This window comes from Nicotiana sylvestris, chromosome 3, assembly GCF_000393655.2.
Source record: "Nicotiana sylvestris chromosome 3, ASM39365v2, whole genome shotgun sequence".
Classification (NCBI taxonomy): domain Eukaryota; kingdom Viridiplantae; phylum Streptophyta; class Magnoliopsida; order Solanales; family Solanaceae; genus Nicotiana; species Nicotiana sylvestris.
This window is the reverse complement of record NC_091059.1, coordinates 210,850,133-210,922,221: the sequence shown is the minus strand read 5'-3', so window position 1 is coordinate 210,922,221 and position 72,089 is coordinate 210,850,133. Positions and strand designations below refer to the sequence as shown.

The following is a 72,089-nucleotide window of genomic DNA, read 5'->3' as shown; positions in this document are numbered from 1 at the left end:
CTGTTCCACTTAAGATCCCATGTAAGTATGACAAAGGACAAATCTTATTCACATTTGGCATCAGCTGCATGAACACCCAAATGTTACCAAGTAACATTAACTTTTCCATTACCATGCCTAGGTTTATGACGTACTTCTGTGCTTATTGCAGGCTGGAAATATTCTCATTGATTCACGAGGTGGAATAAAGTTGGGAGATTTTGGTGTCTCTGCTTATTTATTTGATGCAGGTGATAGGCAACGTATGCGGAACACATTTGTCGGAACTCCTTGTTGGTATGCTCTAACCAAAGAGAATGCTTGTAGAGTTTTATCTACTTAGTTTTCATGATTAATTTGATGTAGAACCATCAATATGGGCTTGGCCCGTTGGGCCAGCCTAGCCCAGCCCGTGATTTAGCAGGGTTGGGCTAGAATATTTGGAGCCCGTTTAAAACTAGGCTTTTAAGCCCGAACCGAGTAAGCCCGTGGCCCGTGAGGCTTGACTGAGGTTGGGCCGGCCCGTGGGCCCAATAAAATATTTATTTAAAATATATAAAAAATAAAAAGTATACTGCCGTTAGAGATGGAAAGTCAGAATTGGATCTTTACTAAGAGGAACCAAAACGTGATCTTGAGAAGTTTCAAGAGATGGATGTTGTCATGTATTGGAAGGACCATTCTAGAAAATATCCCGATCTTTCAATGATGGTGCGTGATGTACTTAGTATTCTTATTACCATTGTAGCATCGGAATCAATATTTCGCATTGGTGGCGTGTTCTTACAAAGTATAGAAGTTGCATTTATTATGAAAATGTCCAAACACTTGTTACTACTCGAAATTAGCTGCACAGGTTTTCCCAAACTCAAACTGGTAATATTTTTTTAATGTGAATTTAAATATTATTAATTTTTAAAATTTTATTATTTTTAATATTTAATTAATTAATATTGCATATGAATTGTAGATGAAAGTGAAGATGTTAAGACAACCTTGCCACAAACGGATTCAAATGTGTTTGATGAAGATGATGTGTTGGATATCTCATAAGCATCATGAACGTTCGCTTGAATAGTTTGTTTTAAGTTTTGACTTTTAGTGAATGAAATATAGTCTTGTCTTTTACTTTTTTTAGTATTTATTGTGATATATTGGAACAATATAAAAAGTTATTAAGTTTTGCGAATTTTTTCCAACAAGTATTTTTTAACTTTTAAATAATTATCTTTTTTTAGGTTAGAACTTAAAGAAAAAATATAAAATTATAGTTTTAAAAATGATGGGCTGGCCCGTGGGGGCCCGCGGCCCACATAGGACTGGGGTGGGCCGACCATTATAAGGCCCGTCAAAATGGTGGGCTCGCCCAGCCCAGCCCGTCAATTGCTAAAGCCCACGCGGGCTGGGCTAGCCCGGCTTGACCCATATTGACAGCTCTAATTTGATGGTTGATACGCTTTGAACTTTTGATCTATTGTGGTCCTAACTACTATGGACATGTGACAATAAGTGCATGCATATGGTGTGCATCTAGAAACTAAGATGTTAAAAATACTGATGAAGATTCACTCATATTGCATGTAATGTTTTTCCATAATTTAGATTTCTTTTACAGGATGGCACCTGAGGTCATGGAGCAATTGCATGGTTATGATTTCAAGTAATGTTTCTGTGCAGAATGTGTACTTTTATCGGATGGAAGTCTCCCTTTTACATTTTTTCTTCTTATCCATTCTCATTTCTCACCCACAGAGCTGATATTTGGTCCTTTGGCATAACCGCTTTGGAGCTTGCTCACGGACATGCTCCTTTCTCAAAATATCCTCCGATGAAGGTGAATATTGTTAGTGACATGATATATTTCTTCTCTTGAAGCCCCCATCTTATGAATTATTAATGCATTACATATTCTGTGCTTATTAGGTCTTGCTAATGACATTGCAAAATGCACCCCCTGGCCTTGACTATGAGAGGGATAAGAAGTTCTCGAAGGTAATCGGATAGCATTGATTATTAACTGATAATGTTATTGGCACGCTGTTTACACTTCTGTTGCCTTTGTAGTCTTTTAAGCAAATGATTGCTAGTTGCTTGGTGAAAGATCCTTCAAAACGACCTTCTGCCAAAAAATTGCTGAAGCATCCTTTCTTTAAGCAAGCAAGGTCCAATGATTATATAGCAAGAACATTGTTGGAGGGTTTGCCAGCACTTGGAGATCGCATGAAGGCATTGAAGGTGATTTGTCATGCCACAATCTGACGCTTTCCCTCTTTGGAACCACATGATAATCCAGATGATAATATTGCTTCAGCATTTCTATGCTAAAAAAACTTTTTTTCTAACCTAATTGTAGAGGAAAGAAGAAGACATGCTAGCACAGAAGAAGATACCAGATGGGCAGAAAGAAGAAATATCACAGGTTTGCTGTGTCATAACCAATTTCATGAGAAAACTGAGATTTGATATTTGTATAACATATTATTTTTAATTTATTGGCTTATATAACATAATGAATACCTTGCATGTTTACGTTAAGCATGCATCAGGCAATATAATGGTTTTTCTATTGAAATTGCTTAGTTATTCCATAATGAATAACTTGCATGTTACTTATATAACATAATGGTTTTTCTATTGATAACTTTGATCAGGAAACCCCGAGGCAAATTTCGTTTTATTTTTTATTTTTTTTTGGAATACCTATTCCAAGTTTAAAAGAGAAATAAAGAAATTATTCTTCATCTAGCAGGAAAACATACAAGAAAATTATGCTTAAAGCAGTGATACAAGTTTTAGAACTTGTTCCATGCCATGTTTCTCTTACTTTTTTCCTCTCAATTTTTTTGCTTCATTTTCTGTTTTCAGACCTTCATTTTGGTGCATCATTTTAAAAACCCTTTTCATCTTTGCAAATTGGATCTTACTGTGACTCAATACTATGTGCAGAATGAATACAAACGGGGAATTAGCAGCTGGAACTTTAACCTTGAAGATTTGAAGGCACAAGCTTCTTTGGTTCGTAGATCAATTTTCTGATGCACGCATACCACAGTATTTTCATTCATGTACTAGTTTCTCAATGTATACAAATAGAGGTCTTGGTTAATGGGTAGTTTCTCAAGCTCGATTTTGTTGACCTCTTCAAATGATAAAAATTTCCGCCTTGTGAAACTTGTTATGGGATGAAGTCAGTCTAGATTGTCCAGATTGGAAATTTCTTCTTAATAAGTGAAACAAAATCAACTCCCAAGCATTGTGTTTTTATCTTTTCAAAATCTTTTTGCTTTTAGATTCCAGATGAGGAAATTATTGGTGACAAGGACCAAAGTGGGAGTTCGAATTCGCTGTCTGGGCTTGACATTCCAGGGAAACAGCTACACAAGTTTCAGCATCAGTTCTCCTTCTCAAGTCAATATTCAGATGCTACCGATTTTGTATGTCGTGATTTACTTTATTCTATATGACATGTTGCACTTTGGGGTCTCTCCTAATATAATACATCTCTCAACAGGACAGTAACAATCCATCTGCCCCCCCTTCACCTGCCAACCAGAATGTGGCTTATAGCATGTATGTCGTTCATGCTATGTTAGAGTTTCACCGTTACTCTTGTATCATGTTTCCTATGCTAAATAAGAGCACATTGTTATGTTTGCTAGGATCAGTAGCTAAACATTCCTTTTATTTTTATCCTTTTAACTTTTCAGAACTAAGTGCGAGAAATCTGATGATGATTTAAGCATTGCTAGTTCAGTTCATGAACCTCACATTTCACAGAATTCTTCGCCATGTTATGAGAATCGCATGGAAATGAATTTGGTGGGAAAAGGTGAACAAGTGGCTGATGCCAAATTGTTCGAGGGCATGCCCGTAAATTCTCGCCAGAGGTATGACATAACTTACTCAATCTTAGACATTTTTTGAGGTATTTCTATATACTTATAGGGCTGCTGTTTGAATTACATTTGACTTTTAGCCTCATGAAACATTAGTGCACAATATGTTTTAGCATTTTCTTTGACTTGTTAAATTTAGCCTTTCTTTCTCCAAGCAAATACTTTAACTTGGATTTATGCTGTTAGCTAATCAATTAGTTTTGTTACGGAGATAGTACTCTGCTTGAGTTTATTCTAGTGGATGGAATTGATGATTAACTTCATCCTTTGATTAAAAGGAAATGAAATGGGAGTTTCCAAAATGCTTCCTCCCTCATTTGGAAGCTGTCTACATTTTGGAACATATGATATTCCATTTGGGCCCTTATTAATCCCAACTCTTTTGCTGTTACTTTTGGGCGTCGATGGACCTTTGACATCATCAAGCTTGTATTAGGAAGATGTTAGTTTGTGGAATTATTTGTTGAGGAGTGAGAAACAACTATGAATAATATTAGTTGAATAACGAAGCAGAAGTTTCTTCCAAGAATTTCTAAAAAGCAAAAGGTGAGCACAGCTAGGTAAACAGTAAACTGTACGAGGAAAGAGGAACCTAATCAAAGATTTTTTTTACATTGAAATTTGCTCTTTCTTGTTAAACTGGAGCATGGTCTGCCTTCTGGTTTGATTCATTGGATTAAAGCTTGTTCTTTATTAATTCATAGAATTTCAGGGAATCAACTATATAAAAGAATGGAATTCTAGTGAAACCCTCACCATTTTCTTTAATTTTTCAGTTTTTGTTTCTTAATCTTGTTTTGCTTGTGCATTGTGAAATGTGTATCAGTATCTAAATTGCTTAAATTGACTTCTGATTTCCTTTTACTTTTAATTAGTCATCATGCTTAGCTAGCTTGTAGAATCGACTATTTTAAGTTGTGCCATGTTTTTTTCCAAGTCCCTAAAATTGCTTTTTCTCTTTGTGATTAGTGATAGAAGTCAATTCCAAAATGCATCCAGTTGCAATGGGGCTTCTGTTCTTCAAACAGCAGATGATGTGCCAGCTGAAGTAATCAGTAAACATTCTAGAACTCCAGGCAAGTTATTGTGATATTACATGGCTTTTTGATCTTAACAAATAATTTTCTGTAGATTTGTTTTCTTTAAGAAATAGTTTTTTAGCATATTCTGTTTTTGGTTAATATTTTCTTGCTAAATCAAGACTGTATTTAGCAGCTAGCAGTGAAGATTTTGATGAGAAGACTAAGGGTCATGTTGTTCAGCAGAGAGGACGTTTCAAAGTTACCTCAGAGAATATCGACTTGGAAAAGGTGAATGTATACCTTTTAGTTTTCATTCTTGCAATAACATTAAGATACTCCACCTATGTTAGCTTTGCAAAAACCGCCATTCCTAGGCCGAGATAAAAGGAGGTCAGTTATGGTAAGTTGATGGCCAACATAAAAGTAGTCTAATAGATACAGAGGATTCATATAACCAACCACAACTAGCTTTTTGAATTGCAATGCAGTTTATATATATATCGTACACACATATTGATATACCTGCCTCACAAGAAATAATTTCTTCCTACAGGTAGGTGCATCTCCAATACTACAAAAGAGTCAGAGCATGCTGGTTGGTTTCCCTCATCTTTTTTTCAAATACCTTTTCTAATGGCTGAACATATTTCTTTTGCTCACTAAATGCTTAGCTTGTAAGCTAATTCTTTATTTTCTTCCGATAACGTTTAGCTTATATTTATACCTTAACATCGACTAAGTAGATATTGCGTGGCTATGTAACAGTTGTATCTCTTCATCTTTGTCTCCTTTTTAATAATAATTTCTATTACAACTTCTTAAACAAAATGCGATGGATCATGTAGGTGATTCCACAAAATCTGGCTGCTACTCTACCATTACCACCTGATGCTACACCATCAAATCTACTTACCCCAGCCCATTTTCCAACGTTGCAGAGTATTTTAGAGGCAAATATTATTCAAAGGGTAAGAACGGATCTGCAATTATGACGCATTATATTTTAGTTTTTGTTTATCCAATTGTTCTTTTCGTTTTTTCCTCCTCAACAGGATAGTATTCTTAGACTGATGAGGCAAGTGGCCCTTGGAGACTCTACAGGTATGAACAATCAATTCATATTGAATTTTATACATTATATCCATTTGTGTTGGTCTCACTTTATCTTTTCCACCAACCTTGCAGTGGATGCTGGATGCATGCTATCAAATTCGTCTGGAGTGGAGAAATCGCTGGTATGAGTTCGCATTCGTCTTTCCAACATTTTGCAATCGGAACCATTTAAGCGACTTTTGCATCTTTTTCGGTATCACTATAAAGTATATGTCCTTCCTCTGTTTCTTGTAGCTGGAGGTTGCTCATGACAAAGAAAAGGAATTAATTAGTGAAATCACTGAGTTGCAGGGGAGGTATCATCATTACCCAATAATGACATATATCTATATTGAAGATTATATCTGCTGGCATTGAAACTTGTATTTCCTTGATTATGTAGGTTGATACGTGCTCAAGAAGAGCTTCAAAAATACAAAGCAGAAAACGCTCAAAACAACTATTGAAATAGGGATTGCATTGAGAACATATTGTAATCTTTATAGTTCGAATACAGTCGTAGTGTTCAAGTGGCGTACATTAAAGTTGAAAAAGGACTATTTAGACACGGAGTAGCTGAAACTGTAACGGAGAAATGATTAGTAGCAGGTTTTTAGTTTTGATTTGTACAGTTCGTTTCCACTAGGCGGTGATATGCTGGTTTTATTATTATCTCTGATTATGCCTGCATTTACTAGACTGATTCTTGTATATTAGCCTAAATTTTTGAAAACGTAGTCCTTGATATTGTCAACTTTCCTATTTGATTGAATATATGCAGAAATTGGTCCTTCATATTATTTAGGGAACTTTCACAAATGACTACATTTTAAGGAGCTTTTAACAATCCGCAGATACATTTTATGTATTCGTAACTAGTTTTGGACAATTCATTGTATTTGAGTGTATTTGAATACACTGTTCAGTTTTTTTTTCCGCGTGTTTGAGTGTATTTGAATACACTGTTAAGTTGTATCCAACCTTATTTATAGCCCGTTTGGCCAAGCTGTAAAAATCAGCTTATTTTAAGAAAGTATTTTTTTTCAAAAGTACTTTTGGTGAGAAGCAGTTTGTGTTTGATTAATTAGCTTAAAAAACACTTCTGAGCAATAATTAGTGTTTGACCAAGCTTTAAAAAACTGCTTCTAAGTGTATTTTTCTCATAAATGCTTCTCAAAAAAGTGCTTTTGGAGAGAAACTACTTTTTTCTGCTTCTCTAAAACTGCTTCTGCTTTTCCTTAAAAGCACTTTTTTTCCTTCCAAAAGCTTGGCCAAACACCTCAGTTTTTGGCCAAAAGTGCTTTTGGCAAAAAAAAAAAAAAGCACTTTTGGCCAAAAAGAAGCTTGGCCAAACAGGTTATTAATGTGACAAGGTTGAACATATTTGAATGTATTTACACTAAAAAAAATAACGAAATGAAGAGTACAATTAAATTCGATCAAATCTCCGCCGAAAATACAAAATAAACTATATTTTAAAAGGAAGAATACGATCAAACTTGGATAGATCTCCGGCGAAATACAAAATACCACTATATTTACACTAAAAAAATGAAGAATACTGATACGATCACAATGAGTAATCTTTCTATTTTTATTCATTTCTATCAATAAATCAATTGTACCGAATTAAAGGAACTAATTTCATTTGAATTGTTAAAGGTTGTTAGGTTAGTTAAGTTCCACGTGAGACGCACGTGCACGTAAGTGGATAGGGAAGCTGAGCCCAAACATTAGTTATAACTAACTCCCCCACCTCCTAGATATATAGTTGTGTTTTCCCTCATTTGTAAGGCATTGGAAAATTTGGAATAATAAGATCCTCTCTCTCTCTGCTCTTTAGAGCTTAGTTGAGTTCTAATATCAATCAAGCTGTTCAAGAGCAATTCTCTCATTTGTTTCTTAGGCGAGCTTAATTTCTTTCCATTTCCCAGTTAATTTTTAGAAGTTGTATCATTGGTATCAGAGCCCTCGTTCCTTAGATATGTGGAGATGAGTGATCACAATACTCTTATGCAAGAGCTTCGTAAGGAAGTCGATAGTCTCAAGGGTTCGATGGATGCCGTTACTAATTCTGTTTCTGAGCTAAGAAGTGTTGTGGATCTCAAGGTGCCCCAAGCTATATAGGAAATCAAGAAGCTGCTATTGACCAATTTGACCCCATTATAAATCCTCAACCCGAACTTCCTGCAGAGAATGAAGGTCCAGAAGTGATAGCTACAAGACCTAGGGGTTACCAGTTGCCAACTCGCGATTATCACGTGGAGTTCCCCAAATTTGATGGTTTAGGATTGAAGGATTAGCTATACAAATGTTAACAGTTCTTTGTTGTGGATGGCACTCCTGAGAACTTTAAGGTGAAATTGACTTCGTGGAAGTTGGAAGGAAAAAGACTGCATCGACACCAGTCCTTCATGAAAACACAGGGTAGCTAGAGAGTGGCCTCGTTGGGGTGAGTATATAGCTGCATGTATGCAAGTTTTGGATCTGAATTGTTTGATGATCCTATGGGAGATTCCAAGAATTTCAGATAGGTAAACTCTGTGCAAGACTATGTTGATCTGTTTGATGAATTGCTTATTAGAGTAGAGCTATCAGAAGAGTATGTTGTTAGTTGTTTTGTTAGAGGATTGAAACAAGAAATTGGTTTGATTGTCAAAATGTTAGCATTAAGAACCTTGGCTAAGGCAATTAGTTTGGCCAAGATTCAGGAGCAGACCCTAGTAGTGCAGAAACAAGTTTTCATGACCACCTCATTTCCTTTTTCAACCAAAAGCGCCCTAAGATTTTCTTCTGTTAACCCTATTTTCCCACAACATTTAGCACCAATCCGTTCTAAATTCAGCTAACCACTCAGTAGATCCCAAAATTCTCCTGTTGCAGCAACAAAACCCACTTACAGAAATGCAAAAAAATTGAACCCAGCTGAAATAGAAGAAAGGAGGAGCAAAGGTTTATGTTACAACTATGATGAGAAATATAGCCTTGGACATGTGTGTAAGAACAAGAAACATTTATTTCATATGGAAGTGGATGAGGGTAATGAAGAAGTTGAACTAGAATAGGAAGTAATGTTGATCCTGCCGAGCTGTTAACCATGATAGGCCAAGGGTTGGAGACTGATGTTGAGGGATCTATCCTGCCTCATGTATTAGTCCATGTCATGAAGTGGACTGTATGTTTTTAGAACCATGAAGGCAACTGTATCAATCAAGGGAAAAGTTGTACAAATTTTAATCAATACTGGTAGTACTCATAATTTCTTGGACCTAAACAATGCCAAGAAATTAGGATGTATTTTGACAGCTATCTCCCATTTTGTTGTATCTGTTGCTAATGGTAAAAAGGTACAGAGCAACTATATATGCAAGAAACTAGTCTGGAAGATGCAAGGTGTTTCTTTTGATTCTGACATATTGGTTCTACCAATTGCAGGCTGTAGCATAGTTCTGAGAATTCAATGGCTGATCACTTTGGGTGACATCATGTGGAACTTTAAGAAACTCAAAATGGAGTTCAGCAGCATGGGACATAAGGTCTCATTGAGAGGTATTCAACCTCCTGCAACCAGTCAAACTACATTGAGAATCCTCATGTTTCATGAAGAAAGCTCAAAATAGGATGAAAGTGCAGGCTGATAAACATAGAACTGACATGAGTTATGCCATAGGGGATTGGGTGTATGCCAAACTACAACCATACATGCAACTATCTCTTACACAACATGCCTTTCAGAAGCTTTCATCTAAATTCTTTGGCCCTTTCCAAATCATAGCAAAGGTTGGATTAGTGGAATACACTTTAGACCTATCTGTTGGCACCAGAATCCACCCAACCTTTCACATTTCACAACTAAAAAGGAAGATAGGATCCCACTTTGTATTAGTCACTCTACCAATAGTGTACTCAGAGGCTGGCCATGTTCTGCATGGGAAGGCTGTTGCTCAGGTTTTGGTCAAGTGGTTCAATGTTGCACCTGAGGACATTACATGAGAGGAATACCATGAACTTAAGCAGAAGTTCCCACACTTCAATCCTTGAGGACAAGGATTATCTAAAGAGGCGGGCAACTAATACGATCACAATTATAATACTTTCTATTTTTGTCCATTTCTATCAATAAATAAATTGTACCGGATTAAAGGAACCAATTTTATTTGAATTGTTAAAGGTTGTTAGATTAGTTAAATTCCACGTGAGACGCGCGTGCGCGTAAGTGGCTAGGGAAGTTGAGTCCAAAAGTTAGTTATAACTAACTCTCCCACCTCCCCGCTATATAATTGTGTTTTCCCTCATTTGTAAGGCATCAAAAATTTGGAATAATAAGATCCGCTCTCTATTTCTCTATCTTTGTTCTTTAGAGCTCAGTCAAGTTCTAATATCGAGCAAGCTATTCAAGAGTAATTCTCTCATTTGTTCTTTATGCGAACTTAATTTCTTAGTTAATTTTTAGAAGTTGTATCTAATACATTCAAATAAATTATATTTAACTAAAAACTAAAGAATACAGTCAAATCTCCGACGAGAATACAAGATACACTGTATTTAAAAATGGAGAATATAATCAATCCCCGTTGGATCTCCGACGGAAATCTAAAATACATTATAGATCTCAGACGAAAATACAAAATACACTGTATTTATACAACGATTTCCAACGTGAAAGGTAGTGGAGAAGAAAGAGGCCTTTTCTTTTTCTAGCGTGAAAAATAGTGGTGGAGGAATAAGTCTCAGGTCAGACGAATACACTCCGATGCGAGATACAAAGAAGGAGTGAAACAATGGATTCTGGCATCTCCGTTAGATCCAGATCCGGTGACGCCTCCAATATTCCTCCTCCAATGTTTTCCCTACCTATAATAGATCGATCGCAACTGCATGACTTCATATTTGGATCTGACGGTGGGTGGTTATAGTATTTAAAGGTGATTCACAGTGAATGGGGTATACGACAGAAGATGGTGATGTGTAGGTAAGAGAAAAAGAGGCGGTTGTTTAGATGGACTCCCGATGTAAGCTAAGGGTCCACCAAACTATATAGAAAACCTGATTCTCTATCAGTTCCCGTAGAACACAGCTGTAAGAAAATAACACAATAATATTTACGTGGAAAACTCCAGCTCACGGGATTAAAAATCACGACCTATACTGGTAGGATTTCAACTCCACTAACTGAGCAAACTTTAGATTACAACCTATTGTAATTTAGGAATTAAACTCTTAATCTCTCACATACTCACAATAACTATATTGTAAGCCTCTTTGTAATATATTACAAAGCTAACCACTTGACTAACTCGAGTCAAAACAACCACAAAGATAATGGTTTAAAAGTTGTCCTATGAATGCTTCTGACAAGCTGTATAGGAATTAAAATTTAATAACACAAGACAAAGACACAACAATACTAAAGGACACATGATATAATCAATGTTGGGATCTAGTCCTTTGTTCTATTGGTGTTTTGTTCTTCAATGTCTCAGAGAGAATGAAAGCAACTGCAGACTTGAGAGAAAAATCAATCTTTAGGTTTTACAAGCGTGTGTTCAAATCCCTTGCTTCATATTGATATTATAAGAGTGAGGTCATCAAAGATGATGCAAGGGAGTGTCCGGTACACAGCATGCTTCAACCGTATTGTTGTACTGTTGCGAGACAGCGCATCGACTTTAACAGCTGTAGAGTTGACTTGTCATGTGACCGGAGAAACTGATCTCTATGTATTTCCTCTGTTGTTCCCTTAACTGATTTCTTTGAGAGTTGAAACAAACATCTGATTAGTTGCTCTGCACACTAAGGAACCAGTTACATCAGGTTCCCTATCTGGTTCTCTCATGAAGTTTGTCAAATCATCAAAACAAAAAGGCACATAACTTATTAGCTCCGTAGAGCTCCGCTGAAGAAGACGGTCGGCGTTGACCTCTATGCCACTGAGGGAGAAGAGAGAGGGAAAAGGAGAGAGAGTTGAGGGAGAAGAGAGAAAGAGGGTTGAGAGAAAAGATTATATGGTGAAATAACTCCGTGTATTTAGTATAGCTATGATGGGTAAATTGAAAATTCATTTTAGCTATAAAAAATAATTAAATTAAAAAGTTGTTATTCCCTCCGTTTCAATTTATGTGAACCTATTTCTTTTTTAGTCTGTGCCAAAAAGAATGACCTCTTTCCTTATTTGGAAATAATTTACCTTTATGCAATGATTTATAGCCACACAAAATATATGTGCTTCATTTTATACCACAAGTTCAAAAGTCTTCTCTCTTTTCTTAAACTCCGTGCCCAGTCAAATGGGTTCACATAAATTGAAACGGAGGGAGTATTATCCATAAATAGCTCTTAGATTTAGCTATGGCATGTTAATTTTCCTATTAAGAGAAATTTTCATAAATCACTATGTTTTAGTGATTATTAGCTTGCTATAGCTACCATTTACTAAATTACTTCCTATAGCTATGTTTTCAGTTGTTATAGAGTGTATTCGATGTATTTTTGCTACTATATTCAAAACTCTGCGAAAAACAAGGGAGTCCCGCTAAACAGATAATGTATTCGACTGTATTCACGAGCTGTATTCGTGAATACAGTAACAGAATTTGCAAAAAAAGGTCTTCAGTTGTTTAAAAATGGTAAGTGAATCAAATAACGCGATATACTCCTAATATAACTCAACAAACTCAATTATAACACACAAAATTTGTATTTTCAGTTATAGAAAATATTCTCAATCGAAAAACAACCCAAAAATAGAGTAATCTTCACAGATTCAATCCATCCTTTCTCTTTTTAGTGGTATCTTTACTAAAATATTTTTTAGTGGTGTCTTTACAAATAGATTTATATATTGAAATTATATAATTACATTGAATATAGTTAAATACATAAAAATACATTGAATACATGAAGCATAGCAGGCCATGTATAGTGCAAAAATATATGAATACATACTGCAGATATATTTGAATACATACATACATACATACATACATACATACATACATACATATATATATATATATATATATATGAATACATAAATTATATTAATTAAAAAAACATATGAATACATTCATGGAATACAACGAGAGAGTGAATACAATGAAATACATGGAATACAACGAGATACATTGAAATACAATAAAAAAAGGCAGTGAATACAATAAAATACATGAAATACAGCGAGATACATTGAAATACAATGAAAAAAAGGCAACAGACTCTTCAAGGCAAAGCAACTACTTCTTTTTTTTTTCTTTTGTCGTTTTGTTTTCGCATTCCTTTACCTTGTCGAAATCTTCTTCTTATAATCTCGTAGAATAAATTTGAATTAGTTGGACCATAAATTTTGAATAACGAGTAGTTAAGCAAAAAAATCACTTCTCTACTTTCCATTCAAAATGGCGTGAAAGATGTTGGATCTTAGAGTTTTTCAACTTCAACTATTTTAGATCGTCACGTTTGGAAACCAAATGGTTTTCTAATGTAATCATCACTTCACAAAAAGAAGAATGTATCGCTGGCCGGAGGAGGGGGTTAGGGGTGACACAACAAGGAAGGGGGGAAGTGGCCGCCGGCCGGATTTGTCGTTGGCGGAACACAGCCCCTGTTAGGGTTTCTAAAAGCAGGGGACGAAAAAATCGGGGGAAAAAGAGAAGAGAGAGAAAAGAGAAAGGAGGAGAAAGGGAGAGAGAAAAATAATACATAGCGTATTTAATGACCTAAAGGTAGGAAGTGGCCATAAATAAATATTTTGCTATAAAAATTAAAAGGTAGCTATAGGAAATAATTTTTTAAAAGGATTTATTTATAATAAATAAGGTATCAATCTTTGCTATAGGAGATAAAATTTCCTAGATAATATTACTTGTTATGGAATGATTGCCGGTGCCAAATATTTTAAACGTTTTAAATAAGAAAAATTGTCAAATGATTTAGAACGTGAAGAATTTTTGGCAGTATTGCCTAACCGGACTTGGCGCATATATTCCTAACCGTAGCTACGATAAGATAGCTTTGCTTTTTCCAATCTTGAATTTATAACACAATAAAGCAGCCTAGTAACTACTCTCTTCGGTCCATAATAAGTGATATTTTGACCTTTTTATTTTGGTGTAAAATAAATATTTTTTTTACATAATCAAGAATGAATTAATTCTAGTTTTTCAAATTTTCCCTTCTTTACACATCCAAATATGTCAAATTAATAATATACAAATTTTAATTAAAGGTAATTTAGTCAAAATATTTATTATTTTTCTTAGGAGTAGTATTTTATTAAGGGTGTGCCAAAGGCTAAAAAGTTATTTACTGTGAATCGGAGTGAGTAGCAAAGATGAAATATTAGTACTTGGTAGCAAAACGTCTGCTTGATTCATCTAAAAGAATGTAAAGCTTAATTAAAGCCAAGTCACTCTACTAGGGCAAAAAGTCAGAAGCTACAGTAGAGACGTAGGCAATAAAATCTACTAGTCAACTTTGAGTATTATGAGATGTTAAAGTCTCTTTGTTAGACCACTAAGATCTAAGTAAATTATGATGATTTGACCGGTCGTTTTAAGCTCTAGCACATCGTTCAGCAGTTTGAGTCCATGAGCAGCCTCACTTCAGGTATTATGACTCGTACGCATGGTCGGAATTGACGGGAAGTTCGGAGTTGATTTGAAAAAAAAAATTCATTTCAGAAGCTTTAAGTTGAAAGAATTGACTAAGATTGGATTTTTCAGCAAACGACCTCAGAGTCAGGAATTGAAGGTTCCAACGGGTCCGTATGATGATTTCGAACCTGGGCGTATGTCCGGATCGAGTTTCGGATAACCCGAGAGCGTTTCGACGCCTGTTGTGGAAGTTAGTATTTTGGAAGAATTTCATAAGTTGGAGTTGCAATGCATTTCGGTGTTATCAATGTTCGTTTGGGATTTTGAGTATGGGAATAGCTCCGTAGGGTGATTCTGGTATTGGGAGCGCAATCAGAAGTGAATTCGGAGGTCCGTAGGTCATTTTGGAGTCATTTGGCTAAAGATAGAATTTGAAGGTTTTTGAGAAGTTTGACCGGAAGTGGACTTTTTGATATCGGGATCGAATTTCGATTTCGAAAGTTGGTGTAGGTCCATAATGTCAAATATGACTTGTGTGCAAAATTTGAGGTCAATCGGACGTGATTTGATGGGTTTCGACATCGAATGTTGAATATTGAAATTTTAAAGTTCATTATGCTTGGATTGGAGGGCGATTCATGGTTTATGCGTTATTTGATGTGATTTGAGGCCTCGAGCAGGCCCGCGTTATGTTATAGAACTGGTTGGTGTGATTGGACGGGATTCCGGGGGCCTCGGGTGAATTCCGGGTGTTTAACAGATTGAAAATGAAATTTAGAGAAGGTCTAAAGCAACTGTCGTCTGGTGTAACCACACCTGCGAGGCCTGGGCCGTAGGTGTGGAGCCGCAGAAGAGGCCCTTGCGTCGCAGAAGCAGAACTGGATTGGTTAGGCTGGGACCGCAGATGCGGTCATTTGGCCGCAGAAGCGGGATCGCACCTGCGGATGAAGGAGCCAGAAGCGGAGTGAGGGGTTTGGTGATAGACCGCAAAAGCGGTGTGGAGGACGCACCTGCGGTACGGAAAAGGCGATCAAGTGACCCCAGGTGCGGAAATGTTGGAGGCAGTGAGGTTCTTTTAAATTGGGGGTTGGGTTCATTTCAACCCCATTTCTTCCATTGGAGCCGATTTTGGAGCAACTATGAGGTGCCATTTTCACCACCAAACATGAGGTAAGTGGATTCTTTTAGTTTTGAGTTAATACTTGGATTATATACGGATTTGAGCATGAAAATTTGGTAGAAATTGTGGGTTTTTGGTAGGAGACCTAGAAATTTATATTTTGGATTTTTACCATGATTTTGGGCATGGAATTAAGAGAAAATCATATATTTAAGTTCGTTAGTTCATGGGTAAACTTTATCTTCAAAAAATTTCGGAAACCAGGCACGCGGGCCCAAGGGCAATTTTGTTAACTTTTCGATCGGGGTTAGAAATTGTTATGAATTGGATTATTATGAGTAATCTAGCATATATTAATGGGTTTGCATAATTATTAGCTAGCTTTGGAGCGTTGTGCATCGACTTGAGCCTTCGGAAGGGCATGGAATGCCCGTGATGGAACTTCGGAGCGAGGCAAGTATCCTTTCTAACCTTGTAAGAGGGAATTGTCCCCATAGGTAAAATAATTGGTTATGTGCTTCTATTTTTTGGGGGCTATGTACGCACGAGGTGACGAGAGTCCGAGCGTAGCTACTATTATATTTAAGTCCGGGTAGTCTAGGACCTAAAAACATGCTATACTTTGAATATTTGTAATCTTATTGACACTTTGAATTGCTTAAATCACGTCGAATTAGTAAATGAATTTCTAAAAAAATTAAACTTTATTTTCTTAAATTGTTAAAAGAGAATTGACTTTTCTTTGGATAATTTTTTCCTGATGACTTCTTGATTGGCTGTTTGTATGTGTTTAATTTTGGGATGGGCCGAACGCCTCGGCAGATTAAACAGATATATCTATGATTCGCGTCATTCGATCTAATGAGTTTGAAGGTTCCAATGGGTTCGTATGATGATTTCAAACCTGGGCGTATGTCCGAATCGGGTTTTGGATGACCTGGAGCGTTTCAGTGCCTGTTGTGGAAGTTAGTATTTTGGAAGAATTTCATAAGTTGGGGTTGCAATGCATTTTGGTGTTATCAATGTTCATTTGAGATTTTGAGTCTGGGAATAGCTCCGTAGGGTGATTCTGGTATTGGGAGCGCGATCGGAAGTGAATTCGGAGGTCCGTAGGTAATTTTGGAGTCATTTGGCTAAAGATAGAATTTGAAGGTTTTTGAGAAGTTTGACCGGAAGTGGACTTTTTGATGTCGGATTCCGATTCCGAAAGTTGGCGTAGGTCTGTAATGTCAAATATGACTTGTGTACAAAATTTGAGGTCAATCGGACGTGATTTGATGGGTTTCGGCATCGAATATTGAAGATTGAAATTTTAAAGTTCATTAAGCTTGGATTGGAGAGCGATTCATGGTTTAAGCGTTATTTGATGTGATTTGAGGCCTCGAGCAGGCCCACGTTATGTTATAGGACTGGTTGGTGTAATTGGACGGGGTCCCGGGGGCCTCGGGTGAATTTCAGATGTTTAATAGATTAAAAATGAAATTTGGAGAATGTCTGAAGCAGCTGCCTTCTGGTGTAACCGCACCTGCAAGGCTTGGACCGCAGGTGCGGAGCCGCAGAAGAGGCCCTTGCGTCGCAGAAGCGGAACTGGATTGGTTAGGCTAGGACCGCAGATGCGGTCATTTGGCCGCAGAAGCGGGACCGCACCTGCAGATGAAGGAGCGTAGAAGCAGAGTGAGGGGTTTGGTGATGGACCGTAGAAGCGGTGTAGAGGACGCACCTGCGGTACCGTAGAGGCGGTCAAGTGACCGCAGGTGTGGAAATGCTGGAGGTAGTGAGGTTCTTTTAAATCAGGGGTTGGGTTCATTTCAACCCCATTTCTTCCATTGAGCCGATTTTGGAGCAACTTTAAGGTGTCATTTTCACCACCAAGCATGAGGTAAGTGGATTCTTCTAGTTTTGAGTTAATACTTGGATTATATACGGATTTGAGCATGAAAATTTGGTAGAAAATGTGGGTTTTGGTAGGAGACCTAGAAATTTATATTTTGGATTTTTACCATGACTTTGGGTATAGAATTAAGAGAAAATGATATATTTGAGTTCGTGAGTTCATGGGTAAACTTTATCTTCGAAATTTTTTGGAATTCAGGCACGTGGACTTGAGGGCAATTTTGTCAACTTTTCGATGGGGGTTAGCAATTGTTATGAATTGGATTATTATGAGTAATCTAGCATAAATTAATGGGTTTGCATAATTATTGGCTAACTTTGGAGCGTTGTGCATTGACTTGAGCCTTCGGAATGGCGTGGAATGCCGGTGACGGAACTTCGGAGCGAGGTAAGTCTCCTTTCTAACCTTGTAAGACAGAATTGTCCTCATAGGTGAAATAATTGGTTATGTGCTTCTATTTGTGGGGGCTACGTACGCACTAGGTGACGAGAGTCCGTGTGTAGCTATTATTATGTTTAAGTCCGGGTAGTCTAGGACCCAAAAGCATGCTATACTTGGAATATTTGTAATCTTTTTGACAGTTTGAGTTGCTTTAATCACATCGAATTAGTAAATGAATTTCTAAAAAGATTAAACTTCATTTTCTTAAATTGTTAAAAGAGAATTGACTTTTCTTTGGATAATTGTTCCCTGATGACTTCTTGATTGGCTGTTTGTATGTGTTTAATTTTGGGATGGGCCGAACGCCTCGGCAGATTAAATAGATGCATCTATGGTTCGCGTTATTCGACCCTCTGGCAATACACAGTTAAATATTGTTGGATCGGGCCGTACGACCTTGGCATGATATGCGCATGCTTGCATTGCTTGCCTGAGATTTATACATGTTGATATTTGCCTTTCCTGGCCTGAGATAAATTGATAAAGATGATAAAATATAAACCTTGAAATCCATTATTATTTGAGAAGTTGTTTACTTGTTTTCAGGATTTATGAGTTTATAATTGCTTTACAAATTCCATGATTCCATCACATTTTCAATATATTATTATTAGACCACTAGAAAGAGTCGAAGTCGACCTCTCGTCTCTACTTCTTCGAGATTAGACGGATACTTACTGGGTACACATTGTTTTCGTACTCATACTACACTTGCTGTGAATTTTGTTGCACAGGTTCATGTGTGACTTAGTTGGGCATAGCGGCATGGTTGATACGGGGACTTAGGTGAGCTGCATCTTGCGAGACGATCCGCAACCAACAGAGTCTCCTTCAGAGTATTGTACTGTATTTTCGTTTCTGTCCAATTTGTATTCCGGATAGTTATTGTATTTTATTTCATTTCCTAGTAAATGCTCATGCACTGGTGACACCGGATTTTGGGATGACTATGGGACTATTCAGTATTTAAATTTGTTAAAGACACCATTATTTTCTCGGCTAAGTTCATTATTTATTATTTAATGTAAGGAAAAGAAATGATTTTAAAATTATTAAAATGAGAATTTAATTAAGTATTTATGGTTAGCTTGCCTGAAAGTGGTGTCCGGTGCCATCACGATCCATAGTGGATTTTAGGTCGTGACAATATGGTATCAGAGCACTAGGTTCCCTTAGGTCTAACGAGACATGCGCGAGTCTAGCGGATCGGTACGAAAACGTCTGTGCTTATCTTCGAGAGGCCACAGGGCTGTTAAGAGCACTTCCCTTCTTGATTCCTCATCGTGCGATTTGATTCCTTTGAGGCTTATGCCCTTGTTTCCTTCCTACTCAATCTTACGCGATGTGAAACGCTTATTATAAATCGAGAATTGAAGAATTTTAATGGTATTATAGATGTGGTGCGGGATATTTCTCCCGGCACAGTTGGTTGGGCTATAGTCGTCGCCTTGCGGAAGGATATTCTATCATTTCAGAACGGTAGCTGCACTTCTGAGAGCTTTGAGGCTATGCGCAGATTTCTATGATTGCTCAGGATTGGTTATCGCATGGTATAGACCTGATGGTAGGATACTTACCTATATGTTGGGGCAGTGAATAATTTGAATGAAGGTCTACTCAGTGCACGATTCAAAGATCCAATATTTCATTTCCGGCGGAGGAAAAGCAATTGCCTAGGAATGTCCACATTTGGAATGATGAAGTGACAAGACTTGGTGTTTTCAAGTGTGATGGGATTTTTCATCTGTGACGTGGTGTCGTAATCTGTGATTGAATCTGTTAAGTTCGTCGGTGTATGGTTCTCTTAAATTCGCCTTTGGGGGCAGGGTATTGTGAAGTGGTATTGGAGAAGCATCTGTCACAGATCGCAGGGTGCGGTGGTGCAGAATTGAATCTGTGTTTCTAATATTGATGGCTCGAGAAAGGGGATCTTCGAAAAGATTTAAAGTTAGTGGCAATATGTTGGTTCAAATGCTGTAGAGATAGGGATTAAATTAAGGCAAAAACTGGGCAACAAAGGATGAGGAAGGACATGTGGGAAGTGTCATGCGGTGGTTAAACGTCTAGAAGGCTAGGTGTAAGGAGCGAAAGTCGAGTAGTTTCTTAAAGAAATGAGTTTGCCCAAAGCGGGAGAGTGGCAGAATAGCATATGGGTTAAGTGGCGGGATAACTACATACCTTGAGGAAAAGTTAGAGTGGTTTGTGAAATTTAGTGGAGAGTGATTGGGTCTACGAGTGTAATTCGAAATATTGGCTAGCATATGGCGGGAGATTTGATATGACAGAAAGGAGTTACTTGATATGAAAAAGGATACAACATGACTTGGGATGGAAGGATATTGTCGCACATTTAATTAATGTCCATGATGAGTGAATAGACTTGTGCAGCTGGTGAATGAACATCGGCTCAGGATGGGTTATTGATGTCGTAGTGATTGTACCCCGTGCAGTGACGTTGGAAGATGTCAGTAGGTAATTTCCACAGGTGGGCTATCCCCTGTAACATGTTAGCGGTCGCGTGGTTGGTGAAGCTTTTGCGAAGGATTTTATTGGCCATCCGGTAAGAGGTCGAATATGTGAATATTGATGGAGATTCGGAGTGTTCATGAAGTGTTAATGGAAGGATTTCAAGGAATCTGGTGGTTTGATTGTGCAAGGTAATGTCAATAAGATATAAAGGATCTTGGTGGGTTCCAGAGTCATGTAAAAGTGGCTTCAAGCTAAGTGGGAGAGTCACACTGCCTATGGTTGGATTGCATGGTCGTTTGTTTGTGAGGTTTCGGGTTATTAGCACATTGATGGGCTATTTCAGCTAAGGGAAAGAATATAAGTGGTAATTTGAGCAAGGAATTGTTAAAGGTATGCTATAGCTGGCCTTATTAACCCATGTTCAGGCTTGGGAAAGGTTCAGGATTTATGATTCGTATAGATGTGGGGTGCAAGGGAAGTGATTCAGTTGGGTGCTTCATTGAGAAGGGTGTTCATGTGCCAGCGGAGCCTTGGGGTTGATTATATTCAGGACCAAGCCAAAGTAGGTGACTCTCAACAACGGTCCTTGAGGATTCAAAGACTAAAGTGCGGTGTCTAAGGATTTTGAGTCCATAAGTATGGTTAAGAATCGAGCCTCTGCAGCAGATTATGAGAAGAGGCTCGGAACGTTCTATGATATCTTCGGCTTGCAGTGTAACATTTGGGGGGATAAGAGGAAATGACTTCAGATTTGTAAGAAAGTTATCAGGATGGGCGTACTAGTTGAGGATGCGAATGAATGGTCCGTGGAATTTGAGACAACATGGTCTCGTGTTACAAGGCCACTCGGGATGAGTGCGAGTTGAGTGCGCTATGTGTTGAATGGAGTTATTATTTTTTCTAAGGTAGTTAAAGATAAATTAGAAGAGGTTGTATTGGTTAGCCATGGTTGAATTGGAATACTGGTGGCAGTGATCAGTTCCTTCAGTATGATTAGGTTATGCATGTGATTTGTGACGGTACGTGAGAGGCCTGATGGCCGTCGTGATTGATCTTATTTGGAAGTATTCAAATATTATGGTCTGTTATGGGTAAGCAGATCCTGGAAGGATTATGAAGGTTTAGACCACTACTTGAGGATTTGCTTGTTCTACAGTTATGAGGATTCACTCGAGCGTTGCTATGGTTCTCCTGAAATGAGTTAAGTGAAAAGTTTCTATATGATGAAGTATTAATCTAATAGTGGTCCAGGAGTTATGATGAAATACTTGTGCTATTGCATATTGGCGTATTAGGTGCGGTGAGTGGTATGTAATTTGAAAGTAAGGATCAAGGTTGCGGTTCAGTGTTGACAAGGTTGTCGCGAGCTCGGATGAGCAGGAGAGGAGTTTGGAAGTTTAAAGTAACTTGGTATTGTCTTCAGTGTCACCTAAAATTAGAGCCTTGTGCGGAGACTTTGTGTATCGATTCGCGAATTCTTGATTGGTTTTATAGCATTGTACGACCGGTGGTATGGATGTGTAGACTTGTTATCTAGTGCGGAAAGTCGTGGGAGCGTACCTCATGGGAAGATTGTATAAGTGTGACATGTAGTCGCTTGATTGATCAAAGATTTAAACCAAGTGTGAAGATTGTGGTGATATCGTTAATTTGAGAATTTATTCCTAGAGGGCACTCGATTTATTGAGTTGTGGACTGTGGAGGATTGCCCCGGTTATGATGGTTGATCTTGTGTGTTATGGGAAAAGAGGGTTATTGTGGACCCTTGAAAGGTTATTAGCCTAGTGCGGTGCGATCAGAATCAACTTGAGATCTGTGGATGGATTTAAATATGAATGTGGGCTCTATATCAGGCAAGATGTGTGTATTTCAGCAATGCGCTCCTTATGGAGGAGTATTCGGACGTTGAGTGTTATTTCGTCGTCAGCTATTTCATGTTGTGCTATATTGTGCCGTGTGAGTTGTGAATGACTCGATAAGTTTCTTATGTATTAAGGTTCCGCGTAGCGATAATGTTATGTGAGCAGGATGGTTCCTTAGTTTCAGAACATATATCGCATCTCAGTTGTGCTTGAGTTTGTTAGCTTATGACGCTATAAGCCCCCTCAGGGATGGTATTGTGCACTTAGTGTGCTTGTGACTGATATTAGGTATCTTGTTGTAATGAGCAATTTATCTCGATGTGTATCTCCTTATGTGAGTTCTATGTGCGGATCGGGTTGCACGCCGCAACAGTGTGATGATAATTACAGTCCCTTATATATTCTATTCTGTGTGTTTTGTTTCCCATTTTCTGAGGAAAGTTCATATTAGCTGTGTGAGTAGAGTAGTCCTTTCCAGAGCTCGTCTTTCTTATGTATCACGTTCGAGTTGGTAGCCTATTGGCACATTGTGGCATCATATGAGACTTTTGGCCATGTCTGGGGTAGCTTGTGGCCTGAGCAGTTCGTGCTGGGTAAGATAAGGTTATTGGATCTAGGATCGGTGCAATCAGATTGTATGAAGTATATTAAAGAGAAAAGATCATTATTTGGTTCAGAATGAGGTAATGTTCTTGTCAGGAGTATAGCCTCAATGATTTGTTGACTTGACAGTTGGTTATGAATTTCTACACATCTCTCTTGTCGTGGCAGTATTGTGAGAGTAGGAACAAGACTTATATATATCTTGAGGTGCGTTGTGAGCGTCAGATTCGTGGGATTTCGACTAATTTGATCAGAGAATGTTATTGCGATCTTGTGAGTAAAGTGGTGCAAAGGGTGAATTCACCAAAGGTATGCAGACATGTTTTGGTACAGCGTGTCGTGATTGATATGGTGATCGTATGTTGGAAACAGTCCTGACAGAGAATTTCGGAGGTTGGAATTGGGCTCTAAGCTTATTGGCTTGAATGAAAGAGAATATCTTTAGATTTTCTTAAACTATGTGCTCAACTGAGTTGTGATAGCACGGATAGGTGCACAAGGTGTTAAACGGTGATTTCAGACAGCTCCAGCATAGTTCTTAGCACGTTCGAGAACGAACGTATGTTTAAGTGAGAGAGAATGTAACGACTCGACCGGTCGTTTTGAGCTCTAACGCATCGTTCAGCAGTTTGAGGCCATAAGAAGCCTCACTTTAGGTATTATGACTCGTACGCATGGTTGGAATGAATTTCGGGAAGTTCAGAGTTGATTTGGAAAAAGAATTTTCATTTCAAAAGCTTTAAGTTGAAAGAATTGACTAATATTGTATTTTTAAGTAAACGACCTTGGAATCAGGATTTGAAGGTTCCAATGGGTTCGTATGATGATTTCAAACCTGGGCGTATGTCCGAATCAGGTTTTGGATGACCTGGGAGCGTTTCAGTGCCTGTTGTGGAAGTTAGTATTTTGGAAGAATTTCATAAGTTGGGGTTGCAATGCATTTTTGTGTTATCAATGTTCATTTGAGATTTTGAGTCTGGGAATAGCTCCGTAGGGTGATTCTGGTATTGGGAGCGCGATCGGAAGTGAATTCGGAGGTCCGTAGGTCATTTTGGAGTCATTTGGCTAAAGATAGAATTTGAAGGTTTTTGAGAAGTTTGACCGGAAGTGGACTTTTTGATATCGGAGTCGGATTCCGAAAGTTGGCGTAGGTCTGTAATGTCAAATATGACTTGTGTACAAAATTTGAGGTCAATCGGACGTGATTTGATGGGTTTCGGCATCGAATATTGAAGATTGAAATTTTAAAGTTCATTAAGCTTGGATTGGAGAGCGATTCATGGTTTAAGCGTTATTTGATGTGATTTGAGGCCTCGAGCAGGCCCACGTTATGTTATAGGACTGGTTGGTGTAATTGGACGGGGTCCCGGGGGCCTCAGGTGAATTTCAGATGTTTAATAGATTAAAAATGAAATTTGGAGAAGGTCTGAAGCAGCTGCCTTCTGGTGTAACCGCACCTGCAAGGCTTGGACCGCAGGTGCGGAGCCGCAGAAGAGGCCCTTGCGTCGTAGAAGCGGAACTGGATTGGTTAGGCTAGGACCGCAGATGCGGTCATTTGGCCGCAGAAGCGGGACCGCACCTGCAGATGAAGGAGCGCAGAAGCGGAGTGAGGGGTTTGGTGATGGACCGTAGAAGCGGTGTGGAGGACGCACCTGCGGTACCGTAGAGGCGGTCAAGTGACCGCAGGTGTGGAAATGTTGGAGGTAGTGAGGTTCTTTTAAATCAGGGGTTGGGTTCATTTCAACCTCATTTCTTCCATTAGAGCCGATTTTGGAGCAACTTTAAGGTGTCATTTTCACCACCAAGCATGAGGTAAGTGGATTCTTCTAGTTTTGAGTTAATACTTGGATTATATACGGATTTGAGCATGAAAATTTGGTAGAAAATGTGGGTTTTGGTAGGAGACCTAGAAATTTATATTTTGGATTTTTACCATGACTTTGGGTATAGAATTAAGAGAAAATGATATATTTGAGTTCGTGAGTTCATGGGTAAACTTTATCTTCGAATTTTTTTGGAATTCAGGCACGTGGACTTGAGGGCAATTTTGTCAACTTTTCGATGGGGGTTAGAAATTGTTATGAATTGGATTATTATGAGTAATCTAGCATAAATTAATGGGTTTGCATAATTATTGGCTAACTTTGGAGCGTTGTGCATTGACTTGAGCCTTCGGAATGGCTGTCACACCTCCTTTTTCCGCACCTGCGAGGGCGCAAGGGAGTTTTTTTTCCAACTAAAGGACAATCGAAACGGGATTGGTTTATTTATTTCAGAGTCGCCACTTGGGAGATTTAGGGTGTCCCAAGTCACCAATTTTAATCCCGAATCGAGGAAAAGAATGACTCCATATTACAGTCTGCGTACCAGAAATCTGGATAAGGAATTCTGTTAACCCGGGAGAAGGTGTTAGGCATTCCCGAGTTCCGTGGTTCTAGCACGGTCGCTCAACTGTCATATTCGGCTTATTTATCTGATTTTAAATACAATTATGAACCAATGTGCCAATTTTAACTTTTTACCGCTTTATTATTATTATTTCAAAAGAATGTGAACATCGCTTAAAACATGTCTTTGGACTGCGTCACATGAAATGCACCCACAATCCGGAACATATTTTATTTGATGTTTTGGGATTTAGATTTGGGTCGCATGAAATGCACACCCAAGTTTGAGAAAGTAGATTATTAAACACGCACCTAAAGAGACTATCGTGTTATTATTTTGGGAAGACCGTGAAATTCGCTAAACGGCCCTCCTGAAATTCTAAGTAATTTAAAACAAGTATTTACTGAGGGCCCCGCAATTTGTATTTTTATTCGGCGAGGCTCATCTCATTTATTATTAAAGAATTTGCAACGTCATGGAAATGCATCTCGGGCCACGCCATAATCAATATACCCGTGATTAGAGACACATTTCGATTCCGTTGAGATTTGGATTTGGGTCACATAAATGTGCACCCGAGCTTAAGGAGATAATATTATTACAGGCGCGCTTAAAGCAACTAGCGCATTACTATTTTGGGTAGGGCCGTGAAATTTGCTAAACGGCCCGTCCCGGAATCTAAGTATTTTAATATATACACATTTAGAGGGCCCAACAAGTTGTGCATTTTTTGTTTGTCGAGGCTCGTCTCATTCATTATTAAAAGGATTTACAACGTCATGGAAATGCATCTCAGACCACGTCACAATCAATGTACCGGTGATTAGAGACACATTTCGATTTCATTGAGACTTGGATTTGGGTCACATAAATGTGCACCCGAGCTTAAGAAAATTAAATTATTAAAGGCGCGCCTAAAGCGACTAGCGTATTATTATTTTTAGGTAAGGCCATGGAATTTTGCTAAACGGCTTGTCCCGAATTCTAAGTATTTTAATAAGGCTCCTATTAATCCCAACTTTGCTAACGTATTGTTATTGTTATTAAATCCGACTTCTATTACTAAAGATCGAGGAATAAGGCTTAAACGCTAGTAGTCATGATTTTTCATTCGGGTGTTCACATACCTATTACAATGAGAGTACATAATATACGCGAGTACATATGTTCGCAACAATTCACAGGATGTCAAATTGTTCCCTTAATAAACACAAGTATATGCATGGAAGTAGACATTCTCGTAAAAAACTTAAGCTCACGATATGTTCTCACATTTACTTTAAACACATGCAGTAACTAACCATAAGATAAACATTTTTTTTAATAAAACGACAAAAAATTGCATTGTTGACATTCACCTTGAACCATAATATGCGAAACGAACGGAATGAAACAAAGGACGAAGAACACTAACCTTCGAACCTCGACAAACCTAGAACGACCAACAGCGCCCCGATGGAACTCGAACCTGACCTCACTAAACGAGGAACAATGACGAAACCTCGGACAAACACCTCGACGAACCAAAGACGACCTCGATGGAAAATAGAAAGCTCGGACCCAAAAACTGTCAACGACCAGAGATTGTTGGGTTGTTGTTGTATTTTCCGACGCGGCAACTGGTACGTGAAGCTGCAGCAGAAGGGGTCGTTTGGATGTGAGGAAAGGATCAGATATGGAAGGAGCTGGTGGCGCGATGCAGCAGCGCAGTCACAGCTACTGCTCGATGGCGAAGCCGCTGGTTTTCCGGTGGTGTTCGCTGGTCGTTTAGCTGTTGATTGGAAAGTGACGACGAGGGGGTGGAGCTGGTGGTTATGGAGTTTTGGGACGTGAGGGAGTAGGGGGCAGTGGCGACGGGATAGTGACGACGATGAGGGAGCTGGTGGTTTCAGGTTATGGTCGCTAGGGTTTTTTCCTAGGTTTTCTTCAGGAAGAGGAGGAAGACGATGAACAGCGGATGCCGGGTTTAATGGAGGATCGCCGGACTGGTTTGACGGAGCTAGGAGGAGGAGGAATGGTCGTGTTTTCCGGCGTTCGTTTGGACAGTGGTCGACGGGCCTGTTTGGTTGTTGATGGAGGTGGCGAGACGGAGAGGGGTTAGCTGGACGGGACGTAAGGAATGGTGGTTTTGGGTGGTCTGCTAGGGTCGTTTGGTTCTTCTTCCTTTCAAGAAGAAGATCAACAGTGCATAAGTCTTAAAAAATTTTCAACTCCCCGGAATCTAGCTTTGCCCGTGCATTTGTAAGCCTCTGCCAAGAAAAATGAGCCCCACGCGTGGTGGGGTTCGAGACTTGTGTCCCCCACGTGTGGTGGGGTTCCCCGTGTACGGTGTTCCGTCCGTGTTCCCCACGCGTGTCCCCTCACGTGTGGTGGACTCGAATTATTATGGGCTAGGTCCGAAATTAGGCCTAAAATCGGGTAGTTTGAACCCGAATATTATTCTTTTGCCCGGACCCGAGAAATAGGAACACGACGTTGCTTAACTGATTATGTAAGCAAAATAACTACAAAAAATAAGACTAATAATTAACACAAAACTAGATCTTTTTTTTAAAAAATATTTTTTCAAGATTAAAATAACTACAAAATACTAATAAAACTATTTTTTTGTAATTTTCGTTTTTAATATAAAGATAAAATATAAAGTAACATTTTTTGTATTTTTCAAAATTAAAATGACTATAAAACATTAATAGAACTATATTTTTGGTAATTTTCGAAATTATATAAAGTACAAAAATAAAGTACAATTTTTGCATTTTTTCAAGTTTATGAGAAATACATAAACTAAAATTTATATATATATTTTTGTAATTTTCCTCTTTTGCGACGAAAATAAAGTAAAAATAGTCAAAATAGTTATATTAGACCTAAATTAAATATTTAAGCTAAAAATGTAAAAATTCTCGGGGAGGGTCAAAAATCAGGTGTCTACAATGGCGTGGAATGCCGGTGACGGAACTTCGGAGCGAGGTAAGTCTCCTTTCTAACCTTGTAAGAGAGAATTGTCCTCATAGGTGAAATAATTGGTTATGTGCTTCTATTTGTGGGGGCTACGTACGCACGAGGTGACGAGAGTTCGTGTGTAGCTATTATTATGTTTAAGTCCGGGTAGTCTAGGACCCAAAAGCATGCTATACTTGGAATATTTGTAATCTTTTTGACAGTTTGAGTTGCTTTAATCACATCGAATTAGTAAATGAATTTCTAAAAAGATTAAACTTCATTTTCTTAAATTGTTAAAAGAGAATTGACTTTTCTTTGGATAATTGTTCCATGATGACTTCTTGATTGGCTGTTTGTGTGTGTTTAATTTTGGGATGGGCCGAACGCCTCGGCAGATTAAATAGATGCATCTATGGTTCGCGCTATTCGACCCTCTGGTAATGCACAGTTAAATATTGTTGGATCGGGCCGTACGACTTCTGCATGATATGCGCATGCTTGTATTGCTTGCCTGAGATTTATACATGTTGATATTTGCCTTTCCTAGCCTGAGATAAATTGATAAAGATGATGAAATATAAATCTTCAAATCCATTATTATTTTAGAAGTTGTTTACCTGTTTTCAGGATTTATGAGTTTATAATTGCTTTACAAATTCCATGATTCCATCACATTTTCAATATATTATTATTAGACTACTAGTAAGCGTCGAAGTCGACCTCTCATCTCTACTTCTTCGAGGTTAGACGGGATACTTACTGGGTACACATTATTTTCGTACTCATACTACACTTGTTGTGCATTTTGTTGCACAGGTTCATATGTGGCTTAGTTGGGCATAGCGGCATGGTTGATACGGGAACTTAGGTGAGCTTCATCTTGCGAGACGATCCACAGCCAGTAGAGTCTCCTTCAGAGTATTGTACTGTATTTTCGTTTCTGTCCAATTTGTATTCCGGACAGTTATTGTATTTTATTTCATTTCCTAGTAAATGCTCATGCACTGGTGACACCGGGTTCTGGGATGACTATGGGACTATTCAATATTTAAATTTGTTAAAGACACCATTATTTTCTTGGTTAAGTTCATTATTTATTATTTAATGTAAGGAAAAGAAATAATTTTAAAATTATTAAAACGAGAATTTAATTAGATATTTATGGTTAACTTGCCTGATAGCGGTGTCCGACGCCATCACGATCCATAGTGGATTTTGGGTCGTCACATAAATGGTCTAAGATAAATTGTTTTCTCTTCTCATGTAATTTCATTTGCGACATTTAAAGGAATAATAAATGAGAAGAAAATGAACAGGTTGCAATAAAGCCATTCTAGTAAAGTACTAAAGTTATAACTAGAGTAGTAAAATCCACTAACTATTTTTCAACTTCGAATATGTATCTGATTTTAAAACTAAAATCTGTATTGGAATTTAATCCTTGTTCTGGTTGGTTCGACTTCACCAAGATTTTATTTTCAAAACTAGAGTTATTCAATCTCATGTTGTGCATATTCTTGATTCTGTTGGAATCTCAAGTCTTGTGGCTGGGTTCGAGTTTAATTTGCGAAGATGTTATTTTCTTTACATTCTTAAAATGAGCAGATATTGTTATATGGGGGAATAAGTAGTTCAAACATGAAATGGCCATGGCTACTTCTTCGCCCACCCCTAGGCTACTACTTAACCCCACCCTAATCCTCTTTCCCTTCCGGAGGCTATCCATGATTTAAACATTTAAGGGGTGTTTTTCTTTTAATTTTAATTTTTTTACTAGTATTAGTACCCACGCGGATACGCGGACACTAATCATGTCAAATATTTAAGTTATTTGGATTGGATGTAAATAATCTTAAAATTTATACTTTTTCAGTAAATATAGATAATCATTGGATATTAACTACATGAAAAAAATTAACCATCTCTTCTATTTTTCTTTTTTGATATCATTCTTGCCGGTGTCATTGGATCCTAAAAATAGTCAGGAGCAAAATAACAACTCATATTTATGGCAAAATAATCAAATATTGAAACAATGAATGACTCTTTGGATAAAACATAACTCTTTTACTACTACTTGAACTCTTATTTGGTGTGTTGATATCTCTTAAAAAATATTTCTTTCTTAAAATTTCAGTTTCTAAAGCATTATTTTTCAATAATAATTATTTTTACAATATGTAATTGAAAATATTATTCTTAATTCAAAACTCATTTTAGTTGGCTATCTAAAAATATAAAAAATTCTTTAGCTAGTGAATTTTGTTTACTCCATTTTGATATTTGATATTAACCATGTTAACTATCTGAATTATTTGAATTATATGTAAATAACTTTAACATTTAAACCTTCTAAATGAAAAACACTACATTTGATATTAATTAAGAAACACTACATGAAAAAAGACTAATATTCTCTCAATTCTTGTAATAATAATTTTATTTTTGCACTATTCTCATAGGTGTCATTGGAACCTAAAGATATCCACAAAGTGAAATAATAACTCATATTTATGGCAAAGCACAAAGGTTGACACGATATAAACAATTATTTGATTACGACGTGACTCTTATACTACGACTTGAACTCTTATTTGGTATGATTTTATCTTTCGAAAAATATTTCTATTTTAAAATTTCAATTTATAAAACTTTATATATATTATAATAATGATTATATTTATAATTATGCAAGTGAAAATATTATCCTTAATTTAAAATTCACTTTAATCGGCTATCTAAAAATTTAAATGATTTTTTGGCCGGATTTGTTTTAGTATGACTCCATTTTAAGTTTATCGATATCTCTAGCCCTAGGATTTGAATTTTTAATACCCTATATATACAAAAAAATTGTTCTTTGAATCATTAAATGTTAAATTAGTTGATTATTATTATTATTATTATAAAACATTGCATATATTGTCTTAAAATTGTCAAGTAGTTTATTTTTCGACATCATACTTGATTTAAACTCAATGCAAACTACTCAAATTGCATTCCAATTCAAATATTATGTCAGTTTGTTAGTAATAGTAATTTTTTAAAAACGATACATAATGTAAATTAAAAAAAAATATTTTAAGATATCCTTACCTTATAATCTATGGATTTGAGTTGAAAAATATATATTTGAAATCGATGAGATTCACTTTCAAATTTTTTATACTCAACAAAGATGAAACATAAGAAGAAATTTGTTGTCATCTTTTATTTCTCGTTTTAGATCTTTCTACCATTTTTTTCATTTTTATTTTCTTTTATCTTATTTTTTATGTCATTATTTTTTTGTTACAAAAAATTAAAATATTTCACTATAAAAGGATGAGTTTTAATAAAAATTGTCTACATATGAACTTTAATTATATTTTTAGTTTTTGGTTGAAATTATTTCATATTTTTCTTTTGGCTTTATCTAATCAGCCTAAATAGGTGCTTACCCGAACACTTAAATTAAAAAATTAAATGACGTGTAATTTATATATAATCCATATATAATATGTGTATAATCGTGTGTTGTCGGTATATCATCTATTTATATTAGCTATAAAAAGTAAACAATAAATATGGTCGGATATTATGTAAATATTCCATAAGATTTCTACTTTTTGAGTTTATCCATGATATAACTTCTATTATAATAATTTTAAAACTCTCTACTAATGTTCAAAAATATCGTATCTTTTTATTATCTTTGAATTAAAAAAAGTAAAGTGTTTTTTCGAAATAATTTTTTTACATTTAAAAAAAAAATATTTCACGTCATACCATTTTTTCTTTATATATACTCTTTGTTACATTTAAAAGTCGCTATAGAAACTATCAATTAGAAACCAATTTATCTCTTGTCGAGTTTGAAAAAAAACCTTTCACATAATCTAATGATTCAAAACTAATATTCTTCAACGAAAAAAATATTATACCCTTGTAATATTGGCTTGACTACAGCTAAACGAAGGGGTTTCAGCTTACACCCTTCAATTCCTTGAATGTGCTAAATTGAAATTAATGATAGTAATTGTATAGCCAAAGTTTTCTTATTTTTTTGATGTCCATTTATGCAAATTGATTCTTCAAACAAATATTCTTCAAGAAGAAAAAAGAAACAACTTTTTTATAATATTGACTGATTTTGTGATGTTTCTTTCTCCAACATGTATGTTTACTTTATTATATATGTAAGTAAACTCTTATTTGGTTTTGTAAATCAAGCTACAGTATTTCAAACAACTATACTTATAGGATTTTAAATGTGAAAGAGTTAGTTTTTTTTTTGCTAGAGGCGAAGTAGTATTTAAATAATTAGAAAAATAACAAAAGTTCCTAACACGATTGCATATGATCATTAACCGAATTAAGTATGATAACATGATAAAAAAAGATAAATTTTATTTTTAATTTAAATTCGAATTTTAGAACTTTATCTATAAATTTAAAATTATTTTTTAATTCAAGTTCCCCATATTTTAATCCGAGTTAAACCGAAAAAAAAACCCGACTATGGTTTGGTTTGATTTGGTTTGGTGTTGAAAAAAAAATCCGACCATAATTGATTTGGTTTGGTTTTAACTAAAGAAAGTCAAACCGAAACCAAACCAACCCAATATTACATATATAGAAATTTTTGATATATTTAATATATAAATGTACTTATTGTGATGCAATTTATAAATATATCTTAATCTTTTTCATAATTTTATCTTTTAAGGTATTATTATTTCAAGGTTGGACTTAGAACTTTTGAATGTTCCAATAAGTATTATAGCAATAAATATTAGTAACTTAAATAATGCTATCAAAAGTTCAACCCAAAATCAAATTAATATTAATGCTAACAAAAGACATTCAATTCAATACTAGGAACGACAATGTATTGAATATCTATTTTTTGTTTGCAATGATTTAGATAAAAATGCATAATCTATTTTTATTTTTTCTTTAGCGTTTAGTCATGTAATTAACACTCCCTTATTAGTCTACTTATTTTAGTATGACTTAGTACTTTTAGATTATATTTATTTTTATTAAGGCTTTTTTAATTAGCAATATTTATATTACATAATTTTATTATCTTTATTGTTGAATATTATAGGATAATGCCATGACACATCTCATATTTTGTATTATTTTCTTGAAAAATACCTTATATAGTCGTATCTTACTAGGATTAAAGGAATATTTTGAGCACAAGTTATATGTTTTGTGCTACGAAGATTTTACCGAAAAAACCTGAAAATCCGAAAACCTGAGAAAAATTGTGATTGAAAAACCTGAGTTTTATTGATTTGGTTCGGTCTATAAATTTTATAACCCAATATAATTGATTTGATTTGGTAATTACAAAAACCCGACCAACCCTACCTATGTACACCCTAATCATATTTGTCAATGGTATTATGGCTGACAAATTAAAAGGCTAAAAAGGTTTATATTATGGCTGTGACCCGAAACTCTGCTCAGCTGGATTCTTGAAATAACTGCATATAGAAAGTTGAGGAAACATGACTAATTAGAACTTATATCATACTCTCTTTGTTTTAATTTATGTGTCATTTTCGTTTTTTGATATTCATACTAGTTAGTTTAACCATGCATTTGGACATAGAATTTTTCAGATTTTTCAAATAAAATTTACATATTTGAAAACTATGTAAAAGTATATAATTCACAATAATTAATAATTCAAAATATTTAAAAAGCATATGAAGAAATTACGTTTAGCTCTCAAAGTTCAAACATATTCATATAATTTGGGACCAAGGGAGTATGTGATGTTGGAAAATTCCTAATAATCTGCTGGAGAATAATTAGGAGACTTTAGGCCTCTTTAATTTTCAGGGACAGCAGATTGAATGGTCAAAAAAGAAGTTGTAATTACGAATGGTAAATGGTCCATCACAAAAGACTATGGGTGATATGGCCTGATATTTGATATTATCTTCGGTCCACTTTAGTTGATTTTTTGGCCTTTTTTTCATGGTCCATGATATTTAACTTTTTCCAAATATCAAAAAGGAATTAACCTTTTTTTTTTTCAAAGTTGCTCCTAGAGTAAAGAGCGTAAGAGTATTTTTTTAAAATATATTTTCAATGAACAAATTAAGCTTAATATGGTCTTTCATTATTAATTAATACTAAAAGGTGAATTCCTTAATATGTATGAAAATAGCTAAAAAAATCAATTAAGGGTGAAGTAATAAACTTGCATATCATCAAAGATAGAAAAAATCTGGAGATGAACTACGAAAAAAGAAGTTCTGTGAACTCATTTTGTCCGAAGAATTAAAGCGGATTTGAAATTAAACTTGATGTATTACTGAATAGTGAATACGTTGTACTTCTGAAGTAATATATATATATATATATTGCATTCATATAAATTGCACTTCGATATAAATATCATTCACTCGCGAAGGATCCAGGTTCTCTTAACAAGATGAGGAGAAAGAAAACAAAGTGCGTGGACCAGTGAGCAAGTGCCAAGTGCTACTCCATTATTAAGGGGAAAAATCAGATAACTTAAAGAAGTTTTGTATTTAAACGCTATCAACAGTAGCCTCAAATAATACTTCCTTCGGTTCAAAATAAGTGATTTTTTAGTTGTTTTTATACAGATTAAGAAATTCACCTTTTAACATTAATTATCAATAAAATTGATCATATTAACCTTTACTATCTCTTCACATAAACACTCTTAATACATACTCCAACACTATTTATTCCAAGGGCAATGTAGGAAAAAAAATAATTAATTCATTCTTGAAATCTGAAAAAATCACTTATTTTGGACCACAAAAGAAAAACTAAAAAATCATTTATTTTGGACCGAAGGGAATAGTGATGAAGCATAGAAAAATACGGCCGGATGTTGAGATTTCTTCACTTTTGAGACTTTATGTTCGAATTTTGAAAATGAAAAACTTCTTAGTAAGTCCTTTACCTTCTCAATGGACTTAACCAGACAAATTTAGATTAGTCGATGAATTTAAATTAATCCGGACCAATAAATTTTGAATATCGAATATCCTAAGACCACATTAGTAATGGCCACGGCATACGATACCCATGAATCACCCATGCGCCTCTTTTTCTACATGATCCTACAAAAGAAGCCAACTTTTGTGGGGCTGTTAGGTAAGAGAAACAGTTAGGCCATTGGTCCCATCTCCAATTTTTTAACCCTTACATTCACACGAAATCAATGTAAAATTGTCTTCATTATTGTAGCTTTTGAATTTGGAGTAACGTAGTGTGGTTTATAGCATGTTTAGACAAGTCTGAAAAATCAGCTTATTTTGAGAAATATATATATTTTTTTTAAAAATATATTTTTTAGAAGTACTTTTTGGTGAAGAACAGTTTGTATCTGACTAATTAATTTAAAAAGTACTTCTAAGCAGCAATTAGTGTTTGACCAAACTTTTAAAAAGTGTTTCTAAGTGTATTTTTCTCAAAAGTGCTTTTAAAAAAGTGATTAAGGAAAGAAGTTACTTTTTTCTACTTTTGCTTCTACTCAAAAACACCTTTTTTTCTTTCTTCTAAAAGCTTGGCAAACACTTCAATTTTGAAAAAAGAAGAAGTATTTTTCAGCTTGGAGAAGCTTGGCCAAAGTCGACGTAATGAAAGGCCTAAGCATCAAAATCCCAACAATTAATTAGAAAATATTTCATCCGTTTCATTTTTAGTTGCCTACTTTTAACTTTGCACTCTCTTTAAGAAGTTTTACCCATAATAATTAGCATTTCAAAAAAATTTAGAAAATAATTTAGGTAATGAGTAGTAAATAATAAGAGTAAAACAAGAAAAAAAAAAAAGATTGATTTTCTCTTGATTTGTTAAAATGGATAAATAAAAGTAAAAATATATTTTAAATATAGTAAATAAGTAAAAATGAATGAAGTGCATAGTCATTTACTTAGCTAATTAGCTTACGGTTATAGACAATCCACATCCCAACTGCAATCCACCACCCGTCCCCTGACCATTTTGTTCTCTATATTTCTCTTCCTTATTAATTTCTTGGTATGCTCTGGCATGTCTCCTATGGCTGTTCAACTAAATGTTCTCAAATTTCAATGGACCCCAGTGTGCCAATTAATTGCCTATCAAAAGGAGCTTAGCTTTCTTGATATTGCTAAATGCAACTATAGAATTTTGGAGGTTTTTACACTTTTACTTGTCCGTTATTTAAAAAAATATTTTTATTTTTACTTGTTTATTTTAGCAAATTAAGAGAAAAATATTTTTTTTCCTGTTTTATCGTTATCATTAATTACTCATTCCCTAAAACTTTTTGAAATGATATCATTATTAGGGATGAAATTGTAAAATACATATTTTATTTATTTTTTCATTAAGGAGAGTGCAAAGTCAAAAGTGGACAACTAAGCTTCCGTTTGACCATAGATTTTGACTATATTATTTTCAATTTTTTTTGAAATTTGTTTGTTTATGAAATATGATCATGTTTTGGGGAACAAAAACTTCACAAAAAATTTCAAGATTTAGGGCAATTTTTAGGTGAAATTTTTACTTTCACTCACAGACCTTCAATTTTTCTTCAAATAAAAAGTATGTCCAAACACATCTTCAGCTTTCAAAAATTATTTTTCAACACAACTTCAAAAATCTTTTTTCAAGTTTCAATCAAATATATATCCAAACGCTAGCTAAAAATAAATTGGGGAGTACAGGGACGGCTCAAACATATGTGTGTCTAAAGCCAACGTTTAACGTTTAATAATTTTTTTTATAATTAATTTTCTCTAATAATTCCTTTTCAATTGATAATATAACCAACAAACTTAATTTATCTTGAGACATTGTGAATTTTAGGTAAGATTTTATCAATGATAATCTTGAAAACTTCTTTTCTTTGAGGCAACTGCTATAGAAAAACTTTATTTTTATATGAAAAGTGCTAAATATTATTTTTTAAATACCTATAAATTTATACCAATATGTACGGAGTAATATTATAATTGAAGCGTAGAAAAGGGTAAAGCAAGTAGATAAGAAAAGAGTTGCAGGATCCAATAAGAAAGAGTTTTTTAATCCTTTTTTTGTCTTTATTCCCAATTTTTCTTTCTTTATATATACCGTTGCTTATCAGTTGGGATACTGTTATATTATTTATTTCTTTCAACTTAGTGACTAAGGTCTCTTGAGGCATTATTTGCTCTTTCAGTGCAATTAATAGTAATATGGAGAATCAGAATGAGGGAAGTGATTCTTTGTTGAGCAAAAAAGATGCAGCTCTATTTTCTTGGCCATGGGAGAACTTGGGCAATTACAAGGCATGGATTTTTGTTCTATGCAACTACTATATATATATATATATATATAACAAATACTTCATTGATGATTTTTGTTTTGGATTTCTGATATGGTTTCATTTATGTTATATATATGCAGTATTTGTTATATGGACCATTTCTTGCAAAAGTCATATATTCTATGTATTGGAAAGAGAACATAGAGGATGATATTTGGTGTTTGCATATTCTTATCTTATGTGCTTTGAGAGGCCTTGTTCATCAGCTATGGTGTACTTATAGCAATATGTTGTGTCTAGTTCGTACACGACGAGTGTCTCAAGAAGGCATAGGTTTTGAGCAGATTGATAATGAATGGCATTGGTAAGATTTGTTTTCATTCCCAATCTTATCCCACTTTATGCATCAGTGAAAGAAACAAGGAAAACAAGACCAATAATTGCAATTACTGATGAGGGCAGCCCAGTGGACAAAGCATCCCGCGTTCACGCAGGGTCCGGATAAGGGTCGCACTCGTACTCCAAGGGAGTGTAACATAGGCAGCCTACACTGATGCAAGTATCAGTAATTGCAAATACTGATGAAATATTGAAAAACTTGATTGAGCAGTATTTCAAGTGAAATAACTCACAAAATTTCAACGTGATGTTGTGTCTTGTTTCTGATTTGATCTCAAACAGGGACAATTTCCTTATCCTTCAAGCGATTGTGGGATCGTTCGTCTACTTGAACTTCCCTTCACTGGCAAATCTTCCACTATGGGATGTAAGAGGCTTTATTTCTTGTCTCATACTACATATTGGGATCTCAGAGCCACTGTACTATTGGATGCACAGATTATTGCATTCCCCTCATCTGTTTCCACTTTACCACTGGCAACACCATGAGTCTAAAATTACACACCCCTTTACTGGTAATGTAACTACATCGATATTTGCAGTCTCACCTGATGCTGGTAATTTGCTGTAGAGTTTCGCTAACAATTTTGTTTGTGGTGCAGCTGGGCATGCAACATTTCTGGAACATCTTTTGCTTTGTGTGATTGTAGGAATTCCAACGCTGGGCACTGCATTTATTGGTTACGGATCAATAAGCGTTATGTACAGTTATATTCTGGCATTTGATTTCTTAAGATGTTTGGGACACAGCAACGTCGAAATCTTTCCTCATAGTTTCTACCAGCATGTTCCTCTGCTTAGATATATTATTTACTGCCCAACGTAAGCTCCATAACTGACTCATCTAGATTAAGAAATCGCTTCTAGTTTTCTGTTTTCTCTAGTGAATTTTCCTTCCGAATCATGTTTGACAAGTTACAATGTTCTTACACTTTCTTGTTGTGCTTTCTATTGACTATTAAATCCAGTAATTTAAAGTATGTCCCTTTGTTGCAGATACCACAGTCTACACCATCAGGATATGAAGACTAATTTTTGCCTCTTCATGCCTCTGTATGATTTGTTGGGAAATACTTTAAATACCGCTTCTTGGAACCTTCAGAAAGAAATAAGTTCAAGGACAAGTTAGTTACTCTTCCACCTCTCTATGTTTTTCTAGTTTTCTTGAATTTTAGGGTAAAAGTAGATGTTCATGTTATTATTAGACCTTTTATATTTTCTGAAGCGGTTCCCTTTTCTTGAACGTACAGATGAAAGAGCACCAGAGTTTGTGTTTCTAGTACATATTGTTGATATTATGGCATCAATGCATACTCCGTTTTTGTTCCGGTCATTCAGCTCAGTGCCTTTCTCTACAAGGCTCTTCTTGTTACCGTTATGGCCTTTTGCCTTTTTGATCGTGCTTAGTATGTGGCTGAAGTCCAAGGTTCTTTTGATCAGCTCTTACAACATACGAGGGAAACTGAACCAAAGTTGGGTTGTGCCCAGGGCTGGTTTTCAGGTAATTGAGTTTGTCCTTAGCTTGCTGTTTAATTTCTACTGGTATTTCAGAATTTTGACATTCTATGCAAGAGCATTAAGTTCCTGCAATATGGAAATGATTTCTTCATTGATGAAACTAATAGTAATTGTAGAAGTGATTTAGTTTAAAGCAGACGCGTCTATCTGCATAGAGTGAGTAACAAGTTTGCACAGCCAGAGAGAACAGTAAATAGTTCCTAGCTCTGACTTCTTGAAATGTTTCAACGATATTGCTTCACAGAATCTCCAAGCTTAAGCATATCTTTTCCATTCCATTACTGGTTATCTAAAACATATATTATGTTGCAGTATTTCTTGCCCTTTGCTGCAGAAGGCATAAATAATCTCATTGAAGAAGCTATTCTTAGAGCTGATAAACTCGGCATCAAGGTCATTAGCCTTGCTGCATTAAATAAGGTAAGTCTCATTTTCTTTTCCTGTTTCGAATTTTCTATTGTTTCTTTACAAAATCCTTATAGTCTTTGCTGACTACTTTAGTGCAATGCTTTCTACATAAAACATTGTATTTGATGTTTCCTGCTAGAATATAAGCCTTTTTCCTAGTTTTAGATTGGAAAATTCTTCAAAATTAAGGGATTGTTATAAAATAAAAGCAATGCGGTAAAATGTAAATAAGAAGAGATAGAAAGAAGGGAGAAGTGCTTTCTTCTTTCACTTTGGTGTATCTTTCCATTGCAATTACATGGCCTTTTATAGGCATAAAAAGTAAAGATGATGGACATAAAGTAGGAGATTTAATCTTTAAGTTATTCACAACATGAGCATCCAATGTAGCATCCAATGTACAAACTATTCATAACACTCCCCTTGGATGTCCATGTAAGATAATGTGCCTCATTAAGAACTTACAAAAAAAATATTGGGATGTACATAGTTATTTATAATATGCATTGCTTGCTGCCTCATTAAAAACCTTACCAGGAAAATCCAGTGGGACAAAACCTTGGTTAAGGAAAAGAGTGCAGCGTGTAGTTACTCCCCCTGATGAAAAATCACTTAATGTCTCGAAGACGACGCATTCCAATCTTATATATCAGCTTTTCAAATATTGAGGTTGGTAATGCCTTAGTGAACAGATCAGCCAAATTATCACTTGAACGAACTTGTTGTACATCTATTTCACCATTCTTCTGAAGATCATGAGTGAAAAAGAATTTTGGTGAAATGTGTTTTGTTCTATCTCCTTTGATATATCCTCCTTTCAATTGAGCTATGCATGCAGCATTGTCTTCATACAATATTGTTGGAATATTCTCTTTCGAAGAAAAACCACATGTTTGCTGAATGTGTTGAGTTATAGATCTTAACCAAACGCATTCTCGACTTGCTTCGTGAATGGCTATTATCTCTGCATGATTTGAAGAAGTAGCAACCATAGTTTGTTTTGTCGAACGCCATGATATGGCTGTACCTCCACTTGTAAATAAATAGCCTGTCTGAGATCGACCTTTGTGTGGATCAGACAAATATCCTGCATCTGCATAACCAATCAATGATGGCTTGGATTCATTTGAATAAAATAAACCCATATCAATGGTCCCTTGGAGGTATCTGAATATATGTTTAATACCATTCCAGTGTCTTTGTGTTGGCGAAGTACTAAATCTTGCCAATAAGCTTACTGAGAAAGCTATATCTGGTCGGGAATTATTGGCAAGATACATTAATGCCCCAATTGCACTAAGATATGGTACTTCGGCACCAAGAAGCTCTTCATCATTTTCATGAGGTCGGAATGGATCTTTCTTTATATCAAGTGATCTCACAACCATCGGGGTACTCAATGGATGTGCTTTATCCATATAGAATCGCTTTAAAATCTTTTCGGTGTATGTTGATTGATGGACAAATATTCCATCTTTCATATACTCAATTTGTAGACCAAGACAAAATTTTGTCTTTCCAAGATCTTTCATTTCAAATTCTTTCTTCAAACAGTCTACTATTTTTGGAAGCTCCCCAGGAGTTCCAATGATATTTAAATCATCAACATACACGGCGATTATAACAAATTCAGATCCAGACCTTTTTATAAAGACATAAGGACAAATTGGATCATTCTTGTACCCTTCTTTCAACATGTATTCACTCAGGCGATTGTACCACATACGACCTGATTGTTTCAATCCGTATAAAGATTTCTGAAGCTTTATTGAATAAGTTTCTCAAAAACTTTTATATGCTTCTGACACTTTAAATCCCTCGGGTACTTTCATAAAAATTTCGTTGTCTAATGATCCATACAAATAGGCTGTAACAACATCCATCAGATGCATATCAAGTTTTTCTTGCACTGCCATATTTATGAGATGTCTGAAGGTGATAGCATCCACTACAGGAGAATATGTCTCCATATAATCAATTCTAGGCCTTTGGGAAAACTTTTGTGCCACAAGTCGCGCTTTATATCTAACGACTTCATTTTTATCATTTCGTTTTCGCACAAAAATCCATTTATACCATACTAGCTTTATGCCTTCAGGTGTTCGAACTATGGGTCCGAGGACTTCACGTTTCCAAGTGAAGTTAACTTTGCCTGGATAGCGTCTTTCCATTTTGGCCAATCATTTCTCTGATTACATTCATTGACAGATTTTGGTTCAAGATCCTCATCTTTTTGCATTATTTCAACAACAACATTATAAGCAAAAATGTTATCGATAACAATATTATTTCGGTTCCATCTTTTCCCGGTTGAGACGTAACTTATTGATGTCTCTTCATTCTCATTATTTTCAGGTACCTGGACTTCCCCTAAGGTCTTATCATTTGTTACGTCTTGGGGTTCTTCTTGAGCCACTACCTCTGTGTTATGTTCACTTTGATCACTTGCTCCTTTTCTTCTTCGAGGATTTTTATCTTTAGAACCGATTGGTCTACCACGTTTCAAGCATGGCTTAGACTCATTTGCTTTAATTAATTGTCCTGCCGGGATATCAACTCGAATTGGAACATTAGCAGCTGGAATATATGACTTAGTCACCCTTGGTAGGTCAGTGAATGCATCTAGCAATTGATTTGCAATATTTTGTAAATGAATAATCTTTTGAACCTCTTGTTCACATTAATTTGTTCGAGGATTTAAATGAGACAGTGATAATGCATTCCAATCTTTCTTCTTTTTCAGATGCTTATTTTCTCCCCCTAATGTTGGATATACTGATTCATCAAAATGACAATTAGAAAATCTTGCCGTAAATAAATCTCCAATCATCGGCTCTAGATATTTTATAATAGAAGTAGATTCATATCCAATATATATCCCCAACCTTCTTTGAGGACCCATCTTTGTGCGTTGTGGTGGAGCAATTGGAACATATACCGAACAACCAAAGATCTAAGATGGAAAATATTTGGCTCCTGACCAAAAGCCAATTGCAATGGGGAGACTTTATGATAACTTGTGGGCCTTATCCTCACAAATGCTGCTGCGTGCAAAATAGCATGACCCCATACTGAAATGGGAAGTTTTGTTCTCATAAACATTGGTCTAGCAATTAATTGGAGGCGTTTGATCAATGATCTGCTAGACTATTTTGTGTATAAACATGAGCAACCAGATGCTCAATTGTTATCCAGTTGAAATACAATAATCATTAAAGGTTTGGGATGTAAACTCACCAGCATTATCAAGACAAATTGTCTTAATTGCATAACCTGGAAATTGTGCTCTTAGCTTTATTATTTGAGCCAACAATCTTTCAAATGCCATATTGCGAGTTGATAGTAAGCACACATGTGACCATCTTATAGATGCATCTACCAAAACCATATAATATTTGAATGGTCCACATGGAGGGTGAATGGGCCCACATATATCACCCTATATACGTTCCAGAAATGCAGGGGATTCCATCCTAACTTTAATAGTTGATGGTCTAATAATTAATTTTCCTTGAGAACATGCAGCACAAGAGAATTCCTTAAATTGAAGAATCTTCTGATTCTTCATTGCATGTCCATGTGAATTCTCAATTATTTTACGCATCATATTAGAACCAGGATGGCCCAACCGGTCATGCCAAATAATAAAATTATCTTGATTAGTAAACTTCTCGTTTACTACGGCATGTGTTTCAATCCTGCTAATACTTGTGTAGTATAAGCCGGAGGAAAGAGCAGGTAACATTTCAAGCACATATTTCTTACCGGACATTATTGTAGTAATATAAAGATATTCAATCTTTTCATCATTTGTAGTCTCAATATGATAGCCATTTTGGCGAATATCTTTGAAACTTAATAAGTTTCTTTGAGATTTACTACAATATAGTGCTTCATCAATAGCCAAATTTGTTCCTCCTGGTAGTAATAAATTGGCTCTTCCAGAACCTTCAATTAATCTTGTACTACCGGATATTGTATTAACATTCGCTTCTTTCATTACCAAATAAGAGAAATATCTCTTATCTTTTAAAATAGTGTGTGTTGTAGCACTATCCAGAAGACATATATCATCTTTATTAATCTTGAGTCCAATTGAAGACCGGTGAATTTTCATATTCTTCATAAAAAAAAGACAAATAATACATCATAAGAAATATGAAAGACAAGCAGAAAAAAAACATTAAGAAATACATTAGGAATGTAGAAACTAGCAACACGTGATGCATTAGGAAAACACACTCAAGAAAAATAAACTAGTTGCAAACATAAAAATAACAACTTTTATAGCTTCATTCCCCAGTAAGATGATTAGTTCTTCAGTCAATATCCTCAAAGAAGTCTCCAGCTTCTAAATGAGTAATATTTGTTAGGCCTTCAAAATCATCATCTTTATATGCAAGATGTGCCTTAGAATCATATTTGTTTGAGGGACCTGCTTCATCATCATTATTTTGAAAGGCCAAGTGTGCCTCCACATTATTTTCTTTTTCTTGAGGGAGGCTTGATAAAGTTTGACAAAATGTTCTGGCGTACGACAAATGCGTGCCCAATGACCTCTCATACCACATCAGTGACACATACTAGTTTTACCTTTTGAATGATTAATTTGAGAACCCTTATTGTTTTCCAATTTATTTCTACCATAATGACGATAATTGTTTCGCCCCTGCCACGTCCACGTTTACGACCATGTCCACGACCACGGTAATTATTTTGTTTTCTTTCAAACTTATCATATGCTGCTACAACATTCACTTCCGGAAATGGAGCTGACCCAGTGGGACGGGCTTCATGATTTTTTATTAATAGAGTATTATTCTGCTCTGCCACAAGTAGGCATGTGATTAACTCAGAATATTTCTTAAAACCTTTTTCACGGTATTGTTGTTGTAGCACAACATTTGAAGCGTGAAAAGTAGAAAATGTTTTTTCCAATAAGTCCTCATCTGTGATAGTGTCTCCACATAATTTTAATAGAGAACTTACTTTAAAGATAGCAGAATTATACTCACTTACGGTTTTAAAGTCTTGCAACCTTAAATGTATCCACTCATACCGAGCTTTCGGTAATACCGTAAGTTTTAGGTGGTCATATCGATCCTTCAAATTAATCCATAATTCAAGTGGATCTTTTACGGTTAAATATTCAGTTTTTAACCCTTCATGTAGATGATGACGAAGGAAAATCATGGCCTTCGCTTTATCCTGATTTGATGCTTCATTTCCTTGTATAATAGTATTTCCAAGACCTTTAGCGTCAAGGTGAATTTCAGCATCAAGAACCCATGATAAATAGTTCCTCCCGGTGATGTCAAGTGCCACAAATTCAAGTTTTGATAAATTTGACATAGTGAAAACTATCATAAAAGATGAATAAGTTAGAGAAATAATTATAATAATAAACAATTAATGAAAACAAAACGATTAAGGTAAAAGAAATGAAAATAGAGCTATATCATGTTAACAATCTACTATTTCATTTTATTCTTGCCATAAAGTAGAAATTACATACTTGTTTCATTTCACTTTATATTATTGATATATATGTGTTAATAGAATTGAACGTGACTAATATTATTTATATGTTCCAATAAATATAAAGTAATTAAACTATAAAATTATTGCTTGTCAATTCATTTCTCACAGTTCTTCAAAATGCCTTAAAAATATGTTTTGATGCAGAGAGTCCATGAATATTATAAGTATGACATTAGTGCATAGCTAGTTTGATGACTTTGAGGTCCTCTAAGAGTTGAGCACGGAAGAAAATAGTTATTTTATCGCTGCAATGTACTTAAACTATTTAAGATGCCCAAGCGCACAAGTAATCTGCAAACAGTGAGCATATGATATGTACTGCCATAAATAAAATGATTATAATGATATATACCTTAATAAAATATGGCTCAACTTAGCGGGAGTTAAGAATAAAATTAGAGCTTCGTGCTGATAATGTGTTATAAAATAAAAGCAATGCAGTAAAATATAAATAAGAAGAGATAGAAAGAAGGGAGAAACGTTTTCTTCTTTCACTTTGGTGTATCTTTCCATTGCAATTACATGACCTTTTATAGGCATAAAAAGTAAAGATGATGGACATAAAGTAGGAGATTTAATCTTTAAGTTATTCACAACATGAGCATCCAATGTAGCATCCAATGTACAGACTATTCATAACAGGGATGAGATATTAGTATGTTCAAAATAGGAACGGCTCATTATTATTGGTCATGTTGTTTATGGAAGAATCTAACTGCAGAATGAAGCTCTAAATGGCGGTGGAACGCTCTTTGTCGACAAGCATCCAAATCTCAAAGTCCGAGTAGTCCATGGGAACACCTTGACAGCTGCTGTGATCTTAAATGAGATTCCTCGAGATGTGCATGAGGTCTTTTTAACAGGTGCTACTTCTAAGCTTGGGAGAGCCATTGCACTCTATCTTGCTCGTCGAAGAGTCAGAGTTCTGGTAAGATTAGCTAAATATGCATTATCAAGAGAAATTTGTTAGGCTGCTAACTACAGAAATGCATAGCAGACTAGCAGTAGGCTCATCAAAATACATTAACAGCCTCTTCTGTCTTTTAGTTTTCTCTTGGATAATAGCTTTTATAGTTTGCCATTCTAATAAGGGTAGTTTTCTAATACAGATGCTGACTCAGTCCACTGAGAGGTTCATGAAAATACGAAGAGAAGCTCCGGCTGATTGCCAGAAGTTTCTGGTTCAAGTGCCAAAGTACCAAGGGGCTAAACAGTGTAAGGTAATGGTTTGAGGATATTTCCACTAATATCTGTTGCAGCTGAAATGCTATAATATAATTATGTTAAGGAGCTGTGATGTTTTTGTAAATGACAGACTTGGATACTCGGCAAATGGGCTACTCCTCGAGAGCAGAGCTGGGCTCCATCTGGAACTCATTTTTATCAGTTTGTGGTTCCTCCTGTCATTCCCTTTCGCAGAGACTGTACCTATGGCAAATTAGCAGCAATGAGACTTCCAAAAGATGTCACTGGCTTAGGAAGTTGTGAGGTATACATCAGTATCATATGCCATCGCCTTATTTTTTTGTGTGACTTTTTTCAGAAAACCATAGAAACAGTAAGCCAACAGGATAACAATTTGGTGTGAAATCCAAACTTCGGTAGATAGAATTGTGTTAGTGACAACCAAATTCCATAGTCTCGTCTGTTGTTAGTAGCATCAGTTTATGACACTGTTACATGTTTTGCATAGTGGATACAATCTGTTGCAGAAATGCAAAGTAAGACTGCATATAGTAAACCCAATGTAGTCCATTTTAAGATTAGTGCACCAGGGTGCTCTTTTTACATGTTTTATATGAATTTTCACTGTGCTTCTGTACTTCACCAGTATACAATGGGAAGAGGCGTAGTTCATGCTTGTCACGCGGGTGGGCTACTGCATCTTCTTGAAGGTTGGACACACCATGAGGTTGGAGCCATCGACGTTGATCAGATTGATGTTGTGTGGGAGGCTGCATTGAAGCATGGTTTCAAACCTTTGTATAATTCAAGATAGTGAAACCATTTATCTCTTGTTCTTTAAAAAACTCCTTAATAACCTAAAAGGTTTGGAGCTGTAGCAAAGTCAATAAATATAAAGTCTTCCAAAGATTCTTTCACAAGTCACTACTTCCTTATATGTAGAATCTATTTGTATTCAAACCAAAACTGTAAGCTGAACAAAGAAAATAAATTATAGATCATTGTAATTACCGCAAAAATTCACTGTTAATGTAAAGCCAATGGCATCTCAGCTACCAGAATACTGTCAAGTTTCAGAGACAGGCAAGATCTGCTATTGAAATTTCTTTAAGAATACTCAGATGAATATATATTGAGTGTCACCTGATTGGCCTTTTGCTACTCAATCTTGCACAAATTCGACCAAGGGTCCAGTGTATGATAAATTGTTTGGCACCTAGACTGTTCGTATTAAGCTGCTTCTTCTGGCGTTAGATGATAATCCAGCCATGCATCCCAAACAACAACATCTCAGTATAATCCCACAAGTGGGGTCTCATCAGAAACGACCAATTCATACTAATAAAATCTGAAAACACACTATGGACATGCTACATGATCCTTCCATAGCAAGATTTGTTCCAAATAAAAGGAGAATGAAAATGGTCACCCCAATTAGGCTCGCTACAAGTTATCACATATATCTCACACTCAAAGATCATGTGGTGGTTAGACGCGTTCTTTCTTTAGGAAGGGCCTTCCAGATGGGGCCACAAGAAACCCCTTTGTTATATCAGGATTTGTTAAAAGACGATATCACAAACAGTCTTACTGAATCAATCAGCAACCGAGACTAGTCTCACTTGCTTGTACATTATCTTAGAAACTTCTTTAAGCAGGGAAAGTCTCACTTGCTTGATCAATTGCTACTCAATCTGCAAACATCACAGAGGTGACTCAAGTGTATACTTATGATAAATCAAATGCTATTACACATCTGGAACTGGTTTCCTCGATTTCACCATCCAAGTATCAAAAACACAAAACACAAGATATCCAGAAAATAAGGGTGGGGGTATGCGGAGAAGATGTTAGGCGCTGAGTTCAAGAAATCTTTGTGCCATGGGATGTTTAGCTTCACAAAGTTGATCAGGCTTTAAAATTTCTACAATCTCCCCATTAACAAGCAGACATACTATGTCTGCTATTCTCTTTATTTGTTTGATGCTATGTGAAACCATCACAACGGTCAAATTCTGCTCCCTCTTCAGCTTTACAAGAACATCCTCAATATTCTGTGTTGATATCGGATCCAGTGCACTTGTTGGCTCATCCAGCAGCAGAACCTTAGAGAATACGGAAACATAAGGCTATATACTTATATCACATTCAACGTAATTGGCCGACTGAAGTTTCTTTGTCAAAACTGGTGAAATCTTGGCATATTTAAAATTTACCTCTGGTTCATTAGCCAAGGTCCTAGCAAGTGCAACTCTCTGTGCTTGACCAACAGAGAGTTCTCCACCTGACTTGCTGAAGAAAGATGAATCCAGGTCAGCTAGAGTCAGCAACTTGTATACCTCATTGTCACTTAGTTTCTTTCCTTTTAATTGTGGCCCATATCTTACATTATCTGCAACAGCGCCTGAAATAATTTTGCACAAAGAGCACTTAATCAAGCACCTGTTACTACTTAACAACTCTGCAGTTAAATATATGTTGACAAAAGAGTTACATTTGATTAAGTTATCCTAGTAGCAACCCAACTATTGTATTGATTACGCCTAGGGGTGGCAAAATGGTTAACAGAAAATAGTTAACCATCCATATTACCTACTAAAAAAATAATGAACTTTTTAAAAATGGGTCAAATATGGATAAGAACCATATTATCCATTTAGAAAATGGATAACCAATGGGTTTAACTTTTACATTTGTAAAACCTCAAATTGAGAGTTCCTCAAGTCCATATTATCCGCCGGTTAATCACTTTTTTATTCGTATTAAATATGGGTCGGGTCGGACAATTTATCCGTTTTTTATTACCCGTTTTCGACCCGTCCCATATCCAACCCAACACGCCTGCTTACCATCCCTAATTACGCTAAACATAGCTTTAGAAGCTCTTACTAGATAGGGTGCCATAACCACGCTTTAAAACTCGATCCTGCTCTGAAACTATATGATCTTGTCACCGGTCAACTAATACTGCTAGTTGTTCTCCTACTGACCGCCCCATTTCCCAGTTCCCTATTGTGAGCCTACTGAGCTTATAACTAAACTAGTTGATTCCCGCTGGCCGGCCGGCTTTACCAAAAGCATTGCCACTTCCATTAAATTGAGCATTATTTCGAACAATAGATTGCTTTTAACATCAAACATACTAAAACAATAACATACCCAGTATATTCCTATAAGTGGGGTCTGGAGAGGATAGTGTGTATGCAGACCTTGTGAGACCTTCGGCTCGGCTAAGCACAAAACTTTTAACATTAAACATATGATGAATAAATATCAACTCACAAGAACATGGATCTACCTATGATATAAGAGCTATCTAACTAATCAAAAGTACTGGCAATTGTTTTTGGATTTGCAATCACATACCTTCAAAGAGAACAGGAAGCTGAAAGAGCATGCCAATCTTACGGCGGAGAGTAAGCACATCCAGATCACATATATCTTGACCGTCCAAAAACACAGTGTTGGAAGGAGGTTCCCACAATCGATTGAGTGATCGCAATAAGGTTGACTTTCCACTACCACTTGGGCCAATGACACCCATGATTATACCTTTGGGTATGTCAACGTTTACATTGTTCAATATAGAAATACCCTTATCCGACACCTTTGTAAGACCCCTTACCTGAATCTTGATTTCTCCATCTTCCCTAAATCCACTCTCATTCTCTAGAAGTGGCTCTCTTGATCCTATAAACCAACACCACAGACAAAATTCCAAGAAAAGTAGAAAGTTTTTTCATTATATTTTAAGAAAAATAGTTTGTTGAATTAGCTTATAGAATGCTTGGGGAAAATGGGGTTTGTACTAACCTGGTAAAATTTCCATGGTATGAAACCTTAGCTGCAGACAAAGTAAAGGAGAAAAGAAAGTTGTGTTTTGGTCCGATGGGAAGAATGAATAGACTTATATGGAGGAAAGAATCTACCTTCCCCACGTCCACCAAGACAAGGTCTTGTCACATTAATTATAGTGACGTTTTGTCATGCAATCTTTTTAGGTCGGAATTTTTTTTTTTTGTGTAGCATACGAACTCACACTAGTCATATTTTTTTATCTCACAATTTTATGGACCCAAATTTTTATGAACACAAAAGTATAAGATTGAGGTCCACAAATTTATGTGACAATAAGTAGTCTCACACAACTAATGTCAGTTGTGTGGGGCACACAATAAAACTTCTCTTTTATGTCACAATAATAAGAATAACATCGAATAATGTGTAGTAGTAATGCTACGATTATTTATGCCGAGATACTATCTGAGATTATTGTTTGATTTGGTGTATATAAAATAACATACATTAGATAGGGGTGTATACATGCGTATCCATATATTATATTAAAAACTATGATATTGTTAAAATTATGGTTATATATACAATAATACCAAATAGAGTATATATAACTAAATAAGAAATTAGTAATACCAAAGCATCTATATATATATATATATATATATATATATATATATATATATATTATTTTCCCTAATACACCGTACCAAACCACTCCTTAGTGTTTAGAGTAAACACTAAATCATGTTAATTTATCATAATTATGTGATTTAACTTCAAGTCTCGTGCTCTTGTTTATGTGGGTGATAATGAGATTCACATGTCAAGACTTATCTGCAATTTGCAACTGCTAATGTCTTTGCACTTTGTCCACTTGTTATGGTTTGCAATCAGTTTCAAACAAAATAGATTGCGCCACTTATTCTCCATAGGCCATAATGTAGTTGCCACTTCAAATTTATGATTATAGCAGAACTGAATGTTGTTAATAAACAATTTTTGAGCGATTAGCAATCAGATCAAACAAAAAGGAGATGAATAGAAAAAGTAATTAAAGTCCTTTTCATTAGTCGATGGAGATATCTTGCAGTCTTGGATAGAGATTCCATCATCTTTGTACCTATACGACGTTCTTTATTATGTGGATAAATATTTAACATTAAAAATTTATTCTCACCCAATATTTTACACAGATTAAGCCACTATTATTCTATTACTATCGCTGAAGATTGAGCTAGACTCTTCTTTTGCAAAAGGTAAATGTTTTTGTAGATGCTAAAAGTCCCCTAATTTAGAGAAAGATGCACTATACAATTAAATGATAGAAATGATAGACAGAAATAGTAAGAAAGTAGTTAAGGATTCTTATTTAGGGAAGCGTCCCTCGAACTTCGATAGAAAGAGTAAGTACAAGAGAGGAGCTCGAATGTGTGATACAGTATGTGAAAAAGAAGGGGAAAAAAATGAATGAGAGCTCTAGTGTAACGACCCGGCCGGTCGTTTCGAGAGTTGTAGTCCCGTTTTCCCATTTTCTGCTCTTTTTGTGCTCTACATCTGTTATATGACTTACTAGGTTGGTTCGGGTCCGGAGAGATTTCAGAGTGAATTGAGACACTTAGTCTCATAATTGAAAGCTTCAGTTGAAAAAGCTGATCGGATGTCGACTTATGTGTAAACAACCTCGGATTTGAATTTTGATGGTTCTGTTCGCTCCGTTGGGTGATTTTGGACTTAAGAGCATGTCTGAATTGTGATTTGGAGGTCCGTAGTAGAATTAGGCTTGAAATGATGAAAGTTAGAATTTTGGGAAGTTTGACCGGGAGTGGATTTTTTGATATCGGGGTCGGATTGGATTTCCGGAAGTTGGAGTAGGTTCGTGGTGTCATTTGTGACTTGTGTGCAAAATTTGAGGTCAATCGGACGTGATTTGATAGATTTCAACGCCGTTTGTAGAATTTGAAAATTTCAAAGTTCATTAGGCTTGGATCTATGTGTGATTCGTGTTTTTGAAGTTGTCTGAGGTGGTTTGAAGGTTCGACTAAATTCGCATTATGATTTAGGACTTGTTGGTATGTTTGGTTGAGGTCCCCGGGGGCCTCGGGTGAGTTTCGGGTGGTTAATGGATCATTTTTGGACTTGGCTTGATGGCTCAAGATTGCTGGTGTGAATTTTCTGGTTTCCTCTTACGCGTTCGCGAGAGAGGTCTCGCGTTCGTGAAGGGCATCTATTGGCTGAGGAAGTTTTGTTCTTTGCATTCGCGAAGAAGAGGACACATACGCGAAGATTTGGACTGAGAGCGCAACGCGAACGCAGGATTGGTGACGCGTACGCGAAGAGGTGTTGAGGTAGCTGGGAACCCCAAGATATTGGTCTACGCGTTCGCGGGGCAGTGGTCGCGCTTGCGAAGAGTGGGGTCGGCAATCTTCTCGTTCGTGGGGTTGGGGTCGCGTTCACGAAGGGGTAAATTAAGGGGTAGTCAGAATGGTCTACGCGAACGCAAGAGGAAGGTCGCTTTCGCGATGAAGGCATCACTGGGCAGTATAAAAAGGTTCAAAAATGAGGGTTCCGGGATTTTTCACATTTCTAACATTTTTTAGCTCGGTTTTGGAGATTTTTAAGAGGATTTTAAAGGTGATTCTTAAGGTAAGATCCTTGCGTTCATTTCTGTTCAATAATTATGTTTCCCCACTGATTTTTCCACCTATTTGGTATGTTTTTTATGTGTAATTTGGGGGTTTGAGGCTAGGGATTTGGAGAGTTGATTTTGAGGATTTGAATGGCCATTTGGTGTTGGATTTTGATGAATTTGGTATGACTAGACTCGTGAGTGAATGTACTCTCAGGTTTTATGACTTTTATCGGATTTCGAGACATGGGCCCGGGGGCCGCTTTTGGCCAATTTTAGATTTTGGCTTGTAATTTCGTATTGATTGTATTGTACTGCTTGTGGCTAGATTCGGTATATTTGGAGGCTGACTTGCGAGGCAAATGCGTATTGGAGTAGAGTTTTTGCTCGGATTGAGGTAAGTAATAATTCTAAATCTGGCTCTGAGGGTACAAAACCCCAGATTTTGTGTTATGTAATTGTTTTGGAGGTGACACGCATGTTAGATGAGGGGCGTGCATTGTGGGAATTGTGACTTTGTCCATTCCGTAAAACTGAAAAGTTAAATAAACTCGTTGTTAGCTATATGCCCTCCATGTGTTGTAGAGATTTGACTATAAATCATGTTAGAAACCATATTTAAGCTATGTGTTGGTACTAATGGGACAGACAGAGGTCGTGTTACGTGTTGAAATTACCTACTAAATGCTATTTGTACTCAGTCTCAGCTTTTACTCGCATATCATATCTCAGTCTCTATTATTCTTGTTGATATATCATATCATTGTTGTTGGGCTAATTTTTATGATTTTTGAGAGTCCGAGAGACTAGAGATATTAATGACTGAGTGAGGCTGAGGTCCTAAATGTGAGGATATTTATGAGATCGGGCTGCACGCCGTAGAATGTTTCATTGATTTACTCCATGATTGGCTTGATATAACGCTTGGGTTGAAGGAGCCCCTCAGGAGTCTGTACACATCCCCAATGAGTGCGGGTACCTACTGAGTGCGAGTGCCGAGTGATGAGTGACCGTGAGGAATGAGTGACTGTGAGGAATGAGTGATTGTGAGGTTGGAGTGAATGAGAGGACTGAGTGATTGTTGCCCTGAGAGACTTTATATGATTTCATTGTTGTTGCACATAGCTTCCATATATCACTGTTTTGAAAACTTTTGAAAGATATTTTTATCTGGTTTTACTTGAGCATGTCATGTATAAACTGATTTGACTTAATTTGCTGGATTTGAAAGCATGTCTATCTTCCTTGTTGAGACTACTGAAAATGAATTATAACTGTGTAGCTCGTCACTGCCTTTCAGTTCCTTATTTATTATTGTTACTTACTAAGTTGGTTGTTGTAGACGTGTGATTTTTGACCCTCCCCGGGAATTTTCACATTTTTAGCGTGAATATTTAAATTGGGTCTAATATAGCTATTTTGACTATTTTACTTTATTTCGTCGCAAAAGAAAAATTACAAAAAATATATATATAAATTTTAGCTTATGTATTTCTCATAAACTTGAAAAAATACAAAAAAATAGTACCTTATTTTTGTACTTTATAATTTCGAAAATTATAAAAAATATAGTTTTATTAATGTTTTGTAGTCATTTTAAACATAAAAAAATATAAAAATAGTACTTTATGTTTTTATCGTTGTATAATTTCGAAAATTACAAAAAAAAGTTATTAACATTTTGTAGCCATTTTAATCTTGAAAAATACAAAAAATAGTACTTTATATTTTATCTTTATATAAAAACGGAAATGACAAAAATAGTTTTATTTATGTTTTGTAGCTATTTTAATCTTGGAAAAAATACTAAAAACAAAAAAAAGAAATAGTTTTGTTTTAAATGTTAGTCTTATTTTGGTAGTTATTTTGCTTGCATAGGATTAATTGAATAACATCGTGTTTTTATTCTCGGGTCTGGGCAAAGAATAATATTTGGGTTCAAATTACCCATTTTTAGGCCTAATTTTCGGACCTAGCCCGTAATAATCCGAGCCCACCACACATGGGGGACACGCGTGGGGAACACGGACGGAACACCACGCATGGGGGACACAAGTCTTGGACCCCTACACACGTGAGGTCCATGTTCTTTGAACAAGAGATGGAAAGGGACCACTATTTCATCTTCTTCTTCAAAAAAAAGAGGAGGAGAAAGAACCCTAGGAAAAAAAAACCCCATGGACTGTGGATCTTCTTCAAGGAGAAAGAAGATGAAACACAACTGAAAACCCTCACGCCATCGCCACCCCGTCGAGCAGCAGTTGCTGCAGCTGCTTCACGTCCTTCCCCATCGCCTTCTTCCTCCATTGAAACCAGCTCCATACACATCCCGTCGAGCAGCAGTTGCTGCAACTGCTTCACGTCCTTCCCCATCGCCTTCTTCCTCCATTTAAACCAGCTGCATACACATCCCGTCAACCACAACCAGCCTCCCCGTCGCCTCCTCGCGCACAGCAGTGAACCAAACAGTCCGGCGACCATAACCCCAGCCCGCCTCCTCACCCCCAGCAACGAACCAGTAATGCCATACCAGGCGACCATCCAGTCGCCACCCTCACGTCCAAACGACTGCCTTCAACGTCCAGCCATGAACGACCCTCCCTCGCCACCATGACTGACCAGAAAACACACACACGCACAAGCTGAAACCTAACTGAAAATGTTCAAAAATCGCCCAGAAGTTCTGTCCGGGGCGAGGTCCGTTCGACTTCGTCGTTGGTCAGTCGATGTTCGTGGTTCCGGTCAGGTTTGAGTTCTCGTTGCAGCCACAGTTTTGGTTTTGCTCGTGTAGTAGTGGAACACTTTGAGAAATCAAAACACCTACCTCAGGTGCATTCTCACCCTTGTTATTTCCTTTTTCTAGAGTTTTCTCATGTGTTGTCTAAATTTGTTTACATAGTATGTTTTAATCGTTGTTCGCAACTGCTTTGGGTTTTCTTTTTTAGATCCAGTAGACTAAAAGAAGAATTAGAACAATAAGAAATCTTTAATGTTTCTCCTTATAGTGTTGGCTTGTCAATTGTAGTATTCTGTTATGATATTTATATGTATTTGTTTAGTTTTGTTGAATGGTATCTATGTCTATTTAATGGATTGTTTAATTCCATATTTTGTCGTCTGTCGTTTGTGTTCATCATCGTGGTATGCCTCTTTGTAGGATAAGTAAGGTAGAAGAACGCCTTGAACTCTCGTAGCTGCTGTATGCACGTAGTTAAGCCATCATCGTGATTATTGGTACAGTCCCCGCGACATGGTTACAATGCCTAAAATTTCGGGGAGTCGATTTCATGTAACCCAACTACAATGACTTCGGAATAATAAAATCCTTATGAAATCAAAGTGTGCCATTGTTTGAATTTTCCATGGCCCATCGCAAAAATAGAAAATGTAGTCGTGATAAGATTATCCTTTTAAAAATAATGAGACGAGCCTCGCCAAATAAAAAAATGCAAATTGCGGGGCCCTCAATAATTGGTCATAATAAATACTTAGAATTTGGGATGGACGGTTTAGTGAATTTCACTGCACTCCCCAAAGATAATACCGCGTTAGACTCTCTAGACGCGATTTAATTAAATTACTTTCTTAAACTCGGGTGCACATTTATGTGACCCAAATCCAAATCTCAGCGGAGTCGAGACGTGTCTCTAATCACGGGTACATTGATTGTGACGTGGTTCGAGATGCGTGTCCATGACGTTGCAAATTCCTTATAAAAGTAAGAATGAGATGAGCCTCGCCGAATAACAATACAAAATTGCGGGGCCCTCAGTAAATATTTGCTTTGAAATTGCTTAGACTTCGGGATGGACCATTTACCAAAATTCCACGGCCCTACCCAAAGTACATGATACGCTAGTTGCTTTAGGCGCGCCTTTAATAATTTAATTTTCTTAAACTCGGGTGCACATTTATGTGACCCAAATCCAAATCTCAACGGAGTTAAAGTGTGTCGACGACCACAGGTACATTGATTGTGACGCGGTTCGAGATACATTTTCACAACGTTGCAATTCCCTGTAAAAAATAATAATAATAATTATGAAAGCGGTAAAAAGTTAAAATTTGCACATAAGTTCGTATTTGTATAAAATCAGATAATCAAGCCGAATATGACAGTTGAGCGACCGTGCTAGAACCACGGAACTCGAGAATGCCTAACACCTTCTCCCGGGTTAACAGAATTCCTTATCCGGATTTCTGGTATGTAGACTGTAATATGGAGTCATTCTTTTTCTCGATTCGGCATTAAATTGGTGAATTGGGACACCCTAAATCTCCCAAGTGGCGACTCTGAAATAAATAAATAAATCCCGTTTCGATTGTCATTTAATTGGAAAAAATCCTACGCCCCTCGCGGGGGCGGAAAAAGGAGGTGCGACAACTCTGGCGACTCCACTGGGGATCTGAAACCCAGAACCACTGGTTCAGGGTTAGAAATTCGAGCTTAGATGAATTGTCATATTTGGCTTTATTTATTATTTGATCTTATTACATGTTTTGAGCCTAATGTGCTAAATGCTGCTTTTACCGCTTTGATATTATTTGAACTGTATATAAACTGTGCCGAAACCTTTCTCTTCTTACCTCCGGGGATGTGCTTACTGGTTGAGACTCCCTATTCTGTTAGTGTCATACCCTAAATAAAAGAGGCTCGGAAAGTTTCTAAGCCGGCTGGCCTTTTGGTTCCCGGAAAGGAGCTCCTTCCTCAACTCGAGTTGTCCGCTCGGGTACACTGTCTAGAACACCGACCCAGGTTTTGAACATAGAATAACGTGACTTCATGCCGGATCCCTAGTAGGAACGCTTATTTGCATCACGTTGCATTTGACTTAGGGGACTCAACACAGGGGTTGGGTCCGTCTAGGACTAACAACCTGATATGAAAAGACCATCCTGATGCATCCTATTTGTTTTCCGTGCATTTATTTGTCTCGCGCCCGCATGCTGAGCGGTGTTTGAATATTAGGAATATTGTGAAATTGAAAAAAATAGCGGTTAGGGAGTTAATTGTTTATTTTTGAAAAACCCAATGCCCAAATACCGTCGAACTCTGTCGAAATTTTGTGAAAATAATAAAAAAAAATGTTGTATTAATTTGTTTTACTAAAAGCAAAGGAAAAATAGAAAAAAAAATGTTGTTCTGTCTCGTTTTCAAAAAAATAGAAAAAGAAAAATAGTTTGTCTTGCCATGAAAAATGAAAAAAAAGGGTCTTATTTTTAAAATAGTTTTTTTTTTTTTTTTATGAAAATGCCCAAAATCGAAAAGGAAAAGAGTCGTGCTTTGAAAGTGGTTTTGATATTTGCTGCCAAAAATGAATGAAAAAAAAGAGTTTAAAATAGTTCAGTTAATTTTCCGAACTACGCGGGTTTGATTCTCACCGGATGTGAGATACGTAGGCAACCCTCATCGGTTCCAACCTCCCTTTTTGCTAAAATAACCAAAAACAAACAAATAAAAAGAATATGTCAAAATTTTAATTTTGTCATAAAGAAGTCGGGTGACGCTGTTTTGTCAAAACATAGCCGAATGTTCCCGAAAGGGACGCCGGAAGGCTGGCTTTGCATAAACAGCCATCTTTTGGGTCATGTTTAAGATTTGGTCCAGTTGACCCACACATCCTTAAAAATCTTCGTCCCCGAGGCGTTGAAAGGCCGTGTTTGCAATATTGAGTTTTCTATTTTGAAAACCAATAAAAAGGGTCATAAACAAGTCGGGTGATGCTGTTTTGTCAAGACATAGCCGAATGTTCCCGAAAGGGATGCCGGAAGGCTGACTTTGCATAAACAACCATCTTTTGGGTCATGTTTAAGATTTGGTCCAGTTGACCCACACAGCCTTAAAAATCTTCGTCCCCGAGGCGTTGAAAGACCGTGTTTGCAATATTGAGTTTTCTATTTTGAAAAACGATAAAAAGGGTCATAAACAAGTCGGGTGATGCTGTTTTGTCAAAAATAGCCGAATGTTCCCAAAATGGTCACCGGAGGGCTGACTTTCCATAAACAGCCACATTTGGGCCATTGTTTTAGATTTGGTCCAGTTGACCCACACAGCCTTAAAAATCTTCGTCCCCGAGGCGCTGAAGGGCCGTGGTTGCAACACCAGATTTTATTATAATTTGAAAAAAAAGAGTCAGCGGTCAGGTGAATACCGTTTGGGCTTTTGGTCAAAATAAGCCGAGCTAGCTTCGGCAGTATCCTAAACCGTTCTTGCCGAAATAGCTTTAGAGTATCTTCAAGTTGTCGAAAGGTTATTTTCGTAAAAGAATGGACAAGTTTGTAAAGTGTCATAAAATAATCCTCCCGGCCTCAAAATTCATGTGAAATTTGGAAGGGGCTACATTTGCAAAAATAACCGTTTGGTTGCATTTGTCAAACGGGGAAGGGAACTGGCCGTTTGTTTTTGAGTTTTTAATTCTTTGATTAGAGTATGCGAGTTATTTGATTTACGAGTCCGTTTGTTGTCTTTTGTCAAAGTCTGTTAGTATGGTCAGTTTTTTTTAAACTTTTGTAATCAAGTTTGTTTTAATATAAAAATTGAAAATTCCAGAAAAAAATATTTTATTACTATTTATCTTTTATTGGGCTGAACTACGCAAGGTCTGATTCATGCGGGGTCATGATACGTAGGCAATCTCCATAAGATTCGACCACCAAAAAAAAGTGAATAAATAAAAAAGAAAAAAGTGGAATGGAGGGTTTCCGAAACACTTGAAAAAGGCACAAATAAAAACCAGCCGGGAGGATGCATGCGGTAGGAGCAAAAACATGTTAGAAATGGTTAACTGCCTAAGAATATTGCATCCCCCAACATGCAATTGCAATATCTGTTAAAACTCTAACGCTAACAAGTTTGTTGTTTGTCCAATTCCAAATAGTTAGTTGTTAAAGCGTATTGGCACCATACCATTATCAAACAAGATCAAAAGGGATTATACCAGAAAGCATGACTGGCTCAGAAAATAGTGTTGAGTCGGAAAGGACGGCACATCAGATGCTGAAGGAGGCGATGGCCAATATAGAAAAAATGAGATTGGAAATGCATGAAATGCAGCTAGCCGTGGCTAAGGTGCAAAAGGGGCCCGAATCACTCGTCACTCCTACTTCCCCACCGGGACACATACCGGAATACCCTTACCCGGTCCTTCAACAAGCTTCCCCATTGACCAATACTACCAAGGGGAAACTTCCTATAATCCCCAAGCTCCACCACCCAAACAAAACCCTCTTCCGCCAATCGTCCCCGTCTTCGGGGCACCTCCACCAGCCACACTGCAAAGATCCTCCAGCGAGCCGTTGTTTCAGGCTCATGATAACCAGTATTATCCTCCTGAACCAACCTTTAAAGCACCCGAACCATACACTTACACCCCTTACCTCCAACTCCCAACAGAAACTGAGAGGCCGACCAAGAATCCGGAGCAGGATGAAGTGCTTCGTAAAATGAAAAGCCTGGAGCAATCTTTCCGGAGTATGCATGGATTGGGCAGCCAGGTTAGTGTGGCCTACAAAGATCTGTGCCCTTTCCCTGATGTGCAATTGCCGACAGGATTTAAGATGCCCAAATTTGATCTATACGAGGGGCATGGTGATCCCATGGCACATCTGCGAGGTTTCTGTAGTAAGATGAGAGGAGCAGGTGGAAAGGATGAGCTTCTGATAGCTTATTTCGGTCAAAGTTTAAGCAGGTCCGCACTCGAATGGTACACGAGGCAGGATCCTAGCAGGTGGTATACCTGGGACGATCTAGCACAAGCATTTGCGGGTCACTTCCAGTATAACCTTGAGATCATCCCGGACCGTCTCACACTGTTAAAACTTGAGAAAAAGCCCGGAGAGAGCTTCGGGGAATTCGGATTCCATTGGATGGAACAAGCAGCAAGAGTCGATCCACCAATGAGGGAAGGTGAAATGGTGGACTACTTCTTACAAACTTTGGAGCCAACTTACTTTGGTCACCTAGTGACGTCAGTTGGTAAATCTTTCAACGAAGTAGTAAAAATGGGCGGTATGATCAAAGAGGGACTCAGATCCAACAAAATCCTGAGCTATTCGGCAATTAAAGCAACCACTCAGGCCATCCAGAGCGGCGCGGGAGGTGCGCTCGAGGTCACAACAGTCGAAGCAGGTACTGGGTCCAAATTCAGAGGTCCTTCCCCTCACTACTAGCCCATACCCCGTCACCCAAATTATCCACACACTCCATACAACCTTCCACAACCCTACTACCCACCATCAAAGCCACTCTTTTCAGCCCATCATGCCCAAACCTTCCCTCGAGCTCCATATAATCCGCCTCAATATTATCCTCCGAACAATGTCCGGTCACAGGTTCAACCATCAGGTCACCCCCTATGGCGAGGGCCAGCACCACATAATGCATTCTTGCCTTCACAACGTTTTCGAGCACCCAACGACCCTAGAAAACAGGGGCATGAAGGGGAACAAAGGCAAAGAAATAGTTTCACGCCAATTGGGGAGTCCTACACAAGTTTGTTTGAAAAGTTAAAGCTTTCTGGCCTGATTGAGCCGCTCCTTGGCTATACTCCAGACCCATATGCAAAAGGATTTGATCTTGCTGTACGATGCATGTACCACTCTAATATCCAAGGACATAGCATTGAAGACTGTCATTCTTTGAAAAAGGAAATAGAAAGAATGATTAGGAAGGGGTAATTGTGATCAATGACAGTGACAGGGAGCACGTGAATCCTCTTGAGAACTTGTTGACTGATGTTGATGATACTGAAGTTGGTGATGGTCTTGGCAATGTTGATATAGAGCTCAATGGCTAAAATGCCGTGCTTGGTAGTTGGAAAGACACTCCATTTTGGGTCAGCCGGAGAGGATCTTTGATGGTTTATTTTGTTGTCATTTCTGTTGTCTGGATTATTCTTAGGGTTGTAATCCGGATATTGTCTTGTGTCAAACCCTCTTGTCCCTCCATTTTTGCCACAATGGTTTATTTAGTTTGGTCCAGGTTTGTTTCATGGTGTACTTTGATTTGTTTTGCTTACTTTGTTATTCGAACCATTCCACCGTTAGTCTAATGCAAATTTCGGTCTTTTATTATTTCCAGTAATTTTCTTTGTTTAGTTCTTCTATCCTTTTGTTGTGTCTTTTGTTCAAACACCGATTCTAGTGACATGACATGCGCACACAATTTTGGCCCAATCTTAAAAGCTGATCATTAAAACATTGGGAGGTGATCAAAACGTTTAAAGGAAATAAGAACGGTTTGAGATTATTTGGAGCCCGAGTCATGTGGAACTGGGGCAAGTAAAACATAAAGAAAACCGTTAAATGCAAGGTTTGCCAAATTGACATGAGGGTCGTTCATGATAATGCGAGTGAGAGTGTTTCCCAATGGTGCTTTAGAGATGACAAATGAAAAAGCAAATGTGTGAGTATAATTGTCAAGTCCAGCACCATCAGAAGAGGCTACAAATCTTTGTTTAATTTTGTTGTTTGCACTTGGCATGTTTTGAATACTGGAATGACGAAGGCATTTTGTTCTGCTACCTAAACACTTTATCCTTTGTTACCCCTTTTGAGCCTTATTTATTTTCTTTCATACTCCTCTTTTGGAATCAGTAGCAAAGAGTAGAAACACAAACGTCGGCGCTTGACCTACAAAAGAAAAAGAAAAGAAAAGGAGAAAACAACAAAAACAAAAAGAACAAAAAAAAACAAGAAAAAAAATCAAAAGAGAAAAGGAAAATAAAAATAAAAATAAAAGGAAGATAAGAAATGAGTCACAAGAAAAAGGAATCAGTGGGAACTACGTTTGACCTGATTCCTCAAAGAGGATATGTAGGTGCTTCGCAGCTCGGTCATAGTGTAACAAAAAATTAAAATATCCCCAAGCAAGAAACTGAGGCAACGGTTGCGCTTGTTGTAAATAAATCTAGTTCCGAAGGTTGTAATTTTGAACCCAAAATTGATGCATTTTTTAGCCTTAAATACCCTTCCTTTCTAGCCTATCCAAAATCCCACACTACGGTCCAAAGAAAGACCTTCTGATCAGTCTTCAAAAGATGCCAAGTCAGACAAATGAGAGAGTTTTATCAGAACATAACATTCTGATCCCCATGCAGAAAAGACTCTGATCTCCATGCAGAAGAGACTCTGATCCCTATGCATAAAAGACATTGATCCCCTACGGAATGAGGATCATGAGTTGAAGGAGTGGATAGCCAAAGGAATCCCTAGTAGAGAGAATCTTATTGGTAACACTCCAGTCCCCAGCTGAGAAAGAAAAATGAGAGAGTCTTATCGGTGAAAACCTTCACAGGCACCATAAGGCGAAGAAAGCTGAGAGAAAAACCGAAATGAGAGAGGCTTGATAGTGAAAACCCTCCGGGCACTACTAGTCGAATAAGGATTGAGAATCAGATGAAAATCATCAGACAGAAATGGTGAAAGGCGATTTGACGACGGAGGATAGGCCACATGTACATGTCATGACCGTTAGAGTCGGTATCCGTGTTTGATAGGTTTTACTTATAGTTTCTCTTGTTAGAGAGTCATCTCTTTCTTTTTGTCTTTTATTCCGTCCCTTTTTGTCTTTCTCCTTTCATAGAAAATTCCCAGTAGAGTCTGTTTGGTCAAAGCAAGTGAGAAATGACTTCAAAATTTGTCATCAGCTTTCCAATTATGCAAGATGGGATCTGACTAGTACACCCAAGTGGTATAAGTCAAGAAGGAACAGGCGCAAAGCCCGTGTCAAGAAGGGTATCCCCATCAAGATGAGATTGATAAAAGGGATGTGCCAGTGTCAGCAATTAATATCATCCCCAGCAAGTTTTGATAGTATAATGGAACACAAAGCAGGGAAAGGAGAAAGAGGAAACCATCCCCAGCAGGAGTGGCATGACCGCTCACCATGTTTTTAAACTAACAAAATTTTCTTTGATTTGAAACAGAGAAAATGAATGTTATTGATGGCGGAAAGACAGGCCATAAAGAAGATCATCAAACCGGGGCAGAAAATTTTCTCATTGTGAAAATTTTCTTGAAGGCAGGTACCCATTTGGGGAAGAAGAAAGATAACACCAGTCTCAAGGGAGCTGATCTTTGAACCATTGTTATCCCCAAGTTTTAATAAAGGAAGCTGTATCCCCAGCGGACAGAACAAAAAGATTGAAACTTGTGTTCGGAAAGGCAAAGGGCCAGTGTCGCTCCCAGCAGGCTTCAGAAGAGTTTAGTTTTACCAATAGGAGACGCACTTCCTAAGTTTAGTTTTACCAATAGGAGACGCACTTCCTAAGTTTAGTTTTACCAATAGGAGACGCACTTCCTAAGTTTAGTTTTACCAATAGGAGACGCACTTCCTAAGTTTAGTTTTACCAATAGGAGACGCACTTCCTAAGTTTAGTTTTACCAATAGGAGACGCACTTCCTAAGTTTAGTTTTACCAATAGGAGACGCACTTCCTAAGTTTAGTTTTACCAATAGGAGACGCACTTCCTAAGTTTAGTTTTACCAATAGGAGACGCACTTCCTAAGTTTAGTTTTACCAATAGGAGACGCACTTCCTAAGTTTAGTTTTACCAATAGGAGACGCACTTCCTAAGTTTAGTTTTACCAATAGGAGACGCACTTCCTAAGTTTAGTTTTACCAATAGGAGACGCACTTCCTAAGTTTAGTTTTACCAATAGGAGACGCACTTCCTAAGTTTAGTTTTACCAATAGGAGACGCACTTCCTAAGTTTAGTTTTACCAATAGGAGACGCACTTCCTAAGTTTAGTTTTACCAATAGGAGACGCACTTCCTAAGTTTAGTTTTACCAATAGGAGACGCACTTCCTAAGTTTAGTTTTACCAATAGGAGACGCACTTCCTAAGTTTAGTTTTACCAATAGGAGACGCACTTCCTAAGTTTAGTTTTACCAATAGGAGACGCACTTCCTAAGTTTAGTTTTACCAATAGGAGACGCACTTCCTAAGTTTAGTTTTACCAATAGGAGACGCACTTCCTAAGTTTAGTTTTACCAATAGGAGACGCACTTCCTAAGTTTAGTTTTACCAATAGGAGACGCACTTCCTAAGTTTAGTTTTACCAATAGGAGACGCACTTCCTAAGTTTAGTTTTACCCCTAGGAGACGCACTTCCTAAGTTTAGTTTTACCAATAGGAGACGCACTTCCTAAGTTTACTTTTACCCCATAGGAGACGCACTTCCTAAATTAAGATTTCACGCATAGGAGACGCACTTCTTAAATTATTTTCACTCATAGGAGACGCACTTCCTAGTTCAAAATCATTAAAGTTTCACCCATAGGAGACGCACTTCCTAAGTTTATTTTACCCCTAGGAGATGCACTTCCTAAGTTTAATTTCATGCATAGGAGACGCACTTCCTGAATTAAGTTTTCATTATTAGGAGACGCACTTCCTAGTTCGAAATCATTAAAATTCCACCCATAGGAGACGTACTTCCTAAGTTTATTTTACCCCTAGGAGACGCACTTCCTGAGTTTAATTTCATGCATAGGAAATGCACTTCCTGAATTAAGTTTTCATTATTAGGAGACGCACTTCCTAGTTCGAAATCATTAAAATTCCACCCATAGGAGACGCACTTCCTAAGTTTATTTTACCCCTAGGAGACGCACTTCCTGAGTTTAATTTCATGCATAGGAAACGCACTTCCTGAATTAAGTTTTCATTATTAGGAGACGCACTTCCTAGTTCGAAATCATTAAAATTCCACCCATAGGAGACGCACTTACTAAGTTTATTATACCCCTATGAGACGCACGTCGTAGTCTGGGTCGTTCAGCTTATATTTTTGCTTTAGGAGACGCACTTCCTAGTCAGGTTCATTTAAGATTTCATTCGTAGGAGACGCATTTCCTAGTTTGAGTCATTGAGATTTTACCCATAGGAGGCACCCTTCCTAAAATTGATAGTTCATTTGTATGAGACGCACTTCCTAGTTTGGCTTTTTCAGGTTATATTTTATTTCAGGAGACGCACTTCCGGAATTGAGATTTCACCCTTAGGAGATGCACTTCCTAGTTTGATTCATTTTAAGTTCGACCATAGGAGACGCACTTCCTAGTCTAGTTTATTGAAGTTTTACCTGTAGGAGACGCACTTCCTAATCAAGGTCTTTCAAGTTTTTTTTAGGAGACGCACTTCCTAAATTGAGATTTTATTCATAGGAGACGCACTTCCTAGTTCTAGTCACTGAAGTTTTCACCCCAAGGAGACGCACTTCCTAGTTTAGTTCATTCCGATTCAACCATAGAAGACACACTTCCTAGTTTGAGTCATTGAGGTTTTATTTTAGCAGACACATTTGCTAGCAAGAGTTTTTTGGTTTTACTCGTAGGAGATGCACATCCTAGTCTAGTCTTTAGTTTACTCTCATCATTGCATCAGTAGTATGAGTGGGTTACAATTTTGCTAACGACTCACAAATCTTCCCAGTGCAAACTGGGTTAGGAAATTTCGTTTGTTTTGTTCGTTTTGGTTGTAGGATCCCGCCCGGAGAGCGGAGGGTTACAACAAAAATCCCCAGCATTCAATCCAAGTTAGAAATAGCAGAAGCTCGCCTCAAGAATGCGAGTCAACAGTCTGAGATGATCAACAGAAGCTAGTCACAAAAACAAAAACAAAAACAAGAAAAGAAAAAAAAATGAATCCAAAGTACGGAAGTGGAGAACAGATGTGGTCTGCTCAAGAACTAGCACCTACAACTAGCAAGTATCAAGGTTCAAATCCAAAGTCTGTATGAAGCACCATTCAAGACTCAAGATCAAGTTTCAGAAGACTTATAGATAGGAATCCTTGTAACTAGTAGCTGATAAGCTTAGTTAGTCATTTTTCATTTTTCATTTTTGATGTAATGACAGGACCGCGGACCGGAACCTCAACGGAATGACACCTCGATCGGCTCTTCACCTCGGTACACTCTACCATCTCTCTCATTTCTGAACTACACGTGGCCTGATTCCTTTATAACCAAGGATATGTAGGCAGCTCAGATACCAGGGCTCGGTCACATTCCCTTCCTTTCCTTAGTGTAGTCCCTCCAAATAATGGTCGGGTCAAAAACATGTCTAGTCGTTCTTTGTCGGAAAACTCTTCGTGTTTCCAGTCAAAGAGGGGTAGCTGTAGTCGTGTGATTTTTGACCCTCCCCGGGAAATTTCACATTTTTAGCGTGAATATTTAAATTGGGTCTAATATAGCTATTTTGACTATTTTACTTTATTTCGTCGCAAAAGAAAAATTACAAAAAATATATATATAAATTTTAGCTTATGTATTTCTCATAAACTTGAAAAAATACAAAAAAATAGTACCTTATTTTTGTACTTTATAATTTCGAAAATTATAAAAAATATAGTTTTATTAATGTTTTGTAATCATTTTAAACTTAAAAAATATAAAAATAGTACTTTATGTTTTTATCGTTGTATAATTTCGAAAATTACAAAAAAAAGTTATTAACGTTTTGTAGCCATTTTAATCTTGAAAAATACAAAAAATAGTACTTTATATTTTATCTTTATATAAAAATGAAAATGACAAAAATAGTTTTATTTATGCTTTGTAGATATTTTAATCTTGGAAAAAATACTAAAAAAAAGAAAAGAAATAGTTTTGTTTTAAATGTTAGTCTTATTTTGGTAGTTATTTTGCTTGCATAGGATTAATTGAATAACATTGTGTTTTTACCCGTTTTTAGGCCTAATTTTCGGACCTAGCCCATAATAATCCGAGCCCACCACACATGGGGGACACGCGTGGGGAACACGGACAGAACACCATGCATGGGGGACACAAGTCTTGGACCCCTACACACGTGAGGTCCATGTTCTTTGAACAAGAGATGGAAAGGGACCATTATTTCATCTTCTTCTTCTTCAAAAAAGAGGAGGAGAAAGAACCCTAGGAAAAAAAAACCCACGGACTGTGGATCTTCTTCAAGGAGAAAGAAGATGAAACACAACTGAAAACCCTCATTCCATCGCCACCCCGTCGAGCAGCAGTTGCTGCAGCTGCTTCACGTCCTTCCCCATCGCCTTCTTCCTCCATTGAAACCAACTCCATACACATCCCGTCGAGCAGCAGTTGCTGCAGCTGCTTCACATCTTTCCCCATCGCCTTCTTCCTCCATTGAAACCAGCTGCATACACATCCCGTCGACCACAACCAGCCTCCCCGTCGCCTCCTCGCGCACAACAGTGAACCAAACAGTCCGGCGACCATAACCCCAGCCCGCCTCCTCACCCCCAGCAACGACTGCCTGCAACGTCCAGCCATGAATGACCCTCCCTCACCACCATGACTGACCAGAAAACACACACACGCACAAGCTGAAACCTAACTGAAAATGTTCAAAAATCGCCCAAAAGTTCTGTCCGAGGCGAGGTCCGTTCGAGTTCATCGTTGGTCAGTCGATGTTCGTGGTTCCGGTCAGGTTCGAGTTCCCGTTGCAGCCACAGTTTTGGTTTTGCTCGTGTAGCAGTGGAACACTTTGAGAAATCAAAACACCTACCTCAGGTGCATTCTCACCCTTGTTATTTCCTTTTTCTAGAGTTTTATCATGTGTTGTCTAAATTTGTTTACATAGTATGTTTTAATCGTTGTTCGCAACCGCTTTGGGTTTTCTTTTTTAGATCCAGTAGACTAAAAGAAGAATTAGAACAATAGAAAATCTTTAATGTTTCTCCTTATAGTGTTGGCTTGTCAATTGTAGTATTCTGTTATGATATTTATATGTATTTGTTTAGTTTTGTTGAATGGTATCTATGTCTATTTAATGGATTGTTTAATTCCATATTTTGTCGTCTGTCGTTTGTGTTCATCATCGTGGTATGCCTCTTTGTAGGATAAGTAAGGTAGAAGAACGCCTTGAACTCTCGTAGCTGCTGTATGCACGTAGTTAAGCCATCATCGTGATTATTGGTACAATCCCCGCGACATGGTTACAATGCCTAAAATTTCGGGGAGTGCATTTCGTGTAACCTAACTACAATGACTTCGGAATAATAAAATCCTTATGAAATCAAAGTGTGCCATTGTTTGAATTTTCCATGGCCCATCGCAAAAATAGAAAATGTAGTCGTGATAACATTATCCTTTTAAAAATAATGAGACGAGCCTCGCCAAATAAAAAAATGCAAATTGCGGGGCCCTCAATAATTGGTCATAATAAATACTTAGAATTTGGGATGGACGGTTTAGTGAATTTCACTGCCCTCCCCAAAGATAATACCGCGTTAGACTCTCTAGACGCGATTTAATTGAATTACTTTCTTAAACTTGGGTGCACATTTATGTGACCCAAATCCAAATCTCAGCGGAGTCGAGACGTGTCTCTAATAACGGGTACATTGATTGTGACGTGGTTCGAGATGCGTGTCCATGACGTTGCAAATTCCTTATAAAAGTAAGAATGAGATGAGCCTCGCCAAATAACAATACAAAATTGCGGGGCCCTCAGTAAATATTTGCTTTGAAATTGCTTAGACTTCGGGATGGACCGTTTACCAAAATTCCACGGCCCTACCCAAAGTACATGATACGCTAGTTGCTTTAGGCGCGCCTTTAATAATTTAATTTTCTTAAACTCGGGTGCACATTTATGTGACCCAAATCCAAATCTCAACGGAGTTAAAGTGTGTCGACGACCACAGGTACATTGATTGTGACGCGGTTCGAGATACATTTTCACAACGTTGCAATTCCCTGTAAAAAATAATAATAATAATTATGAAAGCGGTAAAAAGTTAAAATTTGCACATAAGTTCGTATTTGTATAAAATCAGATAATCAAGCCGAATATGATAGTTGAGCGACCGTGCTAGAACCACGGAACTCGGGAATGCCTAACACCTTCTCCCGGGTTAACAGAATTCCTTATCCGGATTTCTGGTATGTAGACTGTAATATGGAGTCATTCTTTTTCTCGATTCGGCATTAAATTGGTGAATTGGGACACCCTAAATCTCCCAAGTGGCGACTCTGAAATAAATAAATAAATCCCGTTTCGATTGTCATTTAATTGGAAAAACTCCTACGCCCCTCGCGGGGGCGGAAAAAGGAGGTGCGACAGTTGTACTCACGCTATAACCTGCACTTCGTGCGCAGATCCAGGAGTTTCTAGACGGGGTAAGGGTGTTGATATTTTGCATAGCTGACCGCTGGAGATTTTGAGGTAGTTGTTTGGAATCCGCAGTCCTTGTTTCTCCCTCCTTATCTTTTCTTTCATTGTATTTAGATCCAAATTGTTACAGACATTTTATTTCTATACTTGTGATGTATAGATGCTCATGCGCTCAGTGACTCCCTAATTTGGGAGTTCGTTTTTGTGTTTTGGGTTTTACCCCCGTTTATGAGAACTTGGTCATTTAAAATTACTTTTGTTCATTTTCGGTTAAATATTGAAAATATTTTGAGTCATGATAAGTTGGTATCAGAGCCTAGGTTACATAGGTGTCACGAGTCATGAGAAAGTTTAGTAGAGTCTTGCAGATTGGTACGAGACGTCTGTACTTATCTTCGAGAGACTGTCGAACCCCTAGGAAACTTCACATTCTTGAATTCTTGTCGTGCGAATATTTTCTAGTAACTAAACTTTTGTTATTTTATTCTCTCACAGATGGTGATGACACATACTACTGGGCAAGATGGACAACCACTAGTACCTCCAGATGGGGCTACGAGAGGCCAAGGTCGCGATAGAGGCCGCGGTAGGGGTAGAGGTACAGCTCATACAACAGCCAGTGCAGCACCTGCCAACCCACCAGTTGCTCCAGTTCCAGAGCAGTTTCTAGTTGCAGATGAGCCAGTGGGGCCTGCTCATGCACCAGTTGTGCCTATTGTGATCCTAGGCCTTCAGGAGTCTTTAGCTCAGATTTTGACCGTATGCACCAGTCTTGCTCAGACGGTCTCTGTTCCGGCCGCAACATCCACTTCTCAGGCCGGGAAAGGTACACAAACTCCTACCGCCCGCATAATAGAGCAAGTGATGTAGAGACTCTAGACACCGGGGGAACTACCATCCCAGCCGGTTGCAGCTGCTCAGGCCCATGTGGTTCCTGTTATGACTGAGGATGAGCAGAAGAGACTAGAGAGGTTTGGGAGGCTCAGGCCTCCATCTCTCAGTGGGGTAGAGTCGGAGGATGCCCAAGGCTTCTTGGACAGGTGTGAGTGGATTTTTTGCAACGCTAGTATTCTGGAGACCAGTGGGGTCTTGTTCACTACTTTTCAGTTCACCGGGCTGTTTTCAGTTGGTGGGAGGCTTATGAGAGGCACGGGCTGGTTGGTGTAACACCACTTACTTGGTTGGAGTTCTCCGTTCTCTTTTTAGAGAAGTTCGTGCCGCAATCTCGTAGAGAGGAGCTGCGTAGACAGTTTGAGTAGTTACATCATGATGGCATATCTGTGACGTAGTACAAGATAAGGTTTTTTGAGTTAACTCGTCACGGAGTTTGGTTGGTTCCCACTGACAAGGAGAGGATTAGGAGGTACATCGATGGCCTTACATATCAGTTGCGGTTGCTTATGACTCGAGAGAGGGTATCTGGTGCTACTTTTGATGAGTTAGTCGACATTGCTCGTTAGATAGATATGGTCCGCAATTAGGAGTAGGGAGAGAGGGAGGCCAAAAGGCCTCGTAGACCGGGTGGTTTTGGCGGTGTTCCTTCTGGGGGTCATCCTTTCAGGCATGCTTAGACGGCTCGTCCAGTTCACTATGGTGCGTCATCCGGCCATGGATCTTATAGTTCTCACCAGAGCTAGTCATCTCTCAATGCCCTTCTAGCTTAGAGTTCGTCCCGTGCTCCATCGGTTCAAGGCTCATCTATGCCAGGTCCTTCTAGTAGTAATCTCGGTGCTCGGGGTCCCTTCAGTCCCCACCACCAGCTTTAGGGAGTTGCTTTGAGTGCGAGGAGTTTGGCATATGTGGAGGCAGTGTCCTCGTTGCCAGGAAGGTCCAGTGCAGCAGAGGAGTCAGGCTGCGACTTCAGCACCAATTACTTCACCACCTGCTCAGCCAGCTCGGGTTGGGGCCTAGTC

General features: G+C 37.2%; 3 protein-coding genes across 4 annotated transcripts in view; 2 read left to right on the top strand and 1 right to left on the bottom strand.

Moving 5' to 3' along the window:
* Window positions 1-6,748, top strand: part of LOC104211721 (serine/threonine-protein kinase BLUS1) — an 8,458-nt gene extending 1,710 nt beyond the window's left edge. Inside the window, exons 4-21 of one of the 2 annotated variants that reach the window (XM_009760817.2) lie at window positions 152-276; window positions 1,595-1,639; window positions 1,732-1,813; window positions 1,903-1,971; window positions 2,044-2,214; window positions 2,333-2,398; window positions 2,926-2,994; window positions 3,270-3,413; window positions 3,491-3,549; window positions 3,687-3,866; window positions 4,845-4,951; window positions 5,091-5,185; window positions 5,451-5,492; window positions 5,743-5,865; window positions 5,950-5,998; window positions 6,083-6,132; window positions 6,245-6,306; window positions 6,393-6,748. In XM_009760817.2, the coding sequence (XP_009759119.1) occupies window positions 152-276; window positions 1,595-1,639; window positions 1,732-1,813; window positions 1,903-1,971; window positions 2,044-2,214; window positions 2,333-2,398; window positions 2,926-2,994; window positions 3,270-3,413; window positions 3,491-3,549; window positions 3,687-3,866; window positions 4,845-4,951; window positions 5,091-5,185; window positions 5,451-5,492; window positions 5,743-5,865; window positions 5,950-5,998; window positions 6,083-6,132; window positions 6,245-6,306; window positions 6,393-6,456 (1,602 nt within the window). In that variant the 3' untranslated portion in view covers window positions 6,457-6,748. Of the gene's footprint in view, window positions 1-151; window positions 277-1,594; window positions 1,640-1,731; window positions 1,814-1,902; window positions 1,972-2,043; window positions 2,215-2,332; window positions 2,399-2,925; window positions 2,995-3,269; window positions 3,414-3,490; window positions 3,550-3,686; window positions 3,867-4,844; window positions 4,952-5,087; window positions 5,186-5,450; window positions 5,493-5,742; window positions 5,866-5,949; window positions 5,999-6,082; window positions 6,133-6,244; window positions 6,307-6,392 lie in introns of both variants that reach the window. The other variant, XM_070171440.1, reaches the window with a different exon arrangement.
* Window positions 6,749-37,346: 30,598 nt separating this feature from the next.
* LOC104236176 (very-long-chain aldehyde decarbonylase CER3-like) lies at window positions 37,347-47,708 on the top strand. Its single transcript, XM_009790056.2, has 11 exons — window positions 37,347-37,599; window positions 37,718-37,941; window positions 38,259-38,491; window positions 38,579-38,798; window positions 38,973-39,100; window positions 39,227-39,477; window positions 39,807-39,914; window positions 46,165-46,371; window positions 46,553-46,663; window positions 46,759-46,932; window positions 47,275-47,708. The coding sequence occupies exons 1-11, from the start codon at window positions 37,507-37,509 to the stop codon at window positions 47,440-47,442; spliced, it is 1,917 nt and encodes a 638-aa protein (XP_009788358.1). The 5' UTR covers window positions 37,347-37,506; the 3' UTR covers window positions 47,443-47,708.
* Window positions 47,709-48,203: 495 nt separating this feature from the next.
* On the bottom strand, window positions 48,204-50,564 carry LOC104236175 (ABC transporter I family member 17). The gene is made up of 4 exons (XM_009790055.2): window positions 50,442-50,564; window positions 49,995-50,318; window positions 48,845-49,032; window positions 48,204-48,733 (listed from the first exon to the last, which is right to left on the bottom strand). The coding sequence occupies exons 1-4, from the start codon at window positions 50,455-50,457 to the stop codon at window positions 48,479-48,481; spliced, it is 783 nt and encodes a 260-aa protein (XP_009788357.1). The 5' UTR covers window positions 50,458-50,564; the 3' UTR covers window positions 48,204-48,478.
* Window positions 50,565-72,089: the final 21,525 nt, after the last annotated feature.

Excerpts from the sequence above, each read along its gene's own strand:
- LOC104236176 (XM_009790056.2), top strand. The coding sequence starts at position 37,507 with ATGGAGAATCAGAATGAGGGAAGTGATTCTTTGTTGAGCAAAAAAGAT. Across the intron at positions 39,915-46,164 it reads GCCTTGCTGCATTAAATAAG|AATGAAGCTCTAAATGGCGG; the intron begins GTAAGTCTCATT and ends ATCTAACTGCAG. Across the intron at positions 46,372-46,552 it reads GTCGAAGAGTCAGAGTTCTG|ATGCTGACTCAGTCCACTGA; the intron begins GTAAGATTAGCT and ends TTTCTAATACAG.
- LOC104236175 (XM_009790055.2), bottom strand. Across the intron at positions 49,033-49,994 it reads GCTTCCTGTTCTCTTTGAAG|GCGCTGTTGCAGATAATGTA; the intron begins GTATGTGATTGC and ends AAATTATTTCAG. Across the intron at positions 48,734-48,844 it reads CCTTGGCTAATGAACCAGAG|GTTCTGCTGCTGGATGAGCC; the intron begins GTAAATTTTAAA and ends GTATTCTCTAAG.